This window comes from Denticeps clupeoides, chromosome 16 (assembly GCF_900700375.1).
Source record: "Denticeps clupeoides chromosome 16, fDenClu1.1, whole genome shotgun sequence".
Taxonomy (NCBI): domain Eukaryota; kingdom Metazoa; phylum Chordata; class Actinopteri; order Clupeiformes; family Denticipitidae; genus Denticeps; species Denticeps clupeoides.
In genome coordinates, this window is record NC_041722.1 from 8910980 (window position 1) to 8983068 (window position 72089).

At 44.0% G+C, this 72089-nt stretch overlaps 1 protein-coding gene across 6 annotated transcripts; it reads right to left on the reverse strand.

The window, feature by feature from the left end:
• Positions 1–10089: 10089 nt before the first annotated feature.
• LOC114765904 (metallophosphoesterase MPPED2) lies at positions 10090–44691 on the reverse strand. Of its 6 annotated transcripts, none has more exons than XM_028956427.1 (8): positions 44412–44691; positions 43657–43711; positions 42629–42886; positions 35203–35384; positions 28770–28995; positions 12274–12389; positions 11693–11806; positions 10090–11281 (listed from the first exon to the last, which is right to left on the reverse strand). In XM_028956427.1, the coding sequence occupies exons 3-8, from the start codon at positions 42754–42756 to the stop codon at positions 11163–11165; spliced, it is 885 nt and encodes a 294-aa protein (XP_028812260.1). In that variant the 5' UTR covers positions 42757–42886; positions 43657–43711; positions 44412–44691; the 3' UTR covers positions 10090–11162. The 6 variants fall into 6 exon arrangements, with proteins under 6 accessions (XP_028812260.1, XP_028812262.1, XP_028812259.1 ...); XM_028956429.1 differs by lacking the exon at positions 44412–44691 and adding an exon at positions 43927–43965; XM_028956426.1 differs by lacking the exon at positions 43657–43711.
• Positions 44692–72089: the final 27398 nt, after the last annotated feature.

Sequence of the window (72089 nt, forward strand, 5' to 3'; positions counted from 1 at the left end):
CACACAATGGTTCTCCAAGGTCATTTATTTGTTCAGTAATGAACAATGCAAAATTTTGTGCTGTTCCAAAAACACAGACGAAGAGCAGCCGTCAGGACGGGAGTAGTAGGAGGTTCTGGATTTGGAGACAATGGTCCCTTGTCTCCTTCCTTACAGTCAGGATACCCGACTGGCTGGTGTCGCCACGGTTACAGATGAGGTGTCTGTGGCTCTATACTACCCTTATCCATCGTTGTGCCCGCTGTCGGGTTACGCCGCCTCTGGCCAATCAGTTCCGATTGTCCTCCGGCTCTGAAAGCATCGAGTGATTGCAGCAGTTTCAAGGGTAACCTGAAGGAAATGGGGGGTGAGACCGGGTGCTGAGCTGATGAGAGGATAATAACCCTGCTCTCCTACCTTCACTGCCTTCATCTTCCCAACCTTTTGGAGTTGGGGGGGGGTGGGGTGGAGTTGGGGACAGAGAAGAGAGGCTCATTCATCAACCCATTAAGAAAGGTGGTGTCCTCTGGTATTTTAGCGTGTCCATCATGGAGATGTTGACTCCCAAAGGATTGCCTCTCTCTCTCTCTCTCTCTCTCTCTCTCATACACACACACTTTTTATATTCCACCTACAAGGCACCACTTGACTCTCAGATGTTCCTTACAGCCAAAAAAATTACTATTGACATTTCAATTCAGACTGAAATTTCATAGCATCTCGACCAAACCCCAGCCCCCCCCTTCTCTACTCAGTTGATGGCATATTGGAGAGGGACGAATTTACATTTGAATGAGGCAGACAAAGACCTGTGCACACTGCAGTATGGGACACGGTGTCTCTCGTCTCCAGCTACCGTCTCAATCAGAGGACTAATGGGTGGCTGTCCAAGCAAATTCTCACTAAGAGCCTTACTTTCCCCTTGGCCATATATATATATATATATGGCCAAGGGGAAAGTAAGGCTCTTGAATTGGCCCAATTCAATTCAGTCTCAACACACAGACACACGCTGCCTTGATGCGTTTCTGTTTTGAGGAGGGAGCGATGTATCCATATATGCGCTGTGATTTAATGGTAAATAACAGAGAGCCTTTGCCGCAGTCTTCACGCCGATTTTACACATGACTATGGAGGGAGGCCAAATGAATGTTGAAGACCTCATGCTCAATTTCCCCTCTGCTGTGTCCACACCGAGGGAGCGGGCCACTCAGGTGCGCCTTCCCCGCACATGCATCTTCATTTGAGATGCGGCAACCTGCCTCGCGGTCTTTCAGAACGACAGAAAACTTCGAGCTCGTCATGGCCATTTATCTCTTTTAAGTGCATTTTTTTTCTGATGTTTTACACTCTTTAGAGAACACGTTTTTAAAAAAAATTGATTGGGGGTTTTACATTAAGCCGGGGCTTAAGTGTTCATCTTCCATTAGAGGGCATATTAATGGCGGCGTTTGGGTAATTAGCCGAAAGTCAATTCTCATTACTGGTTAGCGCTATTGACCAGCTGCTTACTTTAATAAAAAGGCATGTCGTTCCCATGCTGGTGGGAGACGGATCGATACTCGGGATGCATTACAAGAACCCGGTAGCTCTTGGCAATGGGCAGCGCACCCCAAATGCACGAGTGCTGAAGGCCTGATGGCGGGTTCTTTCAGGCGTTCTCTACCCGCATTCTGAGGAGGGTCATTTATGAATCCGCTTCTTCACCCAGGCAATTTTATGCTTTTTTTTTTTTGGGGGGGGGGGGGGGTCTTTTCTTTTTCTGGCTTCTTTCAACCTTGTCCGCATCTACCACTGAGAGACAGCAGCCCTTGGCAACAGAGACAGTCAGCAAATCAGGGTTCAGTCTTCAAAAGAGGTTGCCATGCAGCCGAAGATGAATTGTGCTAATAACACCATGAAATAATAATAAAAAAAAAAAACATCTTAATGGTATTGGTTTATTGTGTGTGTGTGTGGTGAGCACTGGCTCTGCCATTTACAGGACATCTCAGAAACCCAAGCATTCAACCTGAAGGTCCCACAGGACATGAGCTCTGGGGGTAAAGCTGCACCTCCTGCCAAGGCAGAGATGAAGATAGCCACTGAACTTCAAAAGCCTGTCAGCTGCCATTTCATCTGCTCTCAAGGGCTAAGAATTTGGTTTCAGGTGACTCCGGGACTCCAGCACCACATCATCATTTTGGAATAAAATGCGAGGAATAAATGAACGAAGATGACAAAGGCCATGAATAATTCCACATCAGGAGTGGGAGACATTTTCCCCCTGCAGCTGAACAGTCGCCTGACTTCTAAACTGCACAAGCAAAGTTGTTTACAATATTTTACAGCTCATCAGCACAACATGGACTTTCAAAAATGAAGAATGTTATATTGTGTACTTTTGCTTTAGTAATCTGAGGGATTATTAGGATCCTGGCAGTTGTCAATTTACAAAACTTAGTTTTTGGGCTGTAAACTAAATGATATGACTGTATGGTAATGAATTCACTCAATCACATAATCCAGTACCGGGCCATAACACCAGGCACAGAGCAGAGACTCACACGGGGTGGAGCACCAGCACCACTGCAGATTACGCTGTTTAATCTCGATGTCATGCCCTGTATATTACTTTTCAGAACAGTGCAGAGGTTGGTTCAGAGTTGTCTTTGCCTGTCTCACAATCACTCATGTTTTTCAGATTGGATGACTTGGTCAGGTTTGATTTCTGCTTTGTGGGTTAGTTTTAATTTCAGCATTTCTGAATGTTTCAGTTGTTTAATCTAACACATAAGAAGGTAGAATGACACTTAAAAGGAAGAAAAAAGACAAGTGATTAAAATTTAAAAACGATTAATACACAACACCATGTCTACTGTAGTAAATCATTCACATTTACATTTACGTATTTAGCTGATTACCTTATCCACAGCGTCTCACAGTCAGTAGCTACAGGGACAGTCCCCTTGGAGACACTCAGGGTTAAGTGGTACACAATGGTAGTAAGTGGAGATAAGTGGGGTTTGAACCTGTGGCTTTGTGGTCTTCTGGTTCACAGGCGTCTAACCCACTAGACCACTAGCACCCCCAGCATACGTGGCAACAAGCGAACCGAAGGAAAATGATTTTGTGGTACTTTTGTCAGATTTGTGTGCCTCACTGCCCACAGACACAAGGTCATGGTACCGTCCAGATCTCAACCTGTGGCTCACCAATGAAACGTTAATGTTAAAGGAAGAAACGCGAACTGTGAGCCACCTTTGCCGAGGTCGCACTGTAAACGTGTGTAGAGATGTTGCCGCTCATGGTGTGTTAGCAGACATGCCACATTGTGCTAAATCCTGTGCCAGTCTTGTTAAAAAAAAAAAAAGAGCTCCATTTTAGCTGTGGGGATTCCAAATTTCATCATCAAACAAGAAGCTTAGTTTTGACACAATAGCAGTTTAAGCCCAATCTTGACAGAGCGTGACAAAAACAAGGCTCCTTAAAACTTGAAATGCATTTTAAGAGATTTTCAGCATCTTCTTTATGGACCAGGCTGTGCAAAGTGGGGATGGCACCTCCATCCCGTAAATCGTCCCATCCAGCGCTCCAACCCCAAGGTATGTGATAATACACGCGCCCGTGAGTCTTGCTGAGGACTGAGACGTGCTGGTGTCTTGTAGCTTTTGTCTGCCGCAGCCTGCAGACTGGGTATTACGTCTTCGAGGTCTGCCCACGCTTTCGTTTCTTTTTCATGGCCTGTCGTATAATGGCTGGAGAATTTCTGAAGCTGTCCCAAAATGTACGTTTTTCAGTACCCCTTTCTCCCTCGCGCGGATCAGGAGATGTATGCTGCCATCGCTCCGAGTCTTGCTCTGATTATGGTGATCTGGTGGAACGGGTGGGGGAATAGCTGCGGGCCTCGGGGAGGAGGATGGGTGTCAGGATGATCGAGGCTGGGACCTGAGGCTCCTTACACGAAGGCGCAGGGCTGGAGTGAGAGCCAAGACCAACGGGATTACGGGGGCTAAGGCACAGCGCTGGAGCTTCTAAGAGATTCCCACCCACTCGCATCCTTATTCGCTCCACCGAAATAGACATGCTGCCATCACCACTTCAAGGCGCTCTAGCCCATTTTTCGAAGACCTTCATAACAAAAGAAATGAGTGTTTGGTATTATAATGATCTCGAACTGGTGCTGGAGACTTGCTCCAACCTACTTAGCCTGAAATATTGATTTGGAACCCCAGAATCTTTTGTTCTAGGTAATGGAACACTGCATTATGGGAGGAAAAAGCCCGAGTCAAACACTAATCATTTCACCTGAGCCGACAATGGAAAACATTTGATCTCTCTCTCTCTCTCTCTCTCTCTCTCTGTCTCGCTCATTCACTCGTTGTCTCTCTTTCCTCACTTCATCAGGCACGCCGTGATTAGCAATGATTTAATTTGTCTGAGAACAAAGGAACGTGACATCCATCTGTGGAGAGATTACGATCACTCCTCCCCTCTGCACCCTTGCACCCCCTCTTTCTGAAAGACGACGGAGATCTGAAGCGTGGCCACAAAAACAAACTACAATACACTACAATACAATGGCACCCAAAAAGATGCTCATTAATACTCAGGCTTAAACTGCTGCCATGTTAACAGGGCGAAAAAACACAACAGAATGACAGAAAACAGGGGATCCGGAGACCCTGCAACCGGTAGCACCGTGGAGGGGGAGGGGGCGCGTCACGTTTCTGCAGTTATCTGAATATATTCATGAGCGGCGGAGGAGAGGACGGTCCCGGGGAACAGGCACTATCCTGCTCCGCGTAATCGACAGGAGGAAAAGGGAAAGGGAGGGGAAAAAGAGAGTCACCATCCTGAAGAGAGAGTCACCATCTTGTCCCGAACGGTGACAATGACTGTAATTATACGGAAGGTCATTCAATTAAAGAGTGACAATAAATTACAGCTAATTAAACAAATCAACCTTCAACACATTGAGAGGTGGGTGTGGAGACGGAGGGAGGGTTTGGGGTGACATGTGGAGGTGGTGGCGGCGTGCGGGGGGTGGCTTATAGAAAACTACAGGTACGTGGCGGTTTCATGCTTTGGGCTGAAATCTGGTGAAAGCACAAGGTCAGCGAGAGACTGAATGCGAGGTAATTAAAATCCCATCACACCGACACCACTGAACTTCCTCAGATACGACTGTCATGCGTGGAATGCAGAAGCAATCAAATTATGAATCTTTCTGTTGTGCTGTCTGATTTCTGCTTTTGACAAATTCAATAACAGATCAGTATGAATAACCCCCCAAAAATGTGATTAAATTTGTGAAAAGTTAATGTCTAAAAAAAAAAGTTCAGAGCAGTGTTCCGAACAAAGCCCGTCATAATATGCACAAAACACAATGTTTTCTTATTAATTTTTTTTCCCTTTAATATTTACTTATCAATAATTTTAAAACATATGTTGGCAGTTCTGATAATTTGCACTATATAATCATATATGTAAGCATGACTTTATATATTTTTTTTACCTGACTGTTTCTTTAAGCGATTATTATGTGTTTTTTTTCTGATAATGTAACATACTCTGTTTTAGAACAAATAGAAGTGGCCTGTGAGGAGTCGGATCTGTGGCTCAGGGATCACCTTGAAAATATCCAACCAGAAACTGGCGACCAGGGTACGGCCATGTTGCACATGTGAGCACGCAGTCCTCACGCCGAGGTTATCACAGTAGATTAGCGGCACTATCGCGAGGACGAGCGGCCGTACCCAGCACATCGACCCGCGGGCGGCTGTTGACTCCTTATCTATCCGTGTCTCCTCCGGAGCTGCTCCGCCGCGGCCCTTCCTCTGCAGCAACGGGTGCCAACGACAGCAGCTGCTGAGCCCGGAAAGCGAGGAGGGGCCACGGCGCCACTCAGGGCTATCATTCACATGTGAGAGAGAGAGAGAGAGAGCGAGAGAGGGAATGGAGATGGAGAGGGGCAACAGCACAGTGCTGAAAGCTCTTGAAAAAAGGCCTGATGTTTTAAAATGTATGCAAGTCAAATGTTGTGCCTCAAGAAACTCCAGCCTCAGGCGAGGATCTCCACATCCCAGCGCAAATTTAGGCAAATTGCTTGGAATATTTCGCCAGCCGGTGACAGTGGTGATTTGTAAACCTGCATGGGCTGAGCAGAGGCACTTGGACCCGTCACCTTCTTGATAAAAAGCACAAGTTGGACAACAAATCATTTTTTCACATTTTTATGGGGTGTTTGATGGGGTATTTGGAACATGGGCCACTGGTAACTCTGGCAAGCAAAAAAAAAAAACAGATGTTCATACACTCCAACAATTAGCTGGCAGTCGATGATAAAAGCATACAGTATAGGTGCTCACAAATGATAACTGTGCTTATAACACAATGGATGGGGGTCACAAAATAAATGTATATTATTATTATTATTATATATTAGTTCACTCGTTGTCAGTTTTGCAAAAACAAATGTCAAATGGCCGATTCTGAGTGAAATGTAGGAATTTCCCACAGTGGCGTAGGATGTAATATTTACCCACCTGTCATTGACCCTGTACCATACATATACCGTATACCGAAAATATTGTATTAACAATGTTTTGTAACCTTGTATGTAACAAAAGTGACATAATGACTAGCCATGTTCAAAATTAATTACTGACCATTCTTAATTACAACTCATTACAAATGTTTATGTAACTAGATGCTCAGTTTTCATGAGGACATCTTTGTGAAATTTGATTAAGCATTTTGAGTGATTAAACTGAGCCATGATTCAATTTGATTGAAATGTCAGTCGCAACGGCAGGCAGTGAGGAAAGAAATGTTCATTCAAATTGAACTTGGGGTTTTCATCATAATTATCCCTTGCTCTCATTCTTAATCAGTCGTTGTGAGGTTTGGTTTGTCATTTCTCAATCATATGCCACGTGCACAGATTGCACTATTGTTGTATTCTGATGGCCAATCAAGCAGCACCAGATCTGCACTCTGCGTGATTTCAGCTAGATGGGGAAGTAAAAAAAACACAGTTAATTATGCTTAATCAATCAATTTTTGCTAAAAAAGTAATAAAGCATTATACACAATACATGAAATGATTCTTTAAAAAGTGAAAAGGTAGTAATAAAGTGCAAAACAAATGAACTGAAACTGGAGTGAAGCCGTGTGGTCTCCTCATGTGAGATGTCTAAATTAAGGCGGAGAATAATCACAAATTATCTTGAGTTAAATCCAGATGTCAGAATTATGCATTGTTAATGTGCGACAACATCTTCATCTTGAAAAGCCAGAGTGGGTGTGATCTTTTTCTTTTGTATGGGTGGTGATGGCAGCTCCGTCCTTTACTGCGGCGTGAGAGACAGAAGAGGAAAAGAGAGTGGACGTGCACGTTCGTGGACGCCGCTGTGGTCAGGGACAGGAGGGGGGCAGTATTTGTTTGTCTCCGAACCTAAATCTACATGCTGGGAGTCACCCGGAGGCCAGGAGACACGCACCCATTACCCCCTCGGTGACCCCGGCGTGACCTCGCCGTGACCATGAGACAACCACAGCGGGAGAGCGAAGAGCTGTCATCGCAATCTTCTTCTCTCTCCAGTGAAGCCAACACAAAGCAGTGGTGCGCAGCTCCCCTCCCGCAGGGACCTGTAAGGGCGCCAGAGCTCAGACTTCCCCTTGTCCTCGGCCTCACAGAGCAGGTGAGACGGGTCTGGAGTCCTTCACTAAATTCAACATGGACACAAATGTAAGAATTTGTAATAGGAATTCTGGGAATGTTGCCTGACTCACAAGGAATGTTGCAGCTCTGTGTTAAAAATAACAGCGTAGCCTTTGCGGTTCATTTCTTCGTTTCAAATACAGAACATATGAGTAAACAAGCTGTAAACAAACCATAAGACTAGTGTGGGAGTGAGACGCGTAAACAACGGCTACAAAACACCATGAAGGCAGGACAAGTTGGAATTACAGCAATGATCATGCTTTCCAATTCTTCGTTTATTCATATATATATATATAATGGCAGCATTTACCTGTCGCTCATCCTCCTTTCTTAATTGAACAATAGAATAATACTGGTAATAAATAAATAGCTATAATTAATAACGTGCCTTCAATGAACAGACTGCAAAACTCGGGCCACGATTTCCTGCGGCACGACTAAAAGCCAAATGAACTCCAGATTACAATAATACCAGCCCTGGGTGTAATTAAGACAGGGTAAACACTCACACACAGAGCTCCTGGCACCTAAATAAGGCTTAGCACACACACACACACACACACACACAGAGAGCAAACATGCACACACATTGACCTGTGCATGGGCTCATACACGCAAGCATCCGCCCGCCCATCTGCTGTAGGAAGCTGTGGCAAGGCTGCTCCCCTGCACAGGGCATTTGTATTACAAACACACCACCTTCATATTGCTCCTCACACACACAAACACACACACAGTCTGCGACACGGACACACCCGATGCTGTCGGCGGGTATTAGCCTTCAGAGAGAGGCATGCGACATCCATCACAGGCAGGCGAAGGCTAAGTTGACAAATTTCCAATATCAATAGCAGCTGTCAGGCCAGTGGAGGGTAATAGGCATCCCCGTCAAGAGCACCTATTAATGCCCGCTGGTGTCAGAGGAGGGGGTAATTAATAGACTTTGCAATCTGGAACACCAATAAAGGCCCTGGCACGCCAATGCACCGAGCAGCGGCTGACAGAGACAGCTTCCCCTCCCTCCTCAACGAGCGTGCCATGCATCAGGAATAAAAAAAAAAAAGAGAGAGAGAGAGATCGAAAAGGATGGGGGAGTGGAGTGGGGGGGGGATAAAGAGAAAATAGAGGGAGGCAGAACCTTGTCACAAACTCTACTTTGCAGGCAGTTGATGGCCTTGTTAGTAATAAATGGACAAATTCTGGGCCAGGATGGATGGGGGAATGTGTGCGAGTGGAAATGATTTTACTTTTGGCAGAAGGTTCCCGGAGAGCTGTGGTGGGCGGACGGGTTGAGATCTATTTGGGTGTCAGCATGGGAGAATGTGGGACAAATGAACGCCGGCATACAGCCTTGGTTGTTTTTAAAGTCACCGGGCACAGAAATATCCGTGTTTGTAGGAACTCTAAACACCCACAACGGCAAAATATGATATCAGGTAAACAACTCTACTCTCAGTACTGATAATTTTTTTTTCTACAAACAATAATGCATTCCAGAGTGTACAGTTGTTCCAAGGAAGCAGTTGTTATGAGACAGATTTTGAGGGGTTATGCTGACATGATTAGGGTGGATTATGGTAATGTGGATGGAGAAGATGCCAGGTTCAAGGCCATGTTCTGAGTTGCCGCTTAGGGGAGAGTTAATTGGTTTTGTGCCTTTGATGTTGTTTCTGCACAAAGCTGCATGTGTGTATTCCTGTGTTGCTAGAAGGGGATTGTGGAGTTAGATTTTACATTAGCTGAAGGACAATCCCCACAGTGTCACCCATCCCAAAGGTTGTGAGTGTCCTGTGAGTGTCCTGGCACTCCCCTGAGAAAGACAGAATATCCAAACTCATCTACTAAATTGCACTTTCTGTTCTGAGTCACAGAAATGTCAATTTCACTGTTAAGTAAAAAAATATATATAAATATCCAGTTTAACCATACACACAAAATTTCTATTAATTAAAATACAGTCCAGGCCAAAAGTTTGGACCTTCTCATTCAATGTGGTTTCTTTATTTTCATGACCATTTACATTGGTATATGAATGACTATGAATGAACACATGTGGAGTTATGTACTTAACAAAAAGTGGAGACCTGGCCTCCGCAGTCACTGGACCTGAACCCAGTTGAGATGGTTTGGGGTGAGCTGGAGCGCAGAGTGAAGGCAAAGGGGCCTTTTTTTGTTAAGTACATAGTTTTGATGCCTTCAGTGAGAATCTACCAATGTAAATGGTCATGAAAATAAACAAAACACATTGAATGAGAAGGTGTGTCCAAACTTTTGCCCTGTACTATATACTTTTTTAATTTGCATAATTATTTTAACATATATTGTTTTCGCTTCTTATCAAAATAAAATCTTATATTAAAAACAAAAGGTTCCTTAAAATGAGAGCAATCAAAACCAGTAAGTAAAAATCTTGCAATTTTATTTGCATATAAAGGCAGCTAAATAAGTCACACAATGAAGTGGAAGGAAGGGGGGGAAGCATCTCTAAATTTCTCCATGACTGAGACAAACTAAGTCAGAGAAAGCCAAAAGGCATTTACAGTAAAAATTGACACAGCTATTGGCAACATTTTTTGTGCTAGCAAGATTGCATTTACACACAGTGCAAAAATAGAAAAAATAAAAATAAGAATAAAAACACAAAAGACTATTTAACATACTGAAGGACAATTAACCCATGGATAGGCAGACTTGCAGAGGGGGAAAAATTAACAACCTTTCAGATTGTAAAATATACCATATATTTCATCCGATTCATTCTTATATGTGGTATATATAACAAACTCATGAAGTAACGTTTTACTGACATTAGATGACAATTGAAAAAACTGTGCATTTTGCACATAATATGTAATCACTTACAAGCAAAAAATCATCATCAATAAGATGTTCAACAAATATTTTAGTATAGAATTTACAGCATACACACGCGCACACACACACACATATATTTATTTATACTTAAGACATTTTTCCCAATTTATTTGCAGAACGAAATTCTCTGATATTTAGGAGTAAATTTCTTCCCTGCTCTTATAGAAAAAAAAGAGAGTGCTGTGAATGTTCAACTCAATTTGGATCGGTCACTGGTAATAAATACAAGGCTTTCTCTGTGCTAGCAGAAAGAGGGCTCTAGCTGGGGAATTTAAAGCTAGTTTAAGGCAGTATCCCTGTCAGCCAAAAGAAAGCTTAAATTGTCCTGGAACAAAAACATACAAAGTAAACAAATGGCATTCAATACCCACGAGTCCAGCAAATGGCAAAAAATGTACAATATCACAATGCTTCAATATTTTACAGGTTCAAATTTGAGCCAGATTCTGAAACCCTACCCCCAAATTAACCCACCCAGCCTCCCCTCACAAATATTATTTTCCACTGACTGTATATAAAAAGACTAATATCTTGGAAAGAAACACTTAATAGAATTATTTTAGAAGTACTGTTAGAAAAAAAACATCCCCCCCCAGGTCTCTCAGGAGCTGGTTGGATTGGGGAGGTCGAACACGATTGGGGGATTGGTGGGTTGAAAGCTGACTGTACAGGTGGAAGCGTTGATGAATGTTGTGTAGCCATCTGTCATGATGCCATAACCTAGAGAGCAGAACATAGATGGCATGGAGTGAGAAATGCAGCGGCCAACACATATTTGACATCAGGAGATTCCACCACATACAGTGCATCTGGAAAGTATTTACTGAGCATCACTTTTTCCACATTTTGTTTTGTTACAGCCTTATCCCAAAATATTTTTTCCCTCAGAATTCTACACACAACACCCCCTAATGACAAAAAAGTGGGGGGGGGGGGGGGGGGGGAGCAGACCAATCCCTATGTCTGCTCCACTCCATGAGATGGCCCACTTACCAAAAACCACCCCATGGCATAATCCTGGAGATCATGAGATGACAAGACAACACATGTTCCTTGTCTAAAATATTCTGCCCATGTACACCTGGTGAAGATGCTCCACTCTTTGCTGCTAAAAACGTCATGAGACCTCACCTTCATGGATCCCCCCAAAGGCATGGAGTTTGGGTCGCACTCTCCTCTGCACCGTATTCAGAAGCTCCACACAACCAACCCGCTGCAGCTCTTTTGGTACCCAGTCCCGGAAACCTACACACACAGTTTATTACTTTTCAGAACCAGTCAAATAAATCTATGGCATCAAAACATTTACATTTACAGCATTTATCAGACGCCCTTATCCAGAGCGACTTACAATCAGTAGTTACAGGGACAGTCCCCCTGGAGCAACTTAGGGTTAAGTGTCTTGCTCAGGGACACAATGGTAGTAAGTGGGATTCAAACCCGGGTCTTCTGGTTCATAGGCGAGTGTGTTACCCGCTAGGCTACTACCACTAGGCTACTACCAAAGGCAGCTTATTGACTTCCAGAGGGGAAGGAAATCAGTCAATAGTGGGAAGTTGAGGAAACGGTCAAATAAATAAATAAGACATTAAAAATTAAACATATACTGTAGTTACAGAAGGTAACAAGAGGGGAGAAAAACAAACACCCCCCCCTTCCCCCCAAAATGAATAATCAAGGCATACAGCATTATTTATTCTGATTGGACTTACCGAGGGGAGGCCCATGGGTCATGAGGATATCAATGCCCTCCGGTATGAGGTTCCATTTATCAAGCAGAGACTGTCCTCGGGGTAGGTTAAACCCCCAGCCATTAAACCAGGGAGTCCTGAGGTGAGACACAAACCGTGACAAAAATTGCTTAAAATGACAGCTGACAGCTGATACGGGGACCTGGTCCCATCCTGTCACACATCCTCTGCTCGCCGCTGGTGAAGCGGTCTCTGGCGGTGGGTGCTATTTTGAGTCACTTAGCCACAGTGCAGTGTATTGGGTTAGACCGGGGGAAGAGGGGGGAAAAAAGCAGGGCTCAGAAACATCAATAGGGTTTGTTACAGTGAGGGACTGCCACAGCGACAGCGATGAATGAGTATCGAGCGCTGGCTAGTGGAGGTGAGTTCAGACACAAATGAAATGGTTCCTGCAGCCCTTCGATCTGGAAAAGAAAGAAAGAAGAAAAAACTCCCCACCCCCCCCCTCAAACACACAAAATATGTGGTATGAACTGATATGCCTAGCAGAAAGCAAACAGCATTAATATATTTTAAAGTAAGAAACAGAACGAAACTCTAATTAATGACCTGATAAAAAAAAAAAATACAGAACACATGAAGGTAAAACCCATACAATTAGAACATTTTCAAATATAAACGTACCTACACAGAATATGCAGTGCAATCTGAATTCAGCGGTTATGCCAAGCAAGCTGGGAATTGCAGCCATCTTGCATAAAGGCTCCATTGTTGGGTGTCTATATGAAATATACCTTCCACGCGGGTACATTTGCTAACTTCCATAAAGATTAATGACATCCCGGTCACATAAAGGAAGGTTTGTTTCCTCCACGGACCCTCGCACACAGGTCTTATTATGGCACGCTGCAGTGTGGGAGGATGCTAGAGCTAGCCTCCAGCCCGCAGCCTCGGCACTACATTAGATAGCGGAGTAGCTCTCTCCCGCCATCTGGACAATGTCACAGACGAGGCCAGAGACGGAGCGGGAATATAAGACTGGGGCTGCATTAACGAGCCTCTCATTAAAATCTAATGTGTCTTCTGGGCCACACTCAACATCACCAGAGGTGCAAATTTATTGTGATTTATAAAAATAAAAATGGGAAAAAAAGGAAATTCTAGGAAGGAAAAATGGAAACGGAATAAATAATGGGAACAAAAGGAGTTAAAACCTTAGCGCCTCGCCGATAGCGGATGCCGGTGCTCGGGAGTTTTTGTTTGACAGAACCCATTTAGCCTCATATCCCGAATGTCAATATTCAATTAGAGCCGCACATATTCTTTGTATTCCCAGCACCCCACCCCCCACTTATCGCTTCTCCATCCAGTTCTTCTAATGATTCCAGACAGTCTGTAGCATTAGTGAGAGCCGGGCTTTCTGGGCGCACCGCACAGATACCATCAGCCGAATGCAGCAAACAAAATTTACTAAATTTACTTATTTTGAAAAGGTATCGCTCATCCAACATGGGGCCATTTGCTCGTCGGTTTTGTGCGAAAGTTTAGAAGGCGGCAGTGAGGTGAAGCCTTGAAACAGATTTTACATCGGGAAGCCCCCTCCCCCTTCCCCAACCAAAGATGATTCCCCCATCAGACACACGGAGTTGGGGTGCCGGGTAACAGGTTCTCAGGTAGGGTTCAGCGGGGGGATTTTCTGCAGCTGTCGCCCAGCGGGGGGCTACATACCCTGCACAGCATGGGCCCTGCACTTGGTTCTCACAGCAAAAGAAGGGGGCAGATGAGCCCAGCCTGGTGCCACGTGGCATCAGAGATGAGGACAAAGGCTGTAATGGTGATCGCTCCTGATCAGCTAGTATGCAGTGGGGGCTACAAACGGCTACCAAACAAAATGGATGTATTATTATTATAGTGACATAATTATTAATACATATAGAGCAGGGCGATATGGATAATATGAATAGTGCAATATGGCCCTATTCTGACTTTTATGGGAGGGAATGAGTTCTATTTCGCAATTATAAGCTTCATCTTTTTATTAAGAACTGAAATATTAGAGATAGCTACCTTATGTTTGAGAGTTGTAAAGATTTTTATTTACTCTTCTCTAAGACACAGTTCTTTTGTTGGGAGATGGGAGTTCTGAGAATATCTGAAACAGTTACATGTCTTGATATAATGTGCAGTTGACCCCTTGCCAACCAGATCTGACACCTGTATTTACCCTTCTGCTGTCAGCGGGGTGGAGCCAAACACCACAGAAGTGTTTTGTCAATAGTGACTGCTGAACTCCAATACCTCAGGCTCTTACGACCTTTTGCCACAACATTTATGCTTCAAGTCCCAAAAGGGCCTTCGGTTGTGGATTATTCTTAATAAACGGGAAATATAACTCATATTTTTCCACCACTCCCCCTCTCACTGCCCTTTTGTAATGAAAACTGGATAATCAGATTTTAAACCGAGGCATGCGGGATGGTTTCAGGAACCTGACCGCATCTCTCTCTCACATACATACATACACACACACACACACACACACACAGACACACACACAGACATAGAAAATAATATATAAAAATACCTTGTGTTAAGTCATGCTAAAAACAGAGAGATTTGATCAAACATCTCTGAGTGGTGAAACAATTGAACAATTGTTGTCTCCTTTTGGCTTCTCCTGTTAGAGCTTACAACAGAAGATCAACCTCTCTGGCTGTCTGCACAATTGACCCGGCAAAAGCAACCCTCCAGGGCAAGTGGTGGAAGCGGACCCGTAATCGGAAGGTTACCAGTTTGAATCCCGAGCCGCCAAGGTGCCACTGAGCAAGGTCCCATCCCCACACACTGCTCCCCAAGGGTGATGGGTTAAAAGCAGAGGACACATTTCATTGTGAGTCCACAGTGTGTGGGAACAGTACTTTGCTCGAACAGGCAACCTTCCGATTGTGGGTCCGTTTCTCTAAACACTAGGCCACCACTGCCCAAAAGGATCAACTCATAATTATCAACTAGTGAATAAAATTCTAATTTAACACAAAATATGGGTTACTAATGTATTAAGACAATCATATAATAACACATCTGTATGTGAGAAAACCTGGTGAGAAAAGTGTGGGACTGGCAAAAAAAAAAAAAAAAAAAGCAGGCAGCCCAGCCGAATCCCCAGTGGCACGCTACAGTGACCGAGCGATTCATTTCAGTCCTCACCTCGTTGTCACAGCAACGCAGAGGTCATCTAAAGAGGGGTCTAATTGATCAAGCTGTCAGAGCCAATGAGGAGGAGGATGTTAATAGGAGTTTTACTTCCCCCCTGGGGAGAGGCCACCTGACAGGAAGCAGTATATTTATATTACGCAGTGCACAGACCTGCACTGTCCACTTTATTAACCCCTGCAGTAATGGGAGGCAAGTGGTGACCCCGCCCCAGGCCTGACAAACGGTGGCTCAAACCCAAGGCTACCACAGCTACCGCTTGTGGCCAGACAGAGGAGCCAGATTCACTGGGCATTCCGCTAAACCCGCACTACTCTAATGCAACTGGGCTTCAGGGTTGGGAGGCGGTTCAGGTGATGGCCTCTCAACCAGGTGATGGCTTCTCAATGAATTTGCATCAGACATTCACCGCAGTGCCAATTCACCACTATACACTCATATTACTCACAAACATTCATGGAGAGGAGAAGAAGAGAAGCAAGCAAGATACACGAGAAATACAAGTTTGGTGGGAGAGGGAAGAGTGGAAAAAAAGAATCATTAAAAACCACCAAAACACCCCGTCTCTGACTCACTCACTCACTCACTCACTCACTCACTCACTCACTCACTCACTCACTCACTCACTCACTCACTCACTCACTCACTCACTCACTCACTCACTCACTCACTCACTCACTCACTCACTCACTCACTCACTCACTCACTCACTCACTCTCTCTCTCTCACACTCACTCACTCTCTCACACACACACACACACACACACACACAGTCCCCCAGAGAACTCCAGCTGCAGAAAACCGTGGAGGATTAAAGCGGGCATCAAAGGGCATCCTGTGTGAGTAAAATATTCAGTGCTCGCGGCGAGTAAAGAGCAGGCGCAGCGCATGTGGGTCACACGATGGAGCGTGAGCACAAAGCTGAGGGATTCTCCACCTTAACCTCCATCCTAAAGGTGGGAGAGAGCCACATTAAATATTAAGCCTTCCCAACATAGCCTTGATTCACTGGATCAGGCAGGGAAGGTCTACTGAGAGGAAGCAAAACCACACACCCCCACACAGAAATGGATCTTCACACTACGTAGAGTTACAACTGCGTTATGGCCTTTTTTCTTCTTCTTCTTCTTAAACAGAGTAATTAAAGGTGAGGGTGTTTTTTGTCATCATGTATATCATGCCAAGCACATTGCACTACACAAGATGTTCTTGGATATTATTAAAAAAAAAAAAAAAGTCTGAATGTTTGGTCTGTAAGTAGACGTGATCCTGAGATGTTTCTACTCGATGTCATGCCTGAAATGTCTGTTGAAATCACCGTGTGGTATTTTGAACAGATAATACGAAGGGCAATGTAGGAGGAAAGGAGGAGACAGGATGGGGTGGTTTTAAACTTTGAAATTTGAATATGAGCCTTGAGGAAATTCTGCTGTCTCTGCATCAATTTATCAAGAACATTGTAAATTTTCCACACCGTGTAATATTACGGGTTCTGAGTTTCATCGTGGATTTTATTGCGCCGAGTTGGCCTGAGAGGGTTCCTGGGAAGAGGACAGGACTTGTTTATTCGCACATCATCAACAGACGGCGGGACTTTGAAATATGGATCTGTCAGAGCGGGCAGGTGGAACCTGAGCTCCTTCACACAGAGGGCAGAACACTGGCTGGCCTATTCACACGACGGGGCCTGTTCGCACACCCCAGCCCATTCACACAGCCGACCCTATTCACCCGGCCAGGGACCCGGCCTCGGCCTATTCATCTGCCACGGAAACCAGGGCGCGGTTGGGTTACCTGGCCAACCGAAAAGGGCCCATTCCCTCCCCCAGTACCCTGAACTTGATCCTCAGGAACAATGAACGGGGCGAGGGGGGCTGGGAGGCATGGCAGGGTGGGTGACAAAGGCACTGACAGGGTAATTTCTCTGGGAAATGATGAAGCTCGGAGACTGACGTTTTACAGCTCAACTCTGCAAACCTGAGAGGGGGGTGGAGAGGGGCCGTAATTAAACCAGTGCCCCTCTGTTCCAGCTCCACATGCCGAAACGGATGGGAACACCAGGATACAGTGGAAAATCAGAAGTCTTCTTTGATGCACGTTGGATTTAGCTCGTTCCCCCAAAGGGGAGAGGATGAACTGGAGCGTCAGAATAACATTAAAGCAAACACACTGCTCCTGCTTCTCCTCTACAGCGGCTCTGTTGTAAAAATTTAATGCTCCAGATTCCTAGGCTGTGGTTATAATTGAAAAGGCATTGTGGAGGAGACAGAGAAACACTGACAGAAGCCTGTTTCTCTCTCTTCGCTTCTGCATGGCATCAGAGATCAAAAGGAACGTGTGGGGGGAAATAAAAACGATGGGGGGGGGGGTTCACAGACTGTATCAATTAGTGTCATGGCAACCACTTCACAGCATACATGAAGTCTTCTGTACTGACTTACACTTCCAGAGAACACAACATTCGGAGACCATGAAAAAATTTCATAAAAGGCACCTGAACAATGGTGAAAGTAAAATAATCGAATTTAATTTCTGATCTTTTGTCTAGCAGCAGACGGTTATATCTCTGTTTAGAAGTGATGCTGCAGTGAATTTGAACAACTAAATATGGCTTCATTCGAATATGTGCAGCACATTTCTTGATTAAAAAAATAACTCATATATATTTTTCCCCTCCAACAAATAAAAATACTGTAAATAAAGAGTAACACTTTTGCAGAGTAATGAATATTCCCATAGAACGCAGAATTTCTAACTTTATCTAGCAAAGGGTGTTTGGCCACCACATGCAGCGTGGTCACATGACTGTGGTCATACATTTGTGGCCCTGGTCCAAGTAAATAAGATGGGACAACGCTGCGTAAGACATCACTGCCATTCCTGATTAAGATGGTCTTCATTTAAATACAGTTAAGCCTGCAGTTGATGCACTCTAACGCCCCCTAACAATTATGACCGGAAGCTCAGAGGTCAAAGGGTACTCTGGTTAACAGGAAAGCACAGAGCACTTGGCTCCAGGGATAAGGGGAGCCAGGGTTGAAGGGAAAAAGAGACAGAGGGTGGGTTAGAGGTGGGTTTTCCATCCCCTGAAGGAATTTGAGTATTGTCTTAACCTTATGAGCGCAAGTGCATAGCAAGTGCATGCTTAACAAGTGGCAACAATGAGAAAAGGGAAGCTTTACAAACAGAAAGTGTTTTCTTTGAGCTTCTGTATGAACAGAGGACAAGCAAAACTAAACATAGTAGTCAACACAAAAGCACAGGCAGACGTTCTTGATGGAGTCCTTCCTTGGGCACAATGTGTTCTGGATGATGGGGGCGACAGTCTCTCACCAAAAGTACACACACACACAGACACACACAGACACACGCAGACACACGCAGTGCCAACAGTGTTCACAAAAGCCACCCAAGGTTTCCAGTGGCAATAGTAATAAAAAAAAAACTTTGTATTGTACATCAACTTCAGGAGATTCAGAAGTAATTGCACTCGCCTCGACCTTCACGTGGTCCCCAGCGGGTAATCAGAGTTAGCAGGGACAGTTTCACAGCTTGTGCCATCCCTTTTTGACCCACAACTGACATCACATTATGTCTGGGTTTTACTGGTCTGCCTCGGACTTAAAGAAATTATCAAGCAATAGTAATATGACCATGGTCAATTTCTTAAATAAATAAATAAATAAATAAATAAATAAAAACTTTGCCCAAAAATAACAAACAAGCACAACTGATGTAGATCAGTGGAGAAAGTTGTAATAGTTGCCTCATGCAACATTTCAGCAGCAGTCTATTCATCATTCAGCCCGGTTTTTATAAAAAATAAAAAGAAATTTGACAAGAGAGCAGCACTCAGCACAGCTCCAGCAGGATGCTTCTGGGTCACCGTGTCCAGATGGATGCATTTATTTATCTATTTATTTATGGTTTGTTTTCGGCTGGACCAGCACTTACGCCTAGGCATGACCTTTTACTGCAAACCTCCACAGAGAATAATGGCAGAGAGGAGATTCACTTAATCTAAGGGAACCACTCAGAGCTCACCGTCTGCTCTGCCCTGCCCTCTGTTAGGGAGTGGAAGACATCACTGCATATCTGGCTGAGCAGACGGAGCGGTGAGTCTCATTTTACGGCACACAAAAGCCAGTGATTGTAGTTAGACTAATCTTAAATCACTGGTGCAACGCCTAATTAGTCCACCATGAGGGTCTGACTAGCTGCCCTTGGGCTATGAATTCTGGTCCTGAAGCTTAGATCACTTCGATTTATGCACACGTCACACACAGTGCTATGCTGCCCCAATTAGTAGGCTGGCAGAAAGTTCTAGAAATGTGTGGAATATGATTTTCATGGCGCCGATTTATCCACCTAATTCTGCAGATAACAATCTGATCTAGATGCGCTGGAAAGACAAATCTGATCCATGGAAGCCCCACCTCACAATTAACAGGATTTAAAGCATCTGCTGCTAAATTCTTGGTGCCAGAGCCCCCAGGACAACACTGGAATCCCCACTGCTATACGGACAGCGCGTGACCATCAACCACAAATAACATTCACATTATGAATGAACTATTCAAATAAACCTATGCTACTGTATTTTAATGTTGGTCATAATGGTGGTACATGGAGAATCAAATATTATCTGAGGTGGTTCATTGCAGAAAGTTCAGATTTACAGTACAGTTTACTCACCATTAGACAATAGTAATTTAATTACCATAAAAATACTGCTCAGCAAACTGGCAAATATCAACATTTTCAACATCAAAATGGAATCTGGAATGTAAATCTTTAGTGAATGGGTGCCACCATGTTTCTTGATATTTATGTTTTTTTTATTTATTAAGATCAGATCAACACACAATTTCCTTGTAGTTCTTCACTCATTATTGGAAGCCAACCCCTGTGTTGTACATGGAAATGTATAGATCCCCCCACAGCCTGTCTGTCTGGGAATCCTGGCCTGGGCACCCTGTTGAGATTTAAGAGTTGTTGGATCTGGGCCAGGCTGGGGCTATTTTGTAGCCCAGCAAAACCCCCCCTCCTGTTTGTATACCCCCTACCTGGCTGGCCTCTGAAGTCACGGTCAGCTGTCTCGCTCGGGGGACCTCATGTCTCGCCGCTGCCCCCCCCGCAGCACGGGTTTCATTTATTTTTAATAAGATGGTGGATTTAACTAGTGCCAACGGTATCAGAGGACTCTGGCAGTCCTTCTGGTGGATCCTCCACGTGGTCAACAGTATTCTGAACGCCGCAACCATGCAAAAGCGCCTACCTGACCATCCACATTCCTCGCGGGAAACCTTCAGCACCATTAACTGAACTCTAATCCCTCCCGGACATTTACAAGCTGGTCTTAAGCAACATGTTAAGTGATCTAATCTACAGTGGCCTGAAACACACGCACACACGGGGTCATATTACATCTTACAGTGGCCATTAGGCACAGCATTAGTCATGAAGTAGAGGGCATGAACTACAGCCAACTTTAAGGAGGGAGGGAGGGTGGGGTTGTGAGGGTCTTATATTTACACTGCAAATGTAGAACCGCCAGTCCGCATAATAAACCCACTTAACATTCACTGGCCATGAGCTGGGTGATGCTGCTTGTTTCACAGGTCATTATGTTAACGTGGCAGTCCTAATGCTCATTACAACGCGCCGGGGCCGTCCCCCTCTCGCTCCTGAAGCCGCTCCCCTCTCATCTAATAAGCTGGCCGACGCCAAAACAAGCAGCCCACCGCTTCCCGTCACGATCTGGGCCAGCCTCGCAGCGGCACGCCACCCGCCGGGGCCCTGACAAAACCTCCTGACCGGCCGCGACGAGCCACGTGACTTGGAAGAGATGAGGCTTCCCCCGGGAGAGGAATTAATGGACGGGCCGGGAGGGAGGATTTAATGGACGGATTGGGCGAAGGGCGGGGAGGGCTGGCATTTAACATATGCGCCGTGGGGTAAACATACACTGTGTGCACTGTTTCAGCCCATCACTACTGCACTGCTCGTCCCCCCCACGTGCAGGGCCAAGAAGCTATTACATGTTCCACAGGGAAATTACCCCAAAACGTACAGCCTAGCTGAAAAGCATAATTAAAAATAATGTTTAAAACACAAGGAGTGGACGCAAGCGAAAGGCAAAAAGATGCACCTCCCCGGGGCCTCCAAAAGCGGACTTGTGTTTTTAATAACGGAATTCTGAGGACCGATAAACCCCCTCGCCCCGCCCCCGCACCCCTATGCTCAGTCTGGCCGGCCCCAGCCTCCCGCTCGCCACTGCGTGGTGTGTGTGTGTGTGTGTGTGTGTGTGTGTGTGTGTGTCTCAGTGTGAGTGTGTGAGCGATGGCCTGGGCGGAGACCCTGGTGTATGTCCACAGACGCTGGCCGCTAATTAATGTTGACGTGGCAGCGCTCTGCGGGGGGTCAAAGGTGACCCCGCAATCACTGACAGGAGCAGGTAGCGTCTGCGGGAGGGGGAGGACCAGAGACGCAAGGCGGACCGCCGACCCCCATCCCAACGCTTCCATCCCTTCCACCCCCGCCTCCGTCTCAGCAAACAGAGGATAAACTATTCTTCTATTTCTTCTATTCACCCTTCCATCCCTCTGGCAAATAAAGGAAAGAGAAAAATAAATGACAATAAATTCTATTACTGTGGTTAAAGGTGAAATACAGAAATGACTTTAAATCCCAAATAAAATAAAAAATTAACCAGTTTTTATGAGTTTGTGCCACGCTTGGCCTTTTAATAGTTGTATTGTTCTTAAAAACGCATCAACCAGTCATTACAAGACTTGGTAAAATTAAGCGTCAAAGGTCACAGTTTTTTTTCTTCTTCTTTTCCCTCCCCTGAATTGTTTGAGAGAAACATTGGCAGGTTTGAGCATTTTTTTTTTTTTTTTTTTAAATGGAGGCAGCTGAAAGGGCAGAGCGCTATCGTGTGAATTAATAGAGTGCGGGGCCGCGAATGCGATCCGAGGCTCAAGCACCGCTAATGCGAGGAGCACCGACATCAGAGTGCAGGTTAACCACACACAAATCAGCCAACATCCCACAGTGCACAGTGCATTCTCTCTCCCGTCAGGCTACACTGGTGGCCAGTGGCAAGTCCACTGGTGCGTGTGTTCACTAACAATCGTCAACACGGTCCTCCTTCATCAGCCATCATTTTATACACACACACACACACACACACACACTATATAGATGAGCTGTTGCAGATTGGGCAAATTATAACTTTAAACTTTATACTGTGAACTGCCTTACAATGTTAAGATATTATTTCATACTCTGCGCTTTCAAGTTGAAATGAAAAGCTTAAAATCCACTCAACAAGCATAAATGGTAGGATATATTCTTTGGTGGCACCACAAAGGATCTAAAAATCACACAATTTCTTTTAGGCCTAACTGGATGCACCACAGTAAAAAAAACAGCACACAGTTAATTCATTAAACTAACTGAACTCACAAACAAGATGTTGAAACCCTGGAGACGATGTTAAAATGTTACCTCGACACTTCTTTTAACTTCCAGTTTCATCCATTTCCTATATTGTGCCCTTGAGGGCTTGGATCTTTATTTTACTGTTTTACCACAAACAGTGGAGCACAGCGTATTAACCTTCACTCCACTCCCCTCACCCTCTCTCCTGCAAGACAAGATTTGCAAACCACAATTTCAAATAAAAGGACCAGGATTACACTTCAGTGTGGAGTTCTTGGTCTGGCTCTTCCAGTCCTGCACGTGTCTTTCAATCATAGACACAGGCCAATCAAAGCACAAGAAGAACTGAATTATTCAACCGAGCAAAGGAGCCCTTCAATAATCATGCAGCGTGTCCTCCCTGACACAAATATGGCACTGCTGGTCGGTACATCCCTATTCACACTCTAAATTCAGTGCAATGCCGGCCTTCTGTCTGATGTCTATTCTAAGTGAGACTTGCACAGTATATGCAAATGTTTGGTCTGGTGATACCAATAGTTATTGGAAAGATCTCCTTCTGTACTAACCCTGTTGCTGGTAGCGCTCTAGGTAAATGCCTAGAAGGTTTAGAAAAAGATAAAAAAAAAAACACACCCATGTCAAGTGCTAATAGAGGTCATCTCCCCGCCGGCTGACCGTATTAGCTGAGGTCAGGGTCAGTGTCAGCTGAGGATGTGTGCACAGCATGACCTCTGACCTGTGCTGACACGCATCCCTATTCACAGTTTCTCATTAGACATGCAGCTCCATGGTTGTTGAGGCAAACAGCTATGCAACCTCCGAAGCATTTTACTGCAGGAACAGCCCGATGTTGTGATCCTGTCTGAAAGCCTTCATGTCTACCGTAGTGCCTTAAAACTGATTTTTGTATTACATCATTTGAAGTGAATAAAACATAGTCAGTATGAAAATGTTCTGGTTTTACTCCAAAAAAAATCAGCCGAATCATTCTGTACTTTTTACAAGAACAAAAGAATATCAACACTCTGGGAAAAGCGGTCCACATTTTTACTTCCAGACGTGTCTCCCAAACCAGAAAACAGTAGCAGCAGCAGTAAATGGTCACTATACACTAGACATCAAACAATTTAAAGGCACTTTCAAGTAAAGGTAGTATTGGCTACTGTCAGACCCTAAGAAACTAAATCAGACTTCCCAATACATGACTACGACACTAAAGCTTCCAGCTCAAACTAATTTCATCGCAGAAAGAGACATTTTGGAACAGAAGACCGATTAAACGAAATCCTCAATAATCCAGCAAAATGAGCATGGGCAAAACAATCAGCACACAGTGAAGGTTCTACCAATCCAGCATGTGACTATGATCTGGGATCAGCCGATCTCGCCTCCAGTGTTTGCCATCCTTTTTAATATAGACTATGGCAGCTGTGTGTGTGTGTGTGTGTGTGTGTGTGTGTGTGTGTGTGTGTGTATGATAACTGCGGAGAGGGCTTAAATGGTAGCCTGTGCCTGTGACGGATGGAGAGAATGTGATTGAGGAGAGAAGTGACCCTGGAGACTGCAGGAGAGGATGAAGAGGAGGACAGTAGGTGGTTGATGGCCTTCGGGGGGGCGGAGGCTTAAGAGTTTGGAAGGTCTGAGTCCCATCACGCTGTCTGCAGTGGAGCCGATGACAAATCAGTCATTTAAAACACACTCGCTCAAATGAACGAGGCAGCCTGGGAAACGCATTCCAGCACAGGCAGCCCCCGATCCACCCAGGCCACTCCCCTTCAACCTACAGGCTCCATGAAGTCTGTGTACACCCTGGCCGGACAAATCCCTGCATATCAATAGCCTGAGTATGAGCGGCACAGCCTAAAGCCTCACTGAGCTGCTGCCAGCGGTGGCCAAACTTGGGACACTCTTCATGGTGGCCTTGCCCAAGCATTAATCAACCAAAAACCCTAAACCCAGATTTAGTGGGACCCACATTTCTCCCCACAGCCGGTGTGGAGCTCTGCCCCCTGCATGGAGTTTGGGGATTTTCACCAGGCAGAGACATGGAAAGAGCCGAGGGGCAGGGGGCCAAGACAAACGGCAGGAGAGGCTGGCGCCTGCAACAGGAGCCCCATTAGACAGAGGGGGAAATGTTATTCCAAGTTACAGGAACAGCACAGCGCCTCGGCCAATCGCTTCATCCGAACGTCGCCCCCTTCAAATCACAACCGGCTGAGCGGCTCTAACCAATCAGCCGAGATCTAAACAACGCACAAGGAACCAATCATGGTCATTCATGCAAAAGTGAGTGCGGAGCCACTTCAAAAAATTCTGAACTAGTGAAATGATAACAATATCCACTGTGATATGAAATTAATACAAAGATGATAATGAAACACGACAGCTGCTATTGACCTTACTATAAAAAAAAAAAATGCTTGTCATCTTCACAAATATCAGTTACAGAGCAATACATGGGTTTAACAGGCATTCCTAGCATGCTGCTTTCCAAAGCCAGACCATCACCACCCCCTTCATCCCAGACACATCATTGATGGAGCGAGAGGAGAGATAAAAGCTGTGGAAAGAGCAATAACCGAAACAGAAAGAGTGTTCTCCAGCTCCTCCCTCACGCACACTGGTCAGAAAAGGGTTCTGGGAGTAAAGCGATCCACCAGTCGGGCTCATCATCCAGACGCAAAAATGCATTCTAGCGGCTAGATGCTTGACATTCTCTGGGAACGGCGTTCTGTGTGTGTTAGTTATCAACTCTCTAGAGAGGCACTGGGAGGTTAAGCCTTGGTCTGACCCTCACCCCGCCGACAAAAGTGGCAGGATGTTCAGGAACAAAGGCTATTTCCTGAAAGAGTGGAGTATGTCTGAAAGACCTGGTGCTGTGCTGAGAAGACAAAAAAATAAATAATTATAATGAATCTCGCCTCAGCACTGAAGCAACATTGAGCAAAACCACTTTGTGTTCAGATCAATTATTAATGTCGCCTAATGGCTTTGTTCTTAATAAAATGAACTGGTTTACTGATTTCATTGCCCTGTACCACAACGTGGTTGGAAATGCATTCAGGATACGCACACGGACACACACACACTTCTAACTACTACCAATTGTTCACGGAATTCTGCAGCTGTATGTGACCTTTCCTGAGTGAATAAATACATAGAAAACGCTTAAATGACAGAATCAGCATTAGGACAGGTCCCTCATCGGGGAGCACACACCTCTGCTAACTCCACATTTCAGCTGATTTAGGGTGACCTATTACAGACTCAGATCCTGCCTCATGCTTGTTATGTGGTCACTGTGTGGCGTCGTTATGGGGAGCAAAATATGAGCAAAATGTTATAAAGCCGAGCAGCAGAGTGTAAGCAGCACTGCTCCTTGACATATCGTGTAAAAATTTCGAGAAGGAATTGCAGAGATTTTGCATTATTAAGACAAAAAAAAAACCCCACAAAAAAACTGCTCAATAAAATTGCGGTGTTGCTAATGCCAGCAAACTGGTAAACATTTTACACACCCATTCACCAGTATACTGTACCAATATGCTGATGGGCTTTTTAAAAAGCTTGTTTTTTAAAAATGGTGATCATCAAATTAAATGAAAGGACCTATATGACCACACACACATTCCTCCTGGTGTCACACTCACTGTGCTGCTTGTTGTTAGAGGACGTATGAATGAAAGCGACTTTTTATTCAACTGCAACTAAATTTAACATCAGGCTGAACCGCATGGCTCACATGAGGAACAAGTGACTACAACATGGGAATTAACAGAATTCATTCCAAGGTTTTAATTTCTAAAAGCCCCTGTGGGTTGTGATTAGAATATTGAATTGAGGTGATTGTCATTGTAAAACACTGCAGCACGGCAGACGGTGACAACAAAATGTGTCCTCTGCTTTGACAGGCGCCTGGGTTCAGTGGCACCTCAGTGGCACCTTGGCGGATCGGGATTCGAACCGGCAAACTTGTTCTCGCGGAACCAGTCTAATACACTCAATAGAACTGGTTGGGTACAGCTTTATCCTGCTAACAGTGTAGTTACACACTGCATCTGTGTTCACGGCCAAACAATCATGCAGCTTTTTAAAAACAACGATCGACTATACAGATTACGTGTCACACAATTATTCATCGTGACAGATCTATACAAAAAATATATATTTAATAATACATTTTTCTCTTAAGATCTTGCTGTAGAAATCAAGCCTGTGAACCCATGGGCTTGGTGATGAGGGCACTCACTGTCCCCCACGATACCAGTGGAGACCACCGGGTAATGTGTAGAGATCCACATTAACCATCAACTAAACAGAGCATTAAATTGGTCACATTTTATCACCTCATGCGGGATGCATTGAGCTTCCAGAACATTCTTCTTTTCCACCCGTTGCAGTTTTTAACACAGACTGAACTTGGTCACTGACACCGTCTCTATCTGCACATTTGAATCAGTGCCTCTGTGGAGAATCTGTCAGCAGTGCTTATCAGTGGGAGGAAGAAAGCTGGGATTCTGCACATATCCAAAGAACCGGCACTCGGCGGGGGGGCGGATGGAGCCAGGCGAGGGGGAAGGGGGATTAACACCGTCTCACCTACATCACCGGCGCACACATGGCTTTAACGCTCACAGGTCGTGCCAGTACAACTCCGCATCGCACACAAACCTGAAATTCTACCACGCTTCCAAAGATTCATGTGGACGTAATTTCAAACTGTCTGTAAGAAGAGACTCCCTCAAGTCCTTAACCGCTTAGTCCTGTTACTCAGGGTCGCGGCCGCTGGAGCTCATCCCGGGACACTGGGTGCATGGTGGGGACTCACCCCTGAAACAGATCCTGGAGAGAAGATTCATTCCAGTAACAACCAGACTGCTGAAGGCTGCCCTACTAACCCAGGCCGAACTGGTTATACCATTGCTGAGTATGTGGTATGGTCATGAGGTGTCTACCCTCCTTCCTGGGGTCAGGAGAGTGCAAGTTCTGTAAAGTTCTGTCAATAATCATGACCAAAAAAAAAAAGAAGAGACAAACCAAAGTCAGTGTGATTACACGAATGCAAAAAATAAAGTACACATGTACCACACACCCACAACACGCCCCATGCACTGGGCCACCCAGGCAGGTAAGTGAGGGTCCCGTTGGCTGAACAGGAGGACCAGGCCAGGGGCCGCAGAGCAGACGGGCTCCTCAGACTCCCCCAGGAGCGCTGACTGTCACAACAGACATTTAGCAGTTTTTACGCTAAAGGCTCACTGGGGGTTTCCTTCCTCTCCGATTCTACCACAGTTTCCTATTTCCCCTCCGTCTGTTCATCCATTTGTGGCATGTCATCCAAGACTGGCCGAGTGCGGCTGCGCTACCTCACGGGCTAAATATAGTCCCAAACAGGACGACACTCTGACCCAAATACTTATTTTAAGACAAATGCAATCCTAAGGTAAATAACAACTGAGGCCAAGAAAGGAAGCTGCAGACATGTGCATGTCAAGATCCTTCCAGATCGATCTATTTATAGACTATTTACAAAAAAAAAAAAAAAAAAAAACTGAAACCTGGACGAAGAGCAAACAGGAAGTGGCCCGTGGACACAAAGTAAGGCCATGCATGCAGAATTATGATGTCCTCTACGGAAGCGGCAGCACTTGGATTCCCACGGTAGCCTTCCGAGAGGAAAAAAAAAAACCTACATCTCTAAGCCAAAGGATGAGTGGATGAGTGGAGTGAAAGGAAGATTTCCCAACTGATGATATCACAACTCATACATACAAGGGCACGGTAATCATTTATTGTTGTGTCGTGGTATATATTGTGGTGTTCTGTCAGCCTTCATCGAGATTAGAGGGACTTACCATGGAGTCCCGTATATTCGAAAGCCCTTGATGGTGACGTCCGAGTCTTGCAGGTAAACACAGTTCGTGAGGAGTGACTGAACATTGTCAAAGTCCTCCAGTTTCAACTTGGACACTGAGGGAAAACGATAGTAATCCTGCTTGACCAGCTCCGCCATGAAGTCCTTATCGAAGGTCAGCTCATGGTTCCCCGCAATCACCACCTTGAACTCGTACGGGAGACTCCCTGGATGAAGCAAACAAAACCAACAAATTACGGTCAACTCAGAATAAGACCAATAAGATGCCTCCCATAAAATGACGTGTATTTTTAAATCCCTACAACTATACATTTATGTGTGTGTGTGATCTGCTCTTCACACACTACTTCACACATTTCAGCAAGTGGAGGAGGAGAGATGGGACCAAACACCTGAACATGAAAGGCGATGAAAGGGAATTCGAGTCAGAGGTGAATGTTCTCTTTGACCCAAGCAGGCTGCCGTTGCCTCCTCTCACCTCCTCGAGTCAATGAGAGAGTCACACACAGAAGAACATCTATTAAAGACAGGCTGGTGGCATTTTTCAATTTCTCCATTTTGACCTTTCCCTCTGTGTGGGGTCCTTTTGTGTTGCTGCCGTACAATGGCGGAGGGCAATGGCTGCTCTCCACGTCCCGCAGATTGAGCACTCAACCCCAGACGCCTGCGTCTCTTCAGTGCTGGTGTACCAACAATACACACACACACACACACACACACACACACACACACACACACACACTTCTAAAAACATTTATTATGGCGGAATAAATGTATGATTTGAATTTAGTGGTCTATAGAAGGCAGGACGCTACTGACATCAGAGGTCAAAACGTGTACACACACAAACACACACACACACTTACTTTCAGCATGATTCAGATGATTTAATCACAGAAATTATCTAAAATTATCTAAAAAAGGCAATTTTACAGAGAATAAAATATATCATACCGACTGAATTAATTCCCATTTATAATTCATATACTGAACAGACAGATAATATTAACAATAAATTGGTAATACACAAAATAATATGGTTTTATTATAGTGTAAATCTATATATAGAAATTCACTAGGCTTAGATTTAAATATCAAAATGAAGGAGGGTGGGGTGGTGGAGAATAAAAAAAAAAAATGCTGAGAGAACAGAATTGAAATAAAAAATTACGGCGGACAGCAGTTACGATCCAGCAGCACACAGCAGAGCCTCTCCAGCACCTCACCTCCTCTAAATTAGCGTATGGCACGAGCAGCAGATCATAAATCCCCGTCTAATACAATAAAGAGAGACCATCTCTCAATTTCAGAGTCCCGCGCCGCCCCCCTAACCGCATCACACGTCCATTTACACCGGGCTCTTGCACTGCGCTAAACTGGATCACGGCCCTCTGCAGGGCCGCAGCCGCGTCAGCCCGCCTCTCCCCACCCCGCCTACGGAGCGCCCGCAACACAATTACTGCCGGCGGCCAGCAGCCGCGCGATCCGGCGGGAATTTTCACAACATTTTATTGCCATCAAAATGTATTTTGAAAACGGCTGCTGATTCCAGGCCAGCTTATTGCTTCCATAAGCGACTGAGTGAGAAAGGGAACCCAAAGCTGTCACCCACACACACACGTATATACTATATATGGCTTCTTTTTTTTATTATTATTAGCACAAACGTTCAGTTAATGGCTTTTTTGTGATTGTGCTTCTGCTTCACAGAGTTCACAAGAGGAAAAACTATTAACCTCAACCAAAGCTGAGCTCTAGTGATTTCCCTTTAAATGAAGAATTCAACGTTAACTGCAGGAAAGCCTTTGTGAGCGTTGAGGGCTACATATAATTTTGTTAAATAAATAAATAGGTGTCTGGCGAATCTTTGCGCTTTTCACTCATCATGGGAGACATTTAGGCTCCTTGACCCTACCTTGCATTTACAGTGTCAATGTTTGCAAAAAGAATTCAGCACAATCCTACAATACTTCATGTTAATTAGTTACAAGTTCAAGGCTTTTTTGTTTTAAAGAGCAGCACGGGTTTTAAATAAACCCTCAGGAACAAAAGGAGTAAAAGTTTCCCTTGGAAGCAATATGGTACAGGGAGTCACTCGCTGAACAAACATGGATCACTGGGCAGAAATCCACAGAGGGTCGACACGCAAGGGTTCGAGTGCCAACCATCTCCCATCAGCCCCCTTGACCACAACCACGACAATCAATCAATCACAGAGATTATGGAGATGGACCACTTTTCACGTACAGATTAGAGATAGAGGGAAGAGAGTAAAGAAATAAAATAACGGTAAGAACGAAGCATGAACAGAGAACTGCGCCGAGTTCTGAAGTGCATTTCCTCCCCCTGTTTAATTCAGAGCGATCTCCTGTGTTTCCCTCTGCATCATTTAGCCTGAGCTGGCAGGCAGCGGGAACAAAGGGTGGCCTTGAGAAGACATGCAGCTGTTTATGTTACCGAACTCTCCAGAAAAAACCTGATCACCCGAGCGCTTTGGCTGCGGCCCTTTCACTGCGCACCCGGTGACTCAAGTTATCCTAAAGGTTGGCCAGGGGCGGCTTTATGAAAGAAAAAAAAAAAACCCCAAAAAAAAAAACGGGACTCGTCTGGTCAGTTGATTCAAGATTTCATCTTTCAACAAAGTGATATTTATTTAAACAAAGAATGTGTGACAGCCTTCATAAATGCAGCAAATCCAGATTCGTAACTGCAGCCAGTACAGGACTGGACCCTTCTGTTGTCAGGAATGATGCTACTGAAGCCACTTTTGGACCTGTCTCTAACAATCAATATCCCAAATATGGATTAAGCATAGTCCTAGTCTAAATGTTCATCCAATTTAAGTCTAGGACAGAAAAAGGACTATTAAGAATTGTGTCTAATTCTGTGTGAAAGTTGAACTGTTCATTTCAAGTCTATCATTTCAAGTCTAGCTCCATTAACTAAACAAAGTTCTCCATGAATGTTATTTGATGTGTCTGGATTTTATTGATCAGGAACTACATATCTAATACAATAATGGCAGGATTGGAGGGGAGGGGGTGGTACTGAATGTTCTAACTGACCATTTCTAATTTGTGTAACCTGTGCACATAAGTAAATATTGAATATATGAATGTGTAAATATTTCTTGTTTTTTTTTTTTTTTTTATAAAATTATCCCCAGTACTTTCTTCATACATTTGTTCACTTTATTACTATCCCCACATTAGAACCCAGTGTTACATTCCTCTGATAAATATCATTATTGGGGGTTCCATATTGGTGATGGCGGAGTGTCTCAGTAAAAACGGAAGGATAATTTTCCACTCAGGCTTCCATTGATTAACTATTACCGCCACCGTGCTGTGACACCTGAACAATAGACGGGACTGAATTGGCTGCACAAGAGGATGTAAACATGCTCAGCTGTAATGAACAGTTTTAGCTCAGAGCAGAGCTTACGGAACATGGACAGCTTGGTGGGCGTGAATCAGAAAGTCTCGAGATGCACTATAAGCAGGCTTTCTGCAGGTTTTTTTAAGGAAGCCAAATTTAAGACTTTTTAAGACCTTGTATCGGGGTCATCAACTTTATTTGTCCACGGGCCAAAGTTGTCTCAGCAGACAAATTATCTCATTAAATACAAAAATATTTTAAATATTACTAATATATATTAATATATTATTACTTGGTATATTCATTTTCAGTTCATTTTTAACTTTGGCCAAATGTTGTCATATTACCTGTACTGCTGCAAGCCACTCAGAGACGACTGCAATATTTTTTGGTGATTTTGGTGGTTTTTTATATGGGTGACATTTGCTAGGGCAACACTGTTTCATCTGCATTTTTTCAGGGATGAACTTTTCCATGCTCGGGATATGAACAGCAACACACCTTTAACTTGTTGGCCCCTGGGCCCAGATATTTAAACAGCCTTATATATATAATACTCTGATAATATAATATTGCAGTTATGCAACATCGCCATCAGACTGACAGAAATGAATGGCAGAAAGAGCCCAGTTTCACTGGGTGGTTAAAGCCTGTAGCTAGATCGAACAATAAAGCTTTCTGTCGCTGGAAATTGCGTGTGTACAATATTTTCTTCTTCTTTAAGCTCATTTACCGTGTGAACTCGACCTGACCCCGACTCAAATCAGTGCTAGAAATTGTGGGGGTGGGTGGGGTGGTGAGTGTCTCACACAGGGCACCCAACAGGCTACGTCAATCCCACGCGCGTGCTGCGCTTAGAAAACCCGGAAGTGCGCAGTGACCTTGAATTACTGACAGATTGAAGGCTTGTTTCATTTGACTTACTGGGTCTGCAGTACTTTTAATTTTGGAAATCCAAGGATCCGCAGAAACCCTGAAAAAGGGCAACGCTGAGCTTCCTGATGCCTGATGGATGGCTAGCGATGGGGGGAGGAATTCGCTGACTTGTGTCTCTGTCCTGAAGTGATACTATATTTCAATTCCACGTGACAGTAAGTGTGTCAGGGGTGAGTGACATGCCTGCACACACAGGCACTAAAAACACACGCCTTCGCTTTCACCCAGACAAAAAGTGCCACCACATACACTATATCCGCACACTCTCCCCAACCAGCCCGACTGAGTGCACTGAAGGTCAGAGGGTGCAGTGGCGCCACCGGGCCAGACGTCCCTTTGTTGTCCTGCCAGGTGCCAGTGTCCTAAGCCCAAACAGGACCCCCTGGCACCACCGCACCCTACTCAGAACACACACCACGTGTAGGCACATGAGATGTGCATGCGAATGGACACGTGAACCTAAAAACAGAGACATGAATGTAATTACAAAAAAAAAAATTAAGCCAGCCTTGGATATACAGGTTCAGAAAAACCTGACATATTGCTATATCAAATGCTAATTTCTAATAATAAACATTTTTTAGAACCCTGTGTTCTCGTGTTTCAACGCAGAATATTCTAGAATAACTGAATAATTCACAGAATTTGAATAGTCGGGGAGGAAAACAGCTGAATGTGAATGAAAGTCAGTCGTAGACTCGTGAGGGTGGGTGGAAGGCGTAGTGAGCGGGCGGACGATGTGATGTTTACTCTAGCGCCAGCGTTAATGACTGCGCGTCATGCCCCGGGTCCTGCTAAACAGATAAATCAGCATGGAACAGCGCAGGGCAGGACTGATGTGTTAATCTGAGGGAGATGGTGTAAACCATTAAAGACGAGGCCCTAAGTCTTCCTGACAGCCCCCCATCCATAAAAAAAGCTTTACTGAGGTGCAAAAAATGAAAAGAATAGAGATGGTGGGATTCAGAGGAAACGGGGAAGGGGGAGAAAAAAAAAAAAGTGACTGAAAGTGATGATACAAGGAATAGTGGAGAGCTGGCAGAAGCACCAAAAAAACGAGGGAAAGTGGTGACTGCAGAGTGTGTGTGTGTGTGTGTGTGTGTGTGTGTGTGTGTGGTGGGTGTGTGTGTGTGTGGGGGGGGGGGGGGGGGGGGGGGGGTGGTCTCTTGGGCACATTTGTGTGTAAAGCAGCGTCCAACATAAAGGCAATGACAGAAAATAGCCGTGTAGACAAAAGCGCATGAGAGGCCGTTTTAAGACACTGTTAACCTCGCCATGGGAATATACTGAGCCCATCAGGGCACCTTCATCTAACAAATGGAACCAGAAGGGGTGAATATCTCTGCAACTAACTTATTGCCCTCTTAAATCCTAGAACCCCCAGTAACCCCCGGCCACAACATCACAGACCCTTTAAATACATGCTAAACATATAACAATATATACATGTTGCATAATGGGAAGAAACTCAAGTAAAAGCCCAAATAAACAAATTCTAAAAGACATTTAAGTAAAAGAAGAATTACTACACCTGCAATAAGATGATCAATCAGAATTGATTTCAGAATCAACTGCATTACTTCACAGAGATATTTCCAAAGGTATACTCTAATAGCTGGACCTGCATTATTTAATTTCCTACTTTATCTCTGCAGTAAAAAGTAAAAAAGTAAAATATACTCTGTATATTTCCAGAGTCAGGATCAAATCACCACAAGGCAGTCATCTTAAGCCTGTTATTACTGAAATTCTGATCAATAAAGTTCTTAAAATTATAGTAAATTAGTTCTAATTAGATTATAAACAACATATAAAAATGAAATACTCAAATAAAAAAAATGGGTCAAGAGGAATCTCTTGTATACCTAAATAGGGCTCCAGCATTGATGGAAGCCTGCGGTATCTAAGGAACAGTGGAGCATGTGGAGAAACTCATCAAACCGGTGACTTCTGCATGGAGCAGCCATCAGCAACAGGCCTGAGTGACGGCAGCCTGCTGAGGCTCGGACAGCTTCACCGAGCCACCTGGGCCGGCAGCCAGGGCAGGGTCTACGGCGGGTTAAGTGGAGGCGGTGTGCGGGGTTAAATGGGTGCTTTACCTAACCAGTCGTTAAACTTCTTGACCTCGGAGGGGAGGCCGAGCTCAGTGAAGTCGCCCATGTGCAGCAACACGTCCCCGTATGGCATCTGGATGCCATCTGTCCGTGAGTGCGTGTCCGACACACACACAAAGCGTGTGTGGCCCCCAGGTTTGGGAGTGTCGTAGGGAATCGGGTCGACCCTAAAATGGAAAGTCAGCAGATATGCATATATGTTACTAAAAAGGGATGGCTAGAGAATTCTACCCAATTTCCTAAAGGGACAAATTTGATGTGTACATAACTACAGATTGGTATTTCTCTTAACAGTTCAAGCCATTAAAACGATAAAAAGAAACACAAATACATACATGTGTATTATGTACATACATAAAATGCTCTGTTCTAAAATTGTTTATGTAAATGTATGTATTTTCATTCACGCAGGAACACAACACTATATTTTGCACTGGTTGTATCAGACTTGACTCATACTAAAGTGAGACGTGCGCTGAGCCATTAATCGTGTAGCCATGCGCATAGGAATTTTGTTTGATAAACGCTACTGAACCGCGTGAGCCTTAGACGGTACGTATTTGCATACGTTGTGTTTAAAGTAACATTAGCCCGGGCGACTCCTAACCTTCCGGATGATTTCATCTTTCAGGCTGAATTTAGTATGCCATTTGCAACAAAAGGCAATGAATGGCTTTTATGAAACATTTGAAAAAGCAAGGCTGTCCAGCCATAGTATTTGCATTAAAAGCCATTTCAAACATAAAAACCCAATCAAACTGGTGGGCCATTCTTTCTCTCTCTCCCTTTCTCCCCCGTAACTAGAGCTTAGTGCAGAGATGCAGAATTGAAGAGGAAAGGTATATTTTAGCTCCATTTGAGAAAATCGTGCTCATCTTGTCTGGACATTCTTTTATTCACTTTTCCAAAGGATGTGGAGGGGGGGATGGGAGGGGAAAGAAAGAAAGACAGAAAAGGAAACTTCCGTCACTGGAAATGAGTGGGTGAAAAATAGTCTTGGCTGTAATTGAAGTCAGCAATGTGCAATAAGCTGCACTTTCCATCTCCGCCATTATTTCATTACTAAAGGGAACGTCAGTCCATAGAAGGCCTCTGTGCTCTAATTAACACTTACGTCTCCTGTCAAAAAATAAAAACCCCCATAAAGCACCTCTGCAGCCCAACACATGTCAACACCATTAGGCGATGGATGGAGACATGGGAGGAGGGGAGAGGGAGATAAGCAGTTGGACGTACAAAAGGAAAAACACACAAAATAAATAAATAAATAAAATCCACATGATTGCAAATACCAAGATTGCAAGGAAAATAGGGACATTAGTCGGACGTGTGAAACAGGGAGAGAAATGATCAGGAGGTTCTTTTTTCTTTTTATTTATGAAAGTCTTTTTTTCTTTCCCTTTGCTGCTGCTGTGGTTGAAAGAAAAAGAAATGAATTAGTGCTTTGGACAGAGCTCAGCCAAGCAAAGAGGCGAACGGTGGAGGAATATAAGAAATTGGTTCTCAAATCATCCCAACAGCGGCTGCTGGTAGGAAAGGGAAGCGAAGGGAAGGGACGTATCTGAAATGGACCACCTGCACTGTACATTACAGCTCAGTAAATACAGACTTACAGAGAGGAAAACAGAAAAAGGGAACATAAAGCGGTATTCCTTATTGATTGAATGCAGCAAATGAAAGTCAATGTGTGCTCTGTTGAAGCGGACACACACACACACACACACACACAGAGCTCTCACACACACTGATTAGATTTCGTCCTCAGTGGCTGGAGAGGCCGTGGAGCTTTAGAGGACTCGACAGTTCTAGTTATAGAGGCGGCAAGGGTGCAGAGCCCTGTGGCCTGCCTCCTTACACACACTCACACACACACACACACACACACACACACACACACACACACACACACACACACACACCACACACACACACACACACACACACACCACACACAGAGAGAGCAACTGTTCGAGCAGAGGGTAACAAGGCCCTGTCAAAGAGCTCAGGCCACACACACCTTTCTTAACTTCCCATACACACACACACACACAGCTCAGATCACATGTACGAAAAGCTGGAGAGAGGAAATAAATAAAATAAGAGCAAGTTCACATTTCTCTGGCGCTCAATGAAAGAAACAATCTCAAATTAATTAAATAATGAGGGGGGGGCACCATTCCCAGGTCGACTCCACCATCGTACACCTTCATGTTCAATTTACTAAAGCTGTTATGTTTTCATGTCAATAGGAAAAAAAAATCTCAGCCCAACACACTGCTGTCCAGTCGCAGGGAGAGCAAAGAGCCCCTGACCTTAAATATTAATCAGTCGGGCAACAGAGGGATTTACCCCTCCTCAGTAAACTCAGGTTAAAGCAAATCTGTCCAATGACAGGGAGCTGGCGAGAACGCAGAGGCTCGCATGGACTCCTGAAACATGAAACGAAGCAGAGTACCTGCAGCATTGTCAACGCCAATTATTATTCTAAAGAAGACACAAAAGGGAAAAATAAATCTATATACGCACAGCACTGAAATGTTGGAGTTAAAAGGGGCTGGAGTGAGAGAAAAGGGGGAGATTCGGGCTTTATTGGATGCATGTGTCACGGCAAGGGAAGAGGAAGCCACTCGGATATGCACGTGATAGATTTTATTTGACGGCTCTCACTTGGCTCTTTGGCCTTTCGGAAAAACAGACGACTGAACTGGGTCAGAGTTTACTGACTCCAACTTTCTGTGCTTCATTATTCACTCACATAAAAAGAATTATACATTTTCTTTTAGTTTGAACATTTATTTAATTCTGGAGGGGGACTCCATTGGTCATTGTACTTCGTATTGAATGTTACAAGGACAATAGAAAATAGTCAGGACTGAGGCTCAGTGATTGTGTCTGTTGAATCCCAGTAATGAACATGATTCCATGTGCGATTCTGCACTTCTGACAGTGAGAAAATGGGCCTAAATATAAAAGAAACTCCACCTTATCGGAACACCCACCCAAGTCCCGCCCACCCCGTCCATCCAACCGCCAGCAGCTGTCAATCACACAGCAAAATCCTTGGAGGTACACCTGCCAACCAATCAGATGTGAGAACCAGGCCTCATCCTTGTCCCCAGTCATGTCTTCATGATTCGTCAGTCAATAGTCCACTAATTCACATCTAGAGTGGTGACCTTGAGACCGCAGAGCAACAGCAGAGCTGCTCATCAAGTCTGTCTCGTTCTTTACACTGGTACAGGCAGGACCACAGCCTTTCTTCCTGTTGCTCTTGTTTGCATCCTTCTATCACTGTCTCACATTTTTTGCCTTTTTTTAATTGGCAAGAACATCCAATTACTGCAATTCATAGACAATCTATGCAATTAAATGAAGTAACATTCCTGATTCATTCACATGCCAGGTTAAAAAGAAAATAAATAAAACACAAAAAACACCGTTTGCTGCCTTCAGCTCTGAGCAACAACAGTCCTTTCTATTATTTCATACCATTCAAAGTCCAAGCTCCTTATTTAAGTGCAACCGGGAGCAGAGGTTCCATCAGCAATGGCAAAGGGACCCAAACCCCGGCGAGTATTAATATTTCAGAGGAGCGTGTTTAGGAGACGCGGCGCACGGCGCTCTGAAAAGAGTGCCCTGCAGCCAAGCCTTTGATGGGGATAGCATCACCACTGCACTGATCTGCAGAGGGAAATGGACTTTCTCCTTATCGCCCTCTCTCAGTGATGTGTGTGTGTGTGTGTGTGTGTGTTAGTATGCTCAACAAGCATGGGCTGAAACCAGAGGTGGGGTGGGGGTAGAAAAATTAAAATGATAATCATCAAGGAGCAACAAATATTTACCAGCTCCTCCACTCCTCGTGTTCAGCCCTTTATTGCTCTTGGAGGTGAAACATCAGAAACACATTTTGCTCTTCTTGTCTACATCCACACACACACACACACACACACACACACACACACACACACACACACACACACACACACACACAGCAACGCAATCTCACCGAGAGAGGCAGCGTCTATCTTATCTTCGGCTTTACAGCTGTCGGCACTAATTCAATATACTTCAGAGGAACAAATTGAGCACAAAAATGTCAGAGACGGAGAGAGAAAACAAAATGCTGCGGAAAGGAAACAATGACATGGACACGTAGGTGAGCTGAAGACTAAAAGGCTCCAAGCGAAAATGTTTGCCTGACAGAGGGACCCTCGAATGACACCGGAAAATATTCTGCTCCGCGACCAAAACCAGTCCTTCGTTAACTGCACAATATCAGCGCAGAGAGAACTTTCCGGAACCCCCCCAGCAGGAAAACAGAAAAGGGATTAATCATCCGCTACTTCACGTCTTGAGTGACGTCCTGCGGATGGAAGCTGTACAGACTCAACATTCCTGGATCCCTGAGCCTTCCTTCTTCATTCTGAGATTTTAAATAAAGCTAATGGAGCACAAAGCTTATAGCAGCCAAGTGTCAAAGGTTCAAATGCAACTTTTAAAAGATGTAACCAAAGGTCTCCCAGGGGCACCAAACTGGAATTTCTGAATGAAAAAAGAATGGATAAGAAACTAAAATAAGAAAGCCTTAGGCTAAAGCTGGGTATCAATCAACATTTTTGATGCTGAAAAAATATCAAAATATTTGTTAAAAAATATGTTTGGTTTTTTTTTTACATTCCATTTATATTTTTAAAAACAATTGTAATAAGAAAATTCATTGATTTTTTTTCTTCTCAGGGCCAGGTTGAATGGATATGCAGTTATTCATTTGACTTACTTTTGCTTTATTTTCTGACTGTACAGTGGACCAGAAGAAATATTCATTATATATTAAACGATTTGTTGGGCGACTGTGCAAAAAGTACTAAGCGCAGGTAATAAAGCTGTCGCAGTGGATACTACACTAAGCAACAGTACTCAGTAACACATTCATAACACAGGTTATGATGCAGGTTTATGAAAATGCACCAAAATCATCACTGACATGAAATTTCCTCTTAAAAGTCATTCCTGACTGAAACAAGGCTGTGATGCAAACCACACGCTGGCTTTTACGTCTGTGGAAATCGAGGGTGACATCAGCCTGAGATGCTGGTTTTGGAGCAGGATGTCTGGCCAGCAGAGGAGCCACCTCCACACAGACATCAAAAAAAAAAAAAAGGTTTGAGGAGACCTGCCCAATGTCAACTGTCACTTGACCCATGCTACCCTGGGCGGTGCTAGCAGACGAGGGGACGACGGGCGTAATCAAGGGGTCTCCCATTTCAAAGGCACTCCATTCGGATTGAGGGAAGCCCCCGTGTGACAGAGACAAAAGGCTAAAATGGGGAGCTCTGAGAGCCGGGTTCAAGTCTTCTTCATGAGAAACAGAGAGACCCGGGTTTAATTCCACAACACACTGTTGGGGACAATGGACAACTATAACAGTCTCAATTCAGTTCAAGCTCTGTGAAAGTCTCTATAAAGATGTAGCAGATGGTTTATAATAGACTAAATGGCAGAAAATAATTGGAAATAACAAAATTATTGGACATTTGGGGTTCGGTAGATTAAACAGTAAAAAATGTATACACTAATCAAAATTCTTTTGGAATATGGAAAAAGTTTCGTATGAGACAGAAGAACGTGTTCCATGTTTCAGAGTGAAAGCTGAGCACAAGCCAGCTTCCAGAGGCGAACACTGCGCACAGTTGAACCTGTTAAATGATTCACACTTTTATGAGCTTTTTAATTATTCATTTGCCGGGAATAATTAACAGGACTACAGACGGCATCTGGATTTGAATGACAGCAAAATCAACAATGAGGAAAAAAAAAAAAAACAAAAAAAAAACTCTGAGCCTTTGTGTGGCACTCGGAGGAAATGAGAAGTACGACACGGGCGGCTTGTCTTTACTACAACAATTATACCCACCGGGCAACTCGCTTATCTCTAACGCGAACTAACTTTTCCTTCCTGCTCCGACAGTAGGATTTGAACACACGGAAGGAGAAAGCAGGAGACCATTTCCACTCGACACTATGAGGGGGAGATAATAAAGACACCGTGACCGACGTGCCTCACTGGGCTACCCTCCCGAAATCAAGTTAGACGACGATGGAGGAAAGATGGGGAGAAAAAATAATGCTAAAAACAGAATAGAGGATGCAACTAAACGTATACGGTTACTATTAATGCGATTGTGCATTAGAGATTTTGGACTAAAATCAAAAACGGACATAAGGTAGGGAAAATATGCCAGGGGAGGATGACTAAACAAGCAAATCGCTGCTTCACCATCTCCTCTCCCATCTGCGCTGGCCTTTCCCTACATCCTGCTGAAATCGGACGCGATGCGATTACCATGCCAACTGCCGGCATATGTTTTCTGTTGCCCGGCATTTACTTTAAGAGGCCATTAAAGCAGGGGGGGGGGACGAGAAAAAGAAAGACAGAAGGGAGGGGGGGAATAAAACATTAAAAAAAAACCAACAAAAACCAAGATTGGCTGTGCATGCATAGTGATGAGGGAGATGAGGGAGTCCCATATAACCTCTGGATATAATCTCGGTCCGCGGGGTCACGTTCAGACACATTAGCCGGGGTAATTGCTACTGCTGTGTGTGCTCGTATATGGGTCAGGGAGCGGCGGCGTTTGTACTGTTGCTGCACAAAAGATGCCACTGTGCAAGTTCAGAAGGCGCAACACGCTTTCATGGGCAGCGGAAAAAGAGAAAACTTCTTCAGCGCAGGGTGATGGGGGAAGCACATTAGCATGTATAGAGTTTCAAAGGTATCCCCCCCCCCCATCATTTTTCTTCCTTCATGGGCCTCAGAAGAACACAGATTTTATTTATGTCTAAATAATCTGAATGCAGACGGAGCGCTCGCCCAGGGCAAATCGGATCATTATCTCACCAATCTAAACAAGAGCAACTTTCCCAGAACAGAGCCTGTATTCTATAAGCAGGTCTGCGATTAGGAGCGAGGTGACTCGGGGTGAATGCCAGCGGCCCCATAATTCCTGCTAAAGCAAGCAAAACCTCGGGGGATCTCACCGAAGTGGAGTCGCACGTGGAGGCCAGGGCTAAACACATTATAATAAAGCCTTTTTTAAAAACACAGCAAACAAGCATAACTAACTGTAGTTTTCCCGTCACAGTGTAACGGGTTTCCTGATTTAATGTTTTCCTTTATCTACTGTGAATACAAAATACATTCATAGTATGTCATTTATGATTGAGAAATAGAATAATTAATATGACCAGCTGCCGCAATATGTTATGGGTGCATCAATCTGCAATTTCCAAAATAAAAGCAGAATAATTTTTCTTTGTTAACAGAGGCCGGACTGTTATCAACTAGAAAAGCGGAAGTTTTGGAACGGACGTAAACGGGTTTTTGCAGGAGAGGAGCGGGCGCCACACTCACATGTGGACGTGTGGGGGCTGGAAGCGGCTCTGGTTGATGTTGTAGTGGGTGAAGGCCTGCGTGGGGTTGGAGCTGTACTCATCCACCGAGATGGTCACTTTGCCCTGAGACGGCATTCCATGAGCCATCCTTCTCGCAATGTGACATCAGATGTTTCACCAGGATCCGGGGCCGAGCCGCAGAGCCGGCATCCTTCAGAACCGCCGCCCAGAACCGAGAGAGAAGGGACCAGTGCAGCAGTAACACCAAACTAATACACTGCACGATAGAGAAAAGAAGAAGAAAAAACAGAACAAGAATATATTAATAAATGAACAAACAGGAAAATTGCCTGGTATGTATGTGTATTCATTTAAACAAGTCATCTAAAAGTCAATAATAAAATTAATTGTGTATAAGAAATTCGGATTTAAACACGTTTGTAGAAGTGCTTTATGTAGTTTCATATTGAAAAAAAGGAAATAACAAGGTAATACAAGTTCATTAGTACATAAACATGTTACATATACGCAATAACGTGATATTTTCCGGTGGAGTTCAGAAACACTCGATTAAAAAAAGAAACCACACAAACATGCAAACTACTCAAACAACACTTCAGCGTGTTAAATCCGCTTATAAATAATACGCTTATAAATAATATATCACACACCGCGGTATAGAAACAAACCCTGACGCACGACGCAGCCCGAGCGTATTAAATATACATTTTCAATCATTTACGAAGGACAAAGGGTTGCTTTGTTGGTCTTATTGTTTTTTTTTTTAATACGTAGTAGAGCACGAAACCGAAATAAAATAGCATTTACGTGCGTTTCAGAGCCGCTCTCACCCCGGGACTCTCCGCCTCAACTCCTCCGGACGACTGCCGTCAGTCACCAGCACGGCGCTGACATCTCCACCGCCCAGCCCGGCCCGGCCCGACCCATCCCCCCCCGGACCCCGTCAGACCCCGCCGACCGCACGAAGAGCCGCACGAAGAGCTCCATCCCGCGCTACTTTACCCGGCGTTTACCGAGACAACGTACCGCGGAGCCCGCCGTGCGCCACCCGCCGCCGGCTCTCCCTCCCCGCAACTCGGGCCTGGGAGATAAAAATACACACACACACAAACACACACATTTTACCTCTTCCTTGTTTAAATAAAGAAAATAAAAGAAGAAGGGACGATAATGCCAGCACGCTCGTACGAATTAACTTCGGCCGGCGGGTCCACGGAGGTGTCCCGCCGAACGCGGCAGAAGTGCGGGCTGAACAATGCGCGGCGCCCCGCACACTTTGCGCATGACTCCGCTCACCTCAGCAGCCCCGCTAGCGGCGCGACTCTCGTTAGCTTAGCCCGCTGCTGCCAATCAGAGGCGGGGGGGCCGCCGGTGCGTTTTAATGCACCGCTTCAAAACTCGCGGCGCAATAACGCGCCACGGCGCCAGCGTGCGTGTGTGTGAATGAGTGTGTGAATGTGTGTGTGTGTGTGTGTGTGTGTGCGCGTGTTCTTCCAGCCACTGACTTGGGATAGAAAAAAATGGTAAAAAAAAAAAAAAAAAAAAACACACAAGGAGACCCGGACTGGAACCCCTGACACCCAGCGTTCGGCTCCGAGCGACATTTCCATCTGAAAACAAGACAATGGCCGTGCGAGCAGGAAGTTGTGTCCCCGCGCGTCACCCCGCCTGCTCTCCCTCGTACATGACATGGCACCTCTAACCCGGGGCTTTGTGCCTTTTTTTTCCAGCTCCCCCCCAACCCCCGCTTCGGTGTGAAATTCGGAGCCGGAGGTGAGTACCTTGCGGCGGCCGACGGGCTCCCGGGGTCGCGCTTCTCCCTTCTCGCCGGCGCGGCGGGTCCGCATGCGGTGTCGCTGCGGTTCCGGAGCGCGGAGCGCGGCGGGGCAGAACCTTCGACCCAGAGGGACCTCTGGGGCTGGATCGGGGGGAGGCGAGACAGACAGAGACGGGGAGAGAGAGAGAGAGAGAGGGAGGGAGGTGGAGAGAGAGAGAGAGGGAGAGAGAGAGAGAGCCTCGATCTGACGGAGAGAAGGGGGGGAGCCTCGACCGCAGTGTAGTGTGAAGGGACTGCCACTGGGGTCAGAGAGCACAGCCCCGCGGAGGCATGGCGGCTGCGGAGGTCTGGGTCGGTTCACTGTACGCGCCGAGCAGCCATGATGCGTGCGGCGGCGGCGGCGGCGGCGGATCGCGGCCACGTGGGGAGATCTTCGTCCGCCTTCCTCTTCTGTTGACGTTGCGACGTTTCTCCTCCTGTCGCTGCTTTTTTTTTTTATCCCCGCTTTAGCGCGCCAGTCTTCACGTAGAGATAATAATTTTATAAAATTCAGAAACAGCCGAAGCGGATAAAATAAATTCATGTTTTGTCAAAACGGGCCTTTACAATGAAAGTAAATCCGTAACATTATATACAGTCGAGGCCAAAAGTTTGGACACACCTTCTGATTCAATGTCTTTTCTTTATTTTCATGACCATTTACATTGGTAGATTCTCACTGAAGGCATAAAACTATGAATGAACACATGTGGAGTTATGTACTTAACAAAAAAGGTGAAATACCTGAAAACATGTTTTATATTCTAGTTTCTTCGCTCTGATTACTGCTTTGTACACTCTTGGCATTCTCTCTATGAGCTTCAAGAGGTCATCACCTGAAATGGTTTTCCAACAGTCTTGAAGGAGTTCCCAGAGGTGTTTAGCACTTGTTGGCCCCTTTGCCTTCACTCTGCGGTCCAGCTCACCCCAAACCATCACTACTGGGTTCAGGTCCGGTGACTGTGGAGACCAGGTCTCCACTTTTTGTTAAGTACATAACTCCACATGTGTTCATTCATAGTTTTGATGCCTTCAGTGAGAATCTATCAATGTAAATGGTCATGAAAATATAGAAAACACATTGAATGAGGAGGTATATATATTAAAAAATAGCTATTTATAACAGGAACTTTCCTGTTTTTCTTTTTTTTTTTATTAGTGTACGCATTTTTGAAACATCTGAGAAAATCTAGAATTAAAAAACAATATATGTGACATTTTAACATTCATCATATGCATATATTTATTATATAATAATTTGTGTATGTGTGTTTGTGTACGCATGATGCATGTGTAATGTTTTTAAGATTTTTACAGTATTGAGACAGTTTTAGTTCTTGACTTGTGGACTGCATGGCCAGTCACGTGATGTGTGTAAGCGTGACAATTAACGTTTTTGCTGACATCATCCGAGGCATGGCTTCATGCTCCATGTTTTCCTGCACGGTGATGCAACCGCTCCTGGAGATCTGTAAATTCTCGCCGACTGCGTCCGTATGTTTCAGCTGCTCAGACAGATACAGGTGGAAAATATGCGTGTTCCTTTTGGATGTCTCATGTGCAAAATGTCTTTGCAAAACCAGGGGACCCAGTCTCCACCACTCAGCTCTCATGCAAGCATCTGTTAGTCCCAGAGTGACCTTACTAAATGAGTATAAGCTTTAGCTTTTGGAGGTTAATCACCCCTGTAATTCATTTTGTTCATGACATAGAAACGTGACAGAATGTAATCAATTTGTATTCTACAGTAGTTGTATATAATATAGAATTCTGCATGCAGTATATAGAATAATTGCTTGTTAATGTTACTGCTGCGTGGTTCTAGTCTCTCATTAATCTCCTCGGATTTTTGCACGTCTTAATATTCCCATAAAATTGTCATTGTCTGCATATAATGGCAGTAGGAAATCAGAAAGTGTTCCATTGTGTCCGTCTCGGTGTGACTAACCCCTGTGCCGAGCATTTACATTTCTGCCAGTTGCCAGGCCAAGGTGGATTTTCTAATTTTACTGACATGCTTCAATTTCCGCGGACCATCATCATCGCAGTCACCCCCGCCACATCGCTCCCGAGTCATTTCCATTTGACTTTTCTCTTATCTCCAGAAAAATGCATTTCCATCGACTAGCCGGGGGGCGTTAATGTGAAAGCAGAGTTGAAATTTTATTCGGAAGGGCCACGTTTAAACATTTGACCACCATTTGTTCCTCTGGCTGCATAAAAATCCTGATGATAGATACGGGTCCAAATGTCACAGAAGAAATGGCTTCTGCCACCAATGTTTTATTCAGTCCCCTCTCAGATCACATCTATACAATAGAAAATGTAAATGTTATGCAGAGCGCTAAAAATCCACTATATATTTTATGACCTTCTATAAAAGCGGGTAAAATGACTTTCCGTGAAAACAGGGGAGGAAATAAAACCCGCATTAACTGGGATAGCAGAGCTGCTCTCTGTCCCTGAGTGATATTCATTTAACCTGGAACTAATGCGGTCGGAACCTTCAGCCATGTTTCCTTGAGGGTGGAATATCTAGAGGACGGGGGGGTTTCTCGGACGACCAGGGTGCAGGAAGCACAGGCCGAATACGTGTTTCAGGTCCCTGTAATGACAAAGGTGAGCAGAACAGCCACTGCGTCCATAGTCTTTATTACAGTAATGCAGATGAGTGGCCATGGTGGGGAAATCTTCACTCTTCCTTTAAATCAGACATTTCTGGAGACGAGAGCTGCAGGAACGTGAACATGCTAGCGACGGGTATTATTGATTGCCGGCGGTCTGCGAGCCTTCACTCATTAAATAAATCATGGTGAGCTGTCTGCTGCAACTTACTATTTTATGCTCATATAATAGTTATTAAACACCAGACACGGTGTTGCGGTGTCGTACATGTTCTCCACATCACTCCTGCACTCGAACGTCAACAGATGCGACTGGGGCTGGGTTTCGGGGGGGCGTCCGGTACGTCTGCACCGAGCATCTTGCAGGTTATAATTCTGGAAGAATCTTGCTTCCACTCTCGCTCCCAATCTAAGGCACCGTATAGGAACTCCTGAGGGACCTTATCACACTTAAGTAGCCCACAGAAACGGATAGAAAAAGAGCAGCAGTGCTTGGGAATTGAAGGGGGGGGGGGCGCCCTTTCAGCGGGGCCTGATATTCCGGTCTTAGCCCTCTCTCAGCTCAAGGCTGTGGAGTTCAGATGAGGGGATTCTCCGCGGAGACCGAGATGCCCCAGCCTTGTCTCTTGTCCTTAACCTCCTGTAATGCAGAGTGTGAGAGACGGATCAATCCCGGGAAAAAAAAAAAAGAACTCCACCTCCACCTCCACCCCTGCGGCTCCGGAGAGCTGCGCCTTGCTTTATCGCGTCGACTACCATTTATGCTCCCACCGCATGGCTTGGCTGAAAACTTGCCTGCGTGTGTGAGCCCAGGTTTCTTTATTTCTTTTTCGTGCCTCTCGTTTCTTCGCTTCGCTTTGAATTGCACTGCGAGGGGAAACAAGACCGACTGAGACAACAGAGAGGCAAAAATGAAAGGCAGTCAAAGAAATCAATGTGAGGATTAAGACGGCACAAAAGAAACAGAAGTTTGGCAAACCCGGGACGCCACGCAAACAACGTGCGAGCACTGAATGTGTAATTTTCCAACATATTTAATGCGAAAGCAGCCACCGGCTCTGAGCACCGTCGCTTGATTGTGCGCCTTGAACGCAGCGAGACAAGCGAGACGTGCGAAGGGAAGGGGGCAGCATACGACCGCAGAATAACACGGCCACAAAACGTTCACGACGGACCCTTCCGGTCTGACACGCTGTCTTTTATGTACAGCGGGTTCGGCTCCATTCCGTTGCGCCGACTCCACGTCCCCTCCTGGTGTGGAGCCGCCGTCTGCTGCCTGATCATTATGAGCAGAAAGGCAGGCTGTGTGTGTGCGGTCTGTGTGTGTGTGTGTGTGTGTGTGTGTTCTCTTCTTGTTTTTTATATGGTGTGTGTGCGTGCTTGTATTTGTATTTGTGATGATGGTTGGAGATATATATGGATTTCATTACTTTCTGTCCCGCTGTGAGAGTTGATGGTGTTTCCCACTGAGACGGTGCGGAGCGGAGACGTGTGTACTATAATTTATGTTCTGCCGCATGTGTGAGTGTGTCTGTGTGTGTGTTTGTGTCTAAGCAAAAAAAGTAACAGAGATTGTGTGGCTGTCAGAGTGTGAGTGTGTGTGTGTGTATATATGCCTGAGATAGATCTGATTCTAGCTGTAGATGTTTCATGTCCACTATTCCTCCTTCAATCACTGAAAAACTGACCAGAGCAGTGGTCATTTGGACATTTGTACAATTATATACTAATTATACAGTAATTATAGAATAATAAAAAAAAAAACAACTCCAAAAATGAATATGTATGTTTATGAAATGTGCTTTTTGTTTTAGAAAAATAAAACCGAAGCATATATGTGTCAGCAATCATCTTTTTCCCTCAGTCTGTACAGATTTCATGATGTTTAATGAAGTGAACTTAAACAGTACACTCTTCATGAAGGGCTCATGCGACGGGCTGGCAAATTACCCTCTCCCATTGCATTTCCTCTCATTATTCAACATTATTCAAATGAACACTTTATTCCTTCCCTCACCCTCTCCTCCTCGCTGCACATTTGTGCCTCTCAAGCCATCCTTTACCCCCCCACCCCCTCCTCTACCCCCCTAACATTCTCTTTTGCAATCCACTTTTGCATTCCAGCCCATCTTCTGGGAAAATGGTATATGGACTTTTCATTATGCTAACCACTGGAACAACAGCAGGGTTGAGTGTGCTGGCTCACTGAGTGGAGTTAGTGGAGTGCATATAGTGCGTCTCGCTGCGCCGTGTTTTATATCCTGTCAGTGGGCTTTCAGTCCCTGCCCGCTGCCACCGTCCTGTATCAATGATTTACAGTAAAAAAAAAAAAAAATGCTTTCTCTCTGTCTCTCTGTTTACCCCCTTTGCCCTAAACCCCTTCTGTTAGACCATGGGCTGGACAGCAGGTCTAATTTGGAATACAGGGGGCTCTTCTTAGTCTTGTCCCTTGATGCTTCAGGCTCAGGTTTAGACCAATCAGATTGGCGGCCTTGCCTCCAGAAGGAGATTACTCAAATTTATGCAAAGCCTGTAAATGATTTATATCAAGCTGAACGGCAAAGAGCTCTTTCTTCCTTCTCAGAGCTTGAGAAGCGATGTTAAAACCAGAATGGGAAGATGCTCAGGGAGAGGAAAAAGAGGGATGGGAGACACTACAGTGAAGGAGCGTGGCATGAAGAACGGTGGTGTGATTCGTGGCTTCACCCTGTCACTTAACAGCCAGCGCCACGGCAACATCACACCGTCATTTGCAGGGTAATCGAGCTGCGAAGACTCAAGTGTTACATCGCCCCCAATTCTTTAAGCCATGGCACCGATGTAAGGATCAGCTTCTCCACGGGGCCTCTGCATACTGATACGTTTGAAACCACAGGCTCGCCTCCGTGCTGGTCCGCCAGTCAGACCACTGAGAGATTATCTGTCAGTCACTGCCGCCGATGAAGCCAGGCCCGCGAACCAAGCAGCATTCTAATCTTCACACTGAGTGGACGGCGCGGTGGCATTCCTGACGCCGCTCGGTTGGATGGAGTCTGAGAGGCGTGACCAGGGGATACAGTCAAAACCAATTATGAGTAAACCGGGTCGTTGTCGTCATGGCGCCTAACAGCGGTGGTGCTTCACAGGGTTCAGCCTCTGATAGGGTCACTTGCCTTTTCCTCAGCAACAAGGTCAGGGTTCAAAGCAGTATTGTAGAGACAAATGGTTTCAAATCTGACATCACACATCAACAGCAAATTTATCATGTCAGGTTCAAATTCAAAGGTATGACTATATCACAATGGTTTTAAGAATCATGACATGCTATTTCAAGTTTAAAGTTTGTATTAATGATTAAGGAGTTTTAGATACTTTTTTTTACTATATTCACATCTTGTTCATGTATTTAACAGTATTTTCACAATCCCGCACATTTGTGACTTCATTCTCGTAATGTTCCAGGTTAATTCTCAGAGTATATTACTATTATTTTCTTACACCGTCCCTAAAATTCCAATACAATTCATTCATTTATACACTTTATTCACCAAAATAAAATGTTTTCATAAATCTGGAATGCCTAGCATGCTGACTGTTATTGTCTGCACTGATAATGAAGACACAGTCCCTTTGAATGGGCTGCTTTTGTATTTATGAAATAAAAAGTTTGTGCACATTTTTGAATTGCCAACCATGGCTCTCAGCCATGAAGATATAAGTGGCATTTTATATGATCTTTGGTAAGTTAGGGGCACATTTGCAAGTTTGCATTGTCTGGTCTTTGTAAGTAACATGGCTGCCATCACTTATAGGCACTTACGTAACTGCAGATTCTTGTACATTTGTTCATTCGAATGTATTTATTTATTTATTTATTTAACTTATCTGAGGGTTTTTTTAGGTTGGCAGTAGACATTTTATCAGGAATAAAAGGGAAATCTTTCAGAGTTGGCTTTATATGTCTTTCTTTTAGCTGCGAACCCTCCAGGATGGAGGCAGGGATGGCCAGCTCAATGCACTATTCATGGGATGTACAGAATGCCCCGTGTACAAGTGAGAAAAATGGAGCCATTATTTCCAGGCACTAATGGCACAAATTTGTTTTGCAGGCAGTACGGACTAAACACCTTTCCTGTGCTGCATATGTGTGCAAGGGTGTGTGTCACATGACTGCAGCGTAGCCTCCACTGCATTGGGGGTGGGGACAGATCAATAGAAGAAAATAACGAGGTGTATGTGTGTGTGTGTCCGGAATTGGGAAGCGTTGCGCTTAAGACGATGGCTCCACCTGAATGACAGCTGATGTCACCACTCCCCACAAACACAGCCTTCACTCGGTCTGTCATGCCTTTGATAGGCTCTTTCCCTGTCACTGATATAGTCAGTAGCTCTGTGGTGGTGTGTGTGCATGTGTGTGTGTTTGTGTGGTGTGGTCTGGTGTGTGTCTGGTGTGTGTGTGTGTCTGAGTCAGGAAAAAGATCAAAGGAGGGACCTCTTTCATTTTCTCTACAATGATTTTCAATTTGTGTTCCTTCCAAGAATCCAGTTTAATGTGTTTTTTCCCTTGTTTATTTATTTATTTGTATCCCTATGTTGCTTCATTTATTTATTCATTTATATTTTCTACCACCAATAGCACACATTCCTGCAGCATGAATTCCATTTTTGTATTTGGTCTTTGGGGCTTTTGAAATGTCTATAGTAAATAGAACAGCCATACAACCGGGAAACCTGCTGATGATTCTTCAGAACCGAGGCAGACAGAAGTGACTGGACATCACATAGCATTATGTAAATGTTCTAGAACCTTGCAGAACAAGGACATTGTTTTCTGAACTAGACCCAAAAGTTGAAGTTCCGGTTTCTGTGCCTGTATTTCTTTTTATAAACCATACCCAAATGTCCTAAGACAGGTTTAGTATCACTGTTTACTGCTGATGCATTTCATGATTATATCTTGGCATTATTGCATTCATGGGCAGTGCTCAGGAATAGAAAATGCAAGTACAAGCATGATTTTCATCTTGGCACAAGACAAACCCAAGACAAACCAAAAGAAGCCAGCAGGTCTCCAAAGAAATAGAAGCACTTAAACCCAAAGTACCGTCAGTTCTAGTTGGTTGCCATTCATGTTAGTTTGTGATGGTGCGGTGAGAAAGAAAAGTGAATTTTGTTCAGAACAGTGTTCTGTGAAATTGCCTTTTCTCCTGCTGATGACTAATTGGCTATTAGTCCCTCCCTCCCCTCCGTCCCCTTGTTCCGACAGCACATGGGCAGGTGCATTGTCTCTCCTGCCTCCTTCTTCCCTGCCACCCCCTACTTTACCCGCCGTCCCCGGCCCTCTCCCCTTCTCCTTTCAGGAGCATTGTCTCAGAACAATGGTGTGATTGTCACCTATGCTGGACTATTGTGTGGGGTGGTAGGCGTGGAGATGACCCTTGACCTGTTCTAATGCATCCTGTAAGGACGTCTCAGTGGATTTTAAGAGACTGGAGTGTGCTGGACATACTGAACAGATCCCACCTTCCCAGGAAGATCTGCAATAGGATGGAGAAAGTAGAGGCTGCAAGAAGAGTTTAAGAAAAGGAATTAAAGAAGGATAGAGGGGCACAGAAGGAGGATGAAGACACAGAGGGCTGGAAGTAAAGGAGAAAGGGGGGCAGACCCAAATAAACCCCAGCTCACAGTGAGAGAGGCTCTGTTTGCCAAAACCAGGTCAGCCCCTTATTCCTCACAGCAGTGGCGCCACATGCTTCTCAACAGTGAGTAGAAGAAAAAAGCCATTTTTAGAAGAAATGCAGGTGTGCAAAAGCAAAAAGAAAAACAGCATCTATGAAGACCTATAACATGCAGTATTTTATATATATATAGACCTGTCATTGCTCTGGTTAAGGTTTAATGTCACAGCGGTCGGACATGGCGAGGAAGGAGGATGCATACACGTGACATCACAAGACATGGCATTCATTATATAAAAAAACACGACAGGCGATAAAACATCATTCAACAACGATCCGATGGTGAACAGCGCAGCCTTATACAGACAGACACAGGTTCAGAACAATCAGAAAACATATTAACATAAACACGAAACTCTGGTCCAAGTACAGTAAAGTGTCACAATGACAGAACGACTCGACCATTATATGGACGCAGCCGACTGAAGCTCGTGGACAACATTCATTGTGGCTCCGCGGCTCACCTGAAGACACCGCCTGCCCCCTGTCCACCTTGGTCAGGGCCCTTTGGCGTCGTTTATTGACGCACAAGGCCTCTCTCCCATTAGACTCTCCGAGATCGTGCTCCAGCCGCCCACTTCACTTCAGTATTAACCCAACCGCGGCGCTCAGAGACGCATCGAGCATCGTTCCCTTGGCTGCCCCATTTGCATGCACATTCGCATGTTTTCACATCAATATAGTCAATATTGCAGAATTGTTAAATGCTGGCACAAACTAATTTCCCTGCAGCTTGAACGTTTAAGTCAGCTTGGACTGTCCAATCAGTTTCAGTTTACATTTACATTTACAGCATTTATCAGACGCCCTTATCCAGAGCGACTTACAATCAGTAGTTACAGGGACAGTCTCCCTGGAGCAACTTAGTGTTAAGTGTCTTGCTCAGGGACACAATGGTAGTATGTGGGGTTTGAACCTGGGTCTTCTGGTTCATAGGCGAGTGTGTTACCCACTAGGCTACTACCACCCTGTTAGCATACTGTGTCGACCAAGTTGCGGTGAAGGTCGTCGCCGCCGATTCTGTCTGTGTTTTGATCCTCTTCGTGTATGGATGCCGGAAACACTGCCGGGTCGGGTCAGGTCAAAACGGCAGCAAAGTGAGCAGCCAGAGCGCGATCCCGCAGCGTCTGGTAGCAACGCGGAATGGGCTGCATTGGAATCAATCGACAATTGACAATAAACAACGCCGTAGGGCCCCGACCACATCATTATTTTTGACACCACGAGTGAGAATGTGTTGGTTCCAGTGTGCATGTTTGATGGATGCCTGCTCCACGGTGCCCCAGTATGGCGGTGTGTGAGGTAGGCTGGGGATTCCTGGCTGAAGACCGGAGCAGCTGGATGGACTAGGACCGATTTAATGCCCATGATGCCGATGGGGGTCGGCCGAGAACCACGGGATGATCGACCCTCGCAGATCTATCGTCGCTCACCCACGGACAGCACTAGGCTCTTCGAGGCATGCTAGGAGTCACGCCTAGGATGTGACTGTCCTGACTTCACCCACGAACGCCCATTGACTGTATTGATCCCGCAAGAGACAGTTTTTCTAAGGAATGTGGGCCATTGGCTGGAGCTATAGTCATGGCCTGACTCGAAGGGGTGCCCTGAGTCCGAGTGTCGATGACATCATCCCAAGATTCCCAATTGTTTGCACCCGTGCTGTTGTTATAAATGGTTGCCTGTTGTTTCTCGTCCTTGTCCAGTCAACCTGCCTTGTTTCGCCGCACCGACATGACTGCAGCACATCTCCTTGCAGGGCAAAGATGAAATGTCTAACCTAAACATTTTGGTTACTTTTGGCCAAGCCTGAAGAACGACTTGGGTACTGCCATGCTGCCTAACCTGCAGTTATGTAAATGTGATTTCAATGACCAGCTAAATAAAAGCCAGCATTCACTTGGGTGAATTAGCTAACCCATGGTCTTACAGAAACAGAGTTAAACGCTGACTTTTTGAATAGCTAAAATGCTTATTAAAAAAGTTCTACTGAAGTCCAGACCTGTTTCTTTGAACTGAGCAGAAAAGACCAAAATTGTACAGGACATGACACATTGCCTTCAAATCCTTAATAATAGCGCTCAAGAAGGAGTTTTCTTTCAATTTCTACTTCTTGGGTTTTTTTCATCCTCAATGTTCTTTTCATGGAATCGGTCACAAGATGTTCAGGGGTGCAGTGGGATATGCCAGGAAAAAAGGCACAAAAGGAAATTACCTTGATTATTCTGCCAGCAGCCTGTAATTTATGAGAACTTTTCATGGAGTTTGTGAGGTTAAGTACACAGGCTGGCAAGCTTTTTTTTCAGTCGGAAGTGGGACTGAGTTTTAATGTGTTTGATTGCTTACCTTGGTGGAGCGGTGAAGTGTCTGTTTACCCTTCGAGTGCTTAAAGGAGAAAAAAAAAAGCCCAACTGGATCAATCCATGCATTCTCCACAAAACCTTCAAATGTTCCAAGCTCAAGGCTGTGGAGAAGAAAGCATGCCGATTTATCAAATAAGCAATTTGGAAAGAGTGCTTTAATTTAGTCTCATCCTAAAGAAATAGGAAAACTGTAGCAATGAGAACAGAATGTCTGTGTTTCACTGCGAGGTCATCTGAGGTCACGCAGGGCATGCAGAGTGTGGTGAGGTCAAAGGTTAATCTAAACATCTGACACACAGGTCAGGCCCACAAGACGCCTATTACATCATTAATGGTAAGCGAGTGCTGTTCGTAAAAAGTAAGTTCGAAGGGCTCGTTTTTTGGAGTGGTGGTGACCTCATGTTCGCATGACTCACCCTTTAGACCCAAGCGTACCTCCTTGAGGAGGGAGAAAACCTCATCTACTTTAGCCTAAAAATAGCTTTCCATGATCTCACAGCCAACCTTTTCCCACTAATGAATATTCTAGCAATCTAAAAAATTAAGGTGCTGTGGGCACACACGTGCATCGAGGCTTGCTTTATAACAAATGGCCCAATCAGCCACAACCCCCTGCCCAATATTTTGCACTAATGTCAAAACATATTTGACCCCTTGAGGTTTGTGGTATTTCATACCATATCTGTGTGCACTTTTTTAAATTGACAAAAAAACTGTTTGTTACAGCCATAATTATTAGATATGAGTTCATGTTCTATATAATCAGAGGCACGGGCCCATGGTGGCACCCACATTGCACAGTGCTTCCAGAGCACCAGACCTGGCAGAATCAAGCAGGAGGGCAGGGGTAAGGGTCAAGGGGGAAGCGGGTGGGGGTTTGAAAGGGGCATAGCAATTTCTTTTCAAAATACTAATATCTTTGAAAATTTCTACATTTGAATTTGTAGCATTAAATATGTTGTGTTCTATTTGTTGTGTTCTATTCTATTCCATTATAATCTAGAAATAAATGAATAATTGTTGGCAGATTTTTAATTGGACTACTCCAAAAAAAGCTTTCTCCTTTGAGGCCAGTCCAGGGAACTGAAACCCAATTCCTCTGATTCCTCTAAGACCAACGATAAGCACAAGAGGGTAAATGGGGGGGTGGCAGGTTTACAGACAAAACTGGCGAAACACTCAGGCCGTGGCCCCCACACAAATCTCCCCAAGGCCTGGGATAGCATCTTTACTCTGGCTCTCATTAAGATGCAATTCCCATATGCCCTGCGTATAGAGTAACAATATGGTCAAGGTAAGTAAAGAGCAAGGAGCAGCATAGAAGGTTAGTGTGGGTCTAAACGGAAACATGTTCCTTGACCCTGGTGGGAGAGGCTTCTGTACTGAACTCAGAAACCGATTGCCAGAGCACTCTAGCTGAAAAGTGCCTTCACAATTGTATTGCAGTCAATAACTTGAAATAAATCTCTCTCTCTCTCTCTCTCTCTCGCTCTCTCTCTCAGACACACAATATGTGTGTGTGAATATTTCTATATTTCTCTGCCCTTCCATCTCTCAGTTTCCTCAGTCTGTCCACACTGTCAGATTTCTCGTGGAATAATTGACAGATCTGACACCACCAATCAGCTGCTGCTGAGCAAGGTCACTCCTGGCACTCGACAGCTGATTGGCTGTTGAGGCTGGTTCTCTGACTATGTTCTGATTTGATAAGCGCTAGGGGGTAAATGTAAGGCATCATTGATCCCATGCAGATACAACTGATGTGTATATTCTTTCTCCATATATGATTAAGTGCTTTGTTCTTGATGTTTGTGTGCCAATGTGTGTGTCTTTCACAAGGACATATTGCTTTGCTGAAGTAAATTTCATTTTACAACCTGCTGAGCCATACCTGTAAATCTAGTCAATCCAGTTTGTATTAGGGCATATTTGATGAAATGGTCCTGAACACTACATTTATTTTGAATTCCACTAAATAAGACTATTCTTCTTTGTGAGAGTCAAACATGAACTGTATATGGCATAATTTTAAATGTGATGATTAATAGTTATGATGAATTGTTCCATCACTGATCTTACTGTATATATTTGTAACTGCAGTAAAATATTGAATTTACTGTTACTGAAAAAAACCACCTTTTGGACAAAGCATGACATTGATAATGATATGGCATTAGATGTAACATTATCTTGGCAGAATATTGCCCAACCATACTTAATTTGTTGGAAAATTTAACCGTGAGTAAAAGGATAAATGTAATCTGAGTGTACAGCTGCATTGGGTCAGTCCATTCTTAGTGTTTAATGTCCCTTTTTTAAATTAGTGCTGATAACAGGGCTCAGTTGGCCAGAAATGCGCAATCAATAAGCATTTGTTGAGCTCTGATGTGCTTTCTGGTGTTTGGATCATGAGAGTTTATTGGACTCCTGTTGGGATGTGGGAAGTGCATGGCTTTTTTTAGGTTCTGCTAACAGGGCAAACAATGAAATTCCTGAAACGGGAACAATGTGAGGGAGGTGTCCCTATGTTACACACCAAACCCTACAATCTCCAGAGATATTGTGACCACTTCTGTTTCTCATTTGGCTGTATTGATTATGTATTGATTCCCTCTTTATATTGACAACAGTAGAAATTCTACAAACACTTAACTCCACTAATTGTGCTTTGATTTTTTAAATATTATTTTAAAATATTGCTGTTAAGATCACTTCCCCCACAGTACAAAGAATCTATTGCCCAAATGCATAAAGGCTTGGCTTAAGAGACTGTAAAATCTGCTTTTCTGAAGATATTTAATAGATATTATTCTACCATGCTATCAGGACTCCGGGGCTACTAATGGGCGAGTTGTGACAGGTCGATGACTCTGGCCTGAATTGGGCACTCCTTATCTGACCTGTTAGAAACAAAGCTGAGACATTAATACAAATAAAATCCTCACTCTTGCAAGGTCTTGATCCCTTTTGTTCCAGTTTCTGCATGAGTATGGTAACGTGTGCATCTGTGTTTCAAAGAATCCAGGAGAAGAAGGTACAGGAACAGCTTTGTAATTGGACGAAGATGAGCCATGGGGGCAGAACAGGGGGGTTCAGCATGGTAGTCTGATCTGGAGAAGTTGTGACAAGCCAATGTCTTTCAGGAACTTTATTCATCTATGTTGTACCAATAAAGAGAGAGACAAAAAAATATTACTATTATAATTGTTTCACTAGTTCACTAGACCACATCATCACAGAGATAACATGAGCTAAATTTAGTGTGAGAGGACGAGGTTAACTGTTGCCTGAAGGATGGTGTCTGAAGAGAACATGCAAATAGGGTCTGCCTGACAGTGCAGAAGAGTAGTGGACCTCTTTGGGGGAGCTATGAACTATAGAGGTTTTGATCTTCTAGACCAGGTATTTCCCATCCATAGGATCTCAAGAAACCCAGCTTTTGTTGGATGTTTCTGGTCTGCAGTGGTCAGGACCTGCCAAAAATGGTTCAAGGAAGGGAAAGTGGTGAACCAGCAACAGGGTCATGGGCCACAAATGCTCACTGATGTAGTTGCCTGATCCAATAGAGTAGCTATTATAACGGAAATTGCTGAAATACAGCTCCTAAATCAAACGTTCCTCCAATGTGCACATGAGCAGAGGAACCAGATAATGAAGACGTTTGCTTGTTCTGAAGAATCGTGTTTTTTCTTTTAGATAATATAGATAGGTAGGTGTGTTTGTTTTTCTCACCAGTGGAATCAGGATGTCCTATAGGAAAAAAGCTTGTGATCTTTTAACATTTCAGTGTATTGCTGGAAACGTTGCTGTTCATTCAAATTCATGTGCAAAGAATTATATGGCAGTGTATGTGCAGTGTAGAATGGCACACAGAATATGTGTTCAGCAAAGTTAACAACAATGGGAATTTTGAGAGAGAAAGCTTCCTGAATCCAATTTTAGGCAAAGCAAATGGATTTATTAATCAAGTATCATTAAACTGTACTTGGGCTGTTTTGGGAATGACACGAAATGCAGCAGACAGAAGCTAACCGTGATAGAGAAAAAAAAAAAAAAATATTCAGGCTTAAGTGGCCTACAGATCTAGGGCTCTAAACACATAATTGGCTAGTTCCCTGGCAGGGAAGAAATGGCTCGGGTTAACGCTCCAGCACTGCCACAGTGACTCCTTCCATAAACATGGGATATGCTGTTTTTTTAATTTCATGATGGGTGAAAAAATGTAGCTTGATAACTTCATTCGGACTGGAAGAGTCTATCCTAACAGGAGACTGACCAGTAAATATTTGTGGTTTGCCAGACTAGATACAGTACAACGTTTGCCATTATTTTAATCAAACTGAAAGCATTAGAGTAAGTGAGCAGTGCTAGTTCTTCTTTTAAGACACCCGAGTGGAAGGAGAAACTACTGCCAATAGTTGAAATGACTTTGGTAATCACTTCAGCTTAGTGAGTGATAAAACATGTCATAGCGTTTCTGTCTTGCAACCTCCTTAACCTTTCTGACCTGAGGATTAACCTCTGACCGGCTGCATTGATAATGTGTTTGTCAGCTTTGATTCTTAAAGAAATGTGGTTACGTGTAATAGCCATGCAGTCACTGGCAAATAGCCATGAGGTAAGCTGTGGGCAGTAAATTTTGAGATGCAAGTCCTGCATAAGGTCAAGCTTTTGGTAGCACTTAAACAATCTGGCATGCGTGATCTGAGAAATATGGGCTCTGATTTAGAGACTTTTTCTTGTGAATTAATCTGAAGACATGTCAATTTAGACATGTAACATTCTTAATGAATATGTTTTTGATATAAACTAATTGTTTTGTTTATTAAAATGACATCAACTTGATCAAAGATCCCAAATAGACATTGTTAATGCAGTAAATTACCATGGTAGCTGGCCATGACTGTATATATGTATAGAATCACATTATCAGCAAATCATGTCTTGCAATTGAAAGCTGAGTTCACTAATTCAAGTCTGTTGCTTTAAAAGGTTAATTAGTTATTAATTATTAGAATGACATCAACAAAATTTAATCTAGATGCACAAGGTCTGCCAAACTGTACTTGTCATTAAAACAATTATTAATTTCATTGTTTTGTAAAATTTCACAAATATTTAAAACAATTTTTAAATAACTCAGAACTTTAACAGAAAGAGCGTCTTGGAAAATTCATCTTTACTCACAATGAAGGTCAGTTAACAGACAGAGATAAAAAGAAATAAACTGTTGAAGGTTTCAGGGGAGAAATAATTGACTCCCTGAAGGTGGAATCTGCATGACATCTTGTCTTGCATGGTAACTGTTTCTATAGGGAAAAAAATCTTAATTGAATGAAACAAACCCATTTCCTCTTAAATTCCCATAGAACGTGCTGCATCTTAATTTGTTGCACGTTTTGTTCATTTAAAAGCAATTTGGTCTGACAATGGCAAGGCGTTGAGGTTTGCCACTGTGTTTCTAATTTGAAATATCAGTGACAGCCACAGTATGAGTTTGTTGGCTCTTCTCATTATTTTTTATTTTAGTACATTCTGCTCAATTTGACTCTAAATCTAATTCAGTATACCACAAGTATAAACTTTGCACATACCTATTCAATGGCAGTTTTGGAGAAAAATCTAAAGAAACAAAGGAAGCAAAGTATGATTCATGAATCATATTCTTCTGTTGCCTCTCTTTACCTTCATAACGGCCCTACACACTGTTGTCAGCATCATAAGCAGCTTCAAGAGATGGTAATTATCATGATTGAAAGAAAAAGGAAGTTCTCAACATGCGAAAAACTGACAGAAGCCAAGAGTGTGAAATGATCTCATAACCTCACATTTGCCATTTCATAGTTCTGAGTCTTATTTTTTTTTTTACAATGAAGAAATAATATGGAAAAAAACGAGGAGGTGTGTCCATGATTTTAACTAGTAGTGAGGATAAATACTGCTCAAAACAATAAAGGGTAGATAAAAATAAGACATCCTATATTTGAATGAATTAAATATTCTTATTAAATACTTAAAACTTTGTTAGTTGAATATGCTGACAACAAAATCACACAAATATTATCGATGTAAATAAAATATCAACCTATGGAAATCACACACAAAAAAAAAACTACTACAGTCTGATCCAACTTTGATGTAGTGTCCTTCAAACAAGTCAAAATGAGGCCCAGTAGTGTGTGTGGCCTCTGTGTGACTGTATGGCCTCCCTACAATACCTGGTATGCTCCTAAAGAGGTGGCAGATGGTCTCCTGAGGAAGCACATACCAGATCCGGACTAGAGAATCTGCCAATTCCTGGACAGTATGTGGTGTTGCAGAGGTGGATGGAGTGAGACATGATGTCCCAGATGTTCTCAATTGGATTCAGGTCTGGGGAACGGGGGGTCAGTCCATAGCATCAATACCTTCGTCTTGCAGGAACTGCTGACACACTCCAGCCACATGAGGTCTAGCATTGTCTTGCATTAGGAGGAACCCTGGGCCAACCACACCAGCATATGGTCTCACAAGGGGTCTGAGGATCTCATCTTGGTAGCTAATGGCAGTTAGGCTACCTCTGGTGAGCACACAGAGAAATTCCACCCCACATTACTGACCCACTTCCAAACCAGTCATGCTGGAGGATGTTGCAGGCAGCAGAACGTTCTCCACACCGTCTTCAGACTCAGTCACATCTGTCACATGTGCTCAGTATGAACCTGCTTTCATCTGTGAAGATCCTTTTCCTCTTCTCCTGATGTACTGGTCTGTCTCCTGGTAGTGCCTCCAATACTCTGGAAATTGTGCTGACAGACAGGACAAACCTTTTTGCCACAGCTCGCATTGATGTGTCATCCTGGATGAGCTGCACTGCCCGAGCCACTTGTGTGGGTTGTAGACTCAGTCTCCTGCTACCACTAGAGTAAAAGCTCCGCCAGCATTCAAAAGTGACCAAAATATCAGCCAGAAAGCATAGGAACTGAAGTGGTCTGTGGTCACCACCTCTAGAACCACGCCTTTATTGGGGACATCTTGCAAATTGCTTATAATTTCAACCTGTTGAACAGCATGTGAAATTTGTCAATCAGTGGTGCTTCCTAAATGGACAGTTTGATTTCACAGAAGTTTGATTGACTTGGAGTTACCATGTGGTAATTAAGTGTTTTTTTTTAGCAATGTTTTTATATTTAATTCTGCTCACTTGACAAACATATAAATTTCTAATGAACAGTTAAATTAATTGGATTCTTAGTAGAAAAATCTTAAAACTTATAAGATGGCAAGTATGTCAGAGACCCTGTCAAGTATTTGGCTTAAATGGGCTTATAAGAAAAAAACTTAACCAAACAATGTCACTAGGGCCAAAACCAAAAGTGGAACCTCTTCACACAGATGCAATCTGCCGGCTCAAGTGGCGTCTCAATGCATTCCAGACAGAAAGGCCAGAAAGTGAATGGAATGGTGGACAAGGGGGAGCGTGAGATGAAAAGACACGGCTGTAAATCTAGGCCTATTCTCCCTAAACTTGCCTTTTTTTCCTTTTAAGAAATTGTTGTTCTTCTGAAGTCTTGGGTTATTGTACAGTTTCTGTGCTCAGAGGCTCTGACATTGGTCTCTGTCCTAGTAGGAAGTAGATTAGCATGGGAGGAGAGGAATGGAAATGGAATGAGGAAAGAATGGGAGGAAGAAGTGGCTTGCATGACATTGAGCATGAGAGGCCGGCGAGGCATAATTCTCCTGACATTTTTCATTGTATGTAATTGGTCTTCATTCTCAAATGGAGTGCAGTGTGTCAGTAATGATGAGAAATGTCAAGCCTCCGTCTGCATACAGGCTCGCCTTTCAAATGAAAATATGTGCTTGCGTTCCTCCGTCTGAGTGCCACGGGGACGCACCGGCACGATTTGCGGGACCTTTCCAGGTGTCTCCATAGCATTTTACCGGCTCTGTGGTACAGGAGGTCAAATCAAAGCACATCATTTCCTCAGCCGCCTCAATTTAAAGGTTGCTGACACGGCTCCAGTTAAATGTCTACCACAAAGTTCTGCACAGAAGCCAAAAGTGATGCCACGTCCAACTTTTCTGGAAACTTACATTTACTTCTTGTTTTAAAAGTATTTAAAAACAAATGCCTGTAGAAATAAGGCTATTGCTGCTGACTTTTTGCCTGACTTGCTATATATGGATTGTAGATGAATGCAAATTCTTGGGATCAGTGGGAGGCGTGATAAAATTTTAGATTTTCTCCTGTGAATGAACATTTGCTTCTGTATTCCAGGTCTCTCATAGGAAGCCAGTGCTTGCCAAGATGTCAACCTTGTCCTTTATTTGGCTATTTAAATGGTTTTTGAACATGAATATCTTTGTGTTTCTGAGGTTTTTTTGTAGAGGTCAACTGGGCCAGGAACATTTTGTGTACAATTGTCTACAATCGCACATTGACTGGATAGCTTGTTTGAAGCGCACTCGATCTGCTCTTTTTTTCTGCATTTACATCTATCTGTAACCTTGGATCCTTTTTCCACGTTAACAATACATTCACTTATTCGAGGATTTCACATGAAAAATTGTGAATGTTAATAAATCAAAAAGAGTCATGCTGCATGCAGCCCCTAATGTATGTGTTTCTGAAGTCTTTGTAAGGTTCTACTCAGTTAAAGGAGGGATTTAAGAGGTCAAAGTCAAGTGGTTTTAACTTTCTGCGGAGAAGTTTTAATAGGAATTCAACCAACATGCTTTGAAATATCTTCTTTTACTTTAAAGACAGGAAAAGGGTGCAGAAGAGAGAAAAAAGAAAAGAAAGAAGAAGGCCATGAAGTACCAAGTTCCACAGAGTGATTGTACTGAAAATGGGACTTGAAAGTCGTATATAAAAAAAAAAAGTGGGGGGAAAAATCAATACGGTGCAATTAAACACAAAGCAAAGTTCCCCCCGAGCTGCAGAGAATTTGTTATTTATTAAATCGTGTCCAACCTCCCTGCTTCACCTTTCTGTTGTCCAATACACCGAGTGAATTCTGTGCAACCTCCACTCAAGGCAATCCGTCTTTTTTTTTTTTTGGAGAGGACACCTAACCCTATTGTTCAACCAGGCGAGGGAATTCTGCCACTTTTCCATCCGCTGTTGAAGGCAGGTCTGGGTCAATGAAGAAAAGGCCATGGAGGAACCCAGGGGGCAGTGATTAAAAGGCTGGACCAAAAATCCTGATACTAATTGCTTATTACTCTGAAAGGATTCTTGAAGACGACGTTTGTTTTAAAGCGGTGCATCGGTGTGTCTTGCTGAGAAAGTGCAGTGGGTGGGGGCCGGTTGTTTTTAGGTAATCACCCATGGCCTGTGTGGGATGGATTATGAGCGGGAACCCAAATCATTGCCCTGACAGAGCTGGGAAAAGAATTATGTCGCTCATTTTGGCCGATTTTTCACCACAGTAAATTTACCGGTGATTGAGTTATGACGCAAAAATGGAGCATTGAGTTGTAGACTGATACTTTATACAGACCTCAAGAGTCATCAAAGACATGGCAGAAAATAGGACAATGAAATGTTACCAGTGTGTTATAGCATTTCCCCACATTCTTTTTAAAATTCCTATCAATCACTTCTCTCTCGCTTCTTGGATGAATGATTTATCCACATTAAATCAGGGCACTGCCACATCTTTCAAACGCATCAGTCTGTCACCCATTTATGATGCTGGCCACACTGTTGTTCCCCCATCACAATTAACACAGAGAGCAATTTACGTATGACACCTTTCAAATATATAAAAATGTGTTAGGTTCAAAACATAAGATGACCCAAATAACTTATAGTCTTATAGTTTCATATAAAAATTGACACACACACTGTGATAATTTTCACAGCCCCAAAACTACAGTTTTAATTCATTATAATATACAACTACCATTTCTTACTATATCATTAATACGGGTGTGTAGCCACACAGCCAAACAAATACTGGGAAATTCACGGTTCTAAAGTGAAAAATGCTTACATCGTGGAATTTGTGTCGGTAGGTGACAGGCTTGGATATATTACAGAGCGGTGAAGCACGTGTCTCATACAGGAGACATCAATCCTCTCACCGTTCGCTGCGATTCTCTGAAAGAATCAGCAATACTGTGCTGTGTTGACCACGCTGATCTTGACCGCCTAACAAGAGAGGTCAGTACAGTACCTGATGTACTGAGGTTTCCATGATTTATCTTTGTAAAGTGTCAGTGCCAAGTTTGAAGCTATTATAAAATAGCGACACATGGCACCTTTATGAATATGAAACAGACTGTTAATGAACCAGGTTGCTTGCTGAATGTTAAAATTTGTCATTACAAAAAAATTTATAGTGAATATGAGTGGATTTAATTATATCTAAAAAAAAACAAAAAAAAAACATATTACACTCAACTTCATATCATACCTGGCATTATACATTTCAGCAGGCTATGCCGTTTTGTGGCAGGGCTGGTATTTATTTGATTGACAACAGAGACTACAAACAGGCTTGCCTAGGGTATCAAATACATCCATCAGCCTGTAATCTGTCTATGTCTATTACTCAGTGGAGATGAAATAGTGATTTTGACGGCTGTCAAAACTACTGTGTTAATCACTGCGATTAATTAATAAATATTTAAGGTGTTAAAATAAATTCATGCAATTTATCCCACTGCATTTTGTTTACTTCCTGTGTGGGGTCTGTCCTATTGTAGAGACAATCTATGCAAAATGAAGGACTTTGGACCGATCCAGCTCATGCGGTGAAGATTCACATTATTTTCAATTGGAGATGCTTGGCTAAAACAGGGGAGCACTTGTTGAGTGTCCATGATGCTTCTGTGTCCAGAGTGGAAAACAGGTGCGACCAAATGAAAATGTTTAAGTACCATGTGATGCAATTTACAGTGTTTCGAATGAAGAATGATCTAATTCTTAATTGTCTTAAAAATTAAACATGATTAACTGGCTGATGTTTTCTGGCTACATGTTTGAGGCACTGTTTTTATTATTAAAATGAACCATTTCTAATGTCTGCAATTATAGCTTTAGGAGCAATATAAAGCTTTTAGGCCCTGAATACAATGACACCTCACCCACTTGACAGCTTACTTTCAGGTTCACAATCAGACAACTTTCCACTTGTGGAGCTTCTGCCACTGAGCCTTCACAACTAGAGATTTATGTCTTTTAGAGCATCAAAGTCAGGCATCTTGAGCACCGTTGGGCAAATCGTTGATGATGCAGGCTAGAGGGTGAGTGTGTTACATTCTACTGCTGTGACCCTGCCCATTCACGATATTGAATTTAATGGTCTGTTAAGTGCTGACTGAATAGCACTGGGACTGATCCCGCACAAAGGGACTCACAGTTTAGCCTTTCTCTCATCTGGACGTTCTGTGTTTTGTGAATTATTTCATTTAATGGTTTTATTTGTGGTTATTTTACCTTTCAAAACATGACAAAAAGTTTGTTTCTTGGGTTGCATGGTGAGACACACAGCAAGCTGATGGGGGACCTTCATGTACCCACACCGCATGTCTTCTGTGATTTCAGAAGCAAGCGCGATCAAACAAGGTTTGCCACCAAAATGAAGAACATGCCGAGCTAGATTAACAGGGACGTTTTAGTTAGTCGAAAGTTAAACCACATTAAACTGGGGTCCGGGTTCTAGGTAGGTTCTGAAGGAGTTGACATGGAACTGATTGTTTCCCTGCTGGGGCATTTTTTGTTGCAGACCTGTTTGATTGATGTGTCTTTGGTGAGTTCTAATGGGGCTTTTTTCGTGACAGTGGTCCATAATGAATGACCTTGAAAACACAAACACACACAAACACACATGCACCTTGATTCTTGATTCCTTCACAGCCCCTACCAACACCCCAAGGAAATTAGAAGCCTGTGTTGTTTTTTTGTTTTTTTTTAGGCTTATTTCTTCTCTCCCACTTTGGGTCCGTGGCTTGCTGCAAAGAATTTGATACAGACCCGGGCGTAGAAGCTGGGGTGAGTAAATGAAATATTGATCTGCTGCTCCGTGGCCTTGCCTTCACCTTGTCCCGGCGCTGTGAGTTACCGACTTTTCCGTTCTGCTTGTAATAGGAATTATTACAGAGGGCCTAGGCGAGTAATTACTGGGCATGGCGGAGGGGAGGGCCTGTCGTATATTTCTGTAAAGAAGTTATTTACCGCGCGTAGAGCTCAGCCCCCCTCTGACCGACCTGCCTTTCTGCTTGGCCCTGTCTTTCTTAACCTTGATTCAATTCTGTTAACTATCATTAATCATCCGTGGTGTCGGGGGAAGTTTATCAAAAGCACCGGGTGTAAGGGGCCACGCCGAAGGAAGTGGGGGTGTTGTGCATCTGTGTGTGTGTGCGCGCCTGTTCAGGCGAATAAAACCGGATGAGAACCGGGACTGTAAATATAAGAGCGCATTGCCCTGCTCCTGTTTGATGTATACAGGCGTCGCTTTCGGAGGAAGCTGCCGTTTGTTTGGTTGATAGATTGGGTGCGACGACGCCCTTGCCATGCAAGGCGCGAAACGCAAGGTGTATTTGGGATTTCAGGGCGCAGAGCCCAGTGAAGGTCAGCGACGAGAACACCGATAGACCCTGGAGGTGATCCATCCTCTGTTGGGACAGCCTTGGAGGGCCCACAGAACCCTAATCATGCTTGTAGCAGAAAGGGGGTGAGATGGATAGCGTTTGGACATGGCCTTTCTGAACCTGGTTAATGCGTAATGTTTTCAGCTAATGACATGCTACATATCCTACAAGTGCTTCACCGCCAAACACCTGCATGTGTAAGAGTACCGCTGAAGAGGTCAGCAACTTTTTAGCATTTTTAATTCTCTTCTAGTTTTTCTACTGCTTCTTCCAGGAAGTAAAAATAAAAATTGAATATCTGGCATTGTTTGACATATGTTAGATGTCACGCACAAATACCAGAGTGTAAAAGATCCAAATGAGCATTACCTTCAATGGAAACCAGAGAACCCAGAGGTAACCCACACCAACACTGGAAGAGCATGTAAGCCCAGAGTTGAACCCATGACCGTATGTGTGGCCACGGTGATAATATCTGTGCCTTAGTCTGTTGTGTGTAATCAACAAGATATAACATAGATCTACGCTAGTTGTGAGTAGGTTGTCCTCACCTTGGTTGTCTTGCTTATTTATGAGGGTCACTGTTCTTGAATCTCCATTAATTTTTGCATGTTTCAACTGTTGCAAATTGTGAAAAAAGGAATTAATGATAACTTCCTAGAAGCATAATACTGTTTAGGGGACCTGTTGTTGAGTCTACAGTTTTGGACTCTCAGTGTATGTTATCTTTGTTTTTCAAAGAGAGCCCAACAGACGGAGATTCTTCTCATTTCTCTCACTGCATTGGCCACATAATTCAGTTAGAGAGCCGGAGAGAAAAAGCGAATGTGAATGATATTTTCAAAGAAGGCCAAGATCCGATTCCACTTCATTCAGAAGTTGAAAGAAATGTACAGAATAAGAGAGAGATGAGTAAAAGACAGAGTGGGCGATCGAGGATGTGTGGACTGAGAGAATACAATTCATCGAAGAGAGCGAGAGATGGACTAAACGAAGCCTCCTACCTTCAGTCACCCAAAGCCACCCCCATGATTTTCCATCTACAGTTGGACTCTGTCCAGAGCAGCACTCCTAACAAGATCAGGGCTTCTCTTCATAGATTCTATTACCCCTCTCGCAATCAAATTACATCTACATTTGTGCAGTTTAAAGGCCGACATGCACTGTTGAGGCTTCGACCTTGTCAGGGAAAAAAGAACCTGGCCACTTGCCCCTTGAAGAAATCTACTACATAGACAGAGGGAGAGGAGGATGGGAGGGGGGGGAAAGCAAAATAGAAAATCAATAGAGGGATGAAGATTGAAGGGTGGAATGGAAAGGAATGGAGGTGGTGGTGGGGGTGGCGGTGGTGACGATTCTGAAATTGCTGTGCAGTCCTAGGCACGAGTGATGGCCGTCGCTGAGAGCGCATCGATGGGAGACAAAGGGGCGCATTTCCTGGAGGTGACCTGTCTTTACCACGAGCCTCTTGGGATGTTGGAAAGTAGTCTGGCCTGTCAGAAGGGCGAGCTGCTTCTTGATTATTGAAGCCAGTATCCTTTAGTAATTTCTGCTATGTGGCCCTCTAAAAGCTTCCCAGGAACGATGTATCACTTTCCAATTAGGGTTGGACATGAGTTGAATTACTAAGCAAATTACAAAAAGCTACTTCATGCCTGTGAGCTTGAAAGACCTAGTGGTTTTTGTTTATAATGTCTACTTGGAGGACAGGTTCTCCAGCTCAAGACCACATCTTCTTTTAAACTGTACAAAGCTGTAAGTTGAACAGCGATTTCATACAGCAAAGCACTTTGTATGATGTACAGCATGATGTCATATTTATAGAGATTATGCAATTTGCATGTTAAGACTGAGAATGCAGTGGATTTTAATGAAGCTGCATGATATTTGATAAAACTAGTTGCATTGAGTATGTACCATGAAGGCTTTACTTATAAAACATAAGACATACGAACTAGCGTGCTGTGATCATGGGCACAAAGCAATTTTACCTCATTTTACCTTCTATTGTGCAATAATGTAATAATACAACCTACAAACACATGCATGCATCATCTTCTTCTTCCCTCGTCTGCCACAGCTGATTAGCTGGTCTGGTTGTCCGTACAATTGACCTGGCAAAAGTTTTCTGCCTGATGCCCTTCCTGATGCAACCCTCCCAATAAAAATACACTGTGCATGTATCACCAGACATTCATATTATTGATGGACATGGCAGAAGAACCGTTCTATAGCCAGTGGTATGAAACACTGTCATGAATCATTTCTCACTTGACTGCAACTCTTAAGGAAAAAAAAAGCTGTGAATTGATATGTGGACATTATGCTCAGTAACAAGACTCAGGTGATTTCCAGTTCATTTAACAGTACAGCCTGGCCTGAGCACAGAGGGATATAATACAATGTAAGATTTTTTCAAGCTATACACTGTGTTGGAATAAAGGAGAACATGATGAAACACAGACCTTCTAATGACCTAGAATCGTAGGCAGTAATGGTTCATCACGTTCCCCAGTTTATATACAAATGACAAATCTATTGCCGTACTCAAATTCAAATTAGGTTTGAATCTTAGTATGGCAAGATTTATAGGGGTAATTGAATATAGGAGGACCAATAATTACACAACATTCCTGCAAAGACAAAAGCAAATAGAAGAATTTTCCCATCAGAATAACATATTGATGATCATAGTTGCAACAAGTTCACATTCATCCTTTAGAAAAAAATGCACTTAAGACAAGCATGACGTATTGCCCAATATAAATCTCCACATTCACAGGCTATTTGTTCATAAATCTCTCTCTCCCCTTTCATAATTTCCACTTAATGCTGGACTCCTTCCCCATATGATGAAAAGTAGGGCAAGACATGCAATGTACAGGATGGCCTACATCTTCCATCTGCACGCCCACTATCAAGGAACGGCTAATGAATATTTCCCTTTGAATGAGAGTGGGAAAAATCAACTTGTTTTCCTGAGCAGGAAGATCAGAGGCAAGAGAAAGGCAGCTGCACTCAAGAGTGTGAAGGCTTATTTTGTGCTCCCCCAATTACAAACCAATCCTATTCATCCCTATCCTTCCCCCCTTCAGATGTCCTTCCATAGCCGAGAGGGCTGAAGACAGTACCAATCAAGCGTCTTCAAATCCCTGCAGACTGAGCCTTAGGTCTCTGGAGTCTCTTGGAATGGTGAGCCATGCCTTGGTCTGTCAGGGGAATCACACGGGTCTGGATGAGGAGATTGGCTTGCAGAAGAGCTTTCTCGCTGGGCCCTCAGTGTAGCACAGATGGCTGGAGCTCACATGGAGGGAATGTTATGGGAGCCCTAGGCGTCTCTGGAGGAGGCAAGATGGCTGTGAGGGGAATCAGATGGACACGGACGAGCTGGTGTGCCTTGGGACCTCACAGGGTTGTGCCTCCTGCAGATTGTCTTTCTAAAGTGTTGATGGCCCACAGGGACGATGGGAGAGTGCACAGATGTGCCAGTCCTCATGCCCTGCTTCAATACCAATACTTACCATGTGGACGAAACCTCTAAATCCATTGGTTTCATATTCATTAGGCTTCAATGCTCTGCTTTAACAGTTCATTTTGTGTCATAATTCAACAGAAACAACAGGCAAATCCTCACAATTTAAACCATTAAACCTCCTTGCACCCTACCAACATACATTGAAGAGACATAGGAAAATATGTCCTTTAGTTTAGATGAAACAACCCAAATCAATTCCGTGCAGTGACTCACTGAACTGATTGGATGCCATTCAGTTGTATAGTATTACAAAGGCAGTTTGCCTGTCTCTGTAATAAACATGATGTGGAATATTAACGAAGAGCGGCAAACAAGGTAGAGATTCCCAACAGTGCCGAGACACAGCAGCAGCTTGTTTAAGAAAATAAAAGCCCTGCCTTTTGTGAGTTTGAGGGCATGCATCGGTATTATGCATTCAGCACTGTGGCAGCGGTGCACATCCCTTCATCACCTACAGCTGTCTCTCATGATACCCCACGGACCGGTGCAGTTTCCCTGGAGCAGAAATAATTTGGAGCGAATCGATGACAGAACGGCAGCAGCCATCCTCCCCGCGTGTTACAGATGCATTCCCGCTCCCGGTCTCACTCCAGTGGCATTTTCCATTTCAGCTGCATGCCTCTCGGACCGCATTCAGCCACCCCCCTCCCAATCGGTACGCTAATCCAATAGGCAGGGACTGCTGGAAATTATACCTGCAGCTTTACTCGGGCAGAACGCAGACGGGTGCGATATTGCTCTGGCCTGAGCTACCTGTCGGCTGTCCGGCAAGTTCCCATCACGTTCCCCCTGCCCTCTCCTGACAGGGCGGCTAATTAGTTT

Excerpts from the sequence above, each read along its gene's own strand:
- LOC114765904 (XM_028956426.1), bottom strand. The coding sequence starts at position 42,756 with ATGGCTCATGGAATGCCGTCTCAGGGCAAAGTGACCATCTCGGTGGAT. Across the intron at positions 35,385-42,628 it reads CAGCCCCCACACGTCCACAT|GGTCGACCCGATTCCCTACG; the intron begins GTGAGTGTGGCG and ends TTTCCATTTTAG. Across the intron at positions 12,390-28,769 it reads CGAATATACGGGACTCCATG|GACTCCCTGGTTTAATGGCT; the intron begins GTAAGTCCCTCT and ends GTCTCACCTCAG.